Source organism: Hydra viridissima, unplaced genomic scaffold (genome assembly GCF_058129835.1).
Source record: "Hydra viridissima isolate aposymbiotic clone 2 unplaced genomic scaffold, HvirCarnegie_v1 scaffold_8, whole genome shotgun sequence".
NCBI classification, from domain to species: Eukaryota; Metazoa; Cnidaria; class Hydrozoa; order Anthoathecata; family Hydridae; genus Hydra; species Hydra viridissima.
Genome location: NW_028324307.1, coordinates 11,762,476 through 11,827,500, shown reverse-complemented (window position 1 = coordinate 11,827,500; position 65,025 = coordinate 11,762,476). Strand labels below are relative to the sequence as shown.

General features: G+C 31.2%; 4 protein-coding genes, 2 long non-coding RNA genes and 1 pseudogene across 18 annotated transcripts; 5 read left to right on the top strand and 2 right to left on the bottom strand.

The window, feature by feature from the left end:
• Nucleotides 1–4,852: 4,852 nt before the first annotated feature.
• Nucleotides 4,853–6,412, top strand: LOC149885123 (uncharacterized). The gene is made up of 2 exons (XR_016455028.1): nucleotides 4,853–5,140; nucleotides 5,228–6,412. It is a non-coding gene; the product is annotated as an uncharacterized LOC149885123 (long non-coding RNA).
• A 914-nt stretch (nucleotides 6,413–7,326) lies between these two features.
• Nucleotides 7,327–14,053, top strand: LOC145198124 (orexin receptor type 2-like). 4 transcript variants are annotated; one of them, XM_090096076.1, is made up of 2 exons: nucleotides 7,327–7,481; nucleotides 12,647–14,053. In XM_090096076.1, the coding sequence occupies exon 2, from the start codon at nucleotides 12,660–12,662 to the stop codon at nucleotides 13,806–13,808; it is 1,149 nt and encodes a 382-aa protein (XP_089952202.1). In that variant the 5' UTR covers nucleotides 7,327–7,481; nucleotides 12,647–12,659; the 3' UTR covers nucleotides 13,809–14,053. The 4 variants fall into 4 exon arrangements, with proteins under 4 accessions (XP_089952202.1, XP_089952204.1, XP_089952205.1 ...); XM_090096078.1 differs by lacking the exon at nucleotides 7,327–7,481 and adding an exon at nucleotides 7,637–8,196; XM_090096079.1 differs by lacking the exon at nucleotides 7,327–7,481 and adding an exon at nucleotides 10,441–10,591.
• Nucleotides 8,189–9,262, bottom strand: LOC149885122 (uncharacterized). Of its 2 annotated transcripts, none has more exons than XR_016455030.1 (3): nucleotides 9,142–9,262; nucleotides 8,920–8,979; nucleotides 8,189–8,687 (listed from the first exon to the last, which is right to left on the bottom strand). It is a non-coding gene; the product is annotated as an uncharacterized LOC149885122 (long non-coding RNA). The 2 variants fall into 2 exon arrangements; XR_016455029.1 differs by having other exon boundaries at nucleotides 9,131–9,248.
• Nucleotides 13,968–21,192, bottom strand: LOC149885121 (uncharacterized). Of its 3 annotated transcripts, XM_090096080.1 has the most exons (4): nucleotides 21,105–21,192; nucleotides 18,672–18,805; nucleotides 18,076–18,109; nucleotides 14,085–14,229 (listed from the first exon to the last, which is right to left on the bottom strand). In XM_090096080.1, exons 1-4 carry the CDS (start codon nucleotides 21,122–21,124, stop codon nucleotides 14,085–14,087), a joined length of 333 nt encoding a protein of 110 aa, XP_089952206.1. In that variant the 5' UTR covers nucleotides 21,125–21,192. The 3 variants fall into 3 exon arrangements, 1 of the variants encoding a protein (XP_089952206.1); XR_016455027.1 differs by lacking the exons at nucleotides 18,076–18,109; nucleotides 21,105–21,192 and adding an exon at nucleotides 18,999–19,314 and having other exon boundaries at nucleotides 13,968–14,229; XR_016455026.1 differs by lacking the exons at nucleotides 14,085–14,229; nucleotides 21,105–21,192 and adding an exon at nucleotides 18,999–20,186 and having other exon boundaries at nucleotides 17,638–18,805.
• Nucleotides 21,193–33,957: 12,765 nt separating this feature from the next.
• On the top strand, nucleotides 33,958–39,573 carry LOC145193934 (uncharacterized). Of its 7 annotated transcripts, XM_080071490.2 has the most exons (11): nucleotides 33,958–36,023; nucleotides 36,699–36,727; nucleotides 36,896–37,101; nucleotides 37,244–37,327; nucleotides 37,473–37,565; nucleotides 38,294–38,362; nucleotides 38,467–38,583; nucleotides 38,675–38,847; nucleotides 38,946–39,010; nucleotides 39,224–39,321; nucleotides 39,431–39,573. In XM_080071490.2, exons 3-11 carry the CDS (start codon nucleotides 36,909–36,911, stop codon nucleotides 39,544–39,546), a joined length of 1,008 nt encoding a protein of 335 aa, XP_079927616.2. In that variant the 5' UTR covers nucleotides 33,958–36,023; nucleotides 36,699–36,727; nucleotides 36,896–36,908; the 3' UTR covers nucleotides 39,547–39,573. The 7 variants fall into 7 exon arrangements, with proteins under 7 accessions (XP_079927616.2, XP_089952511.1, XP_089952514.1 ...); XM_090096385.1 differs by lacking the exon at nucleotides 36,699–36,727 and having other exon boundaries at nucleotides 34,082–36,023; XM_090096388.1 differs by lacking the exon at nucleotides 38,294–38,362 and having other exon boundaries at nucleotides 34,082–36,023.
• On the top strand, nucleotides 34,111–36,127 carry LOC149885120 (uncharacterized). The gene has a single exon (XM_090096383.1). It carries the CDS (start codon nucleotides 34,111–34,113, stop codon nucleotides 35,326–35,328), a length of 1,218 nt encoding a protein of 405 aa, XP_089952509.1. The 3' UTR covers nucleotides 35,329–36,127.
• Nucleotides 39,574–62,060: 22,487 nt separating the features above from the next.
• Nucleotides 62,061–64,935, top strand: LOC149885119 (uncharacterized; annotated as a pseudogene).
• The last annotated feature ends 90 nt before the right edge of the window (nucleotides 64,936–65,025 follow it).

Below are 65,025 nucleotides of genomic sequence, written 5' to 3'. Positions count from 1 at the left end.
ATGCGAATACTTATTTCCGCTACTATAAACACTTTAAATTAATAATCTGAAAAATTGTCAAAATAACTGGTTATAATTTTACATTTTAATGTATTCAAATTTTTTCATTATCTTAAGCCTGCTTTTTCTTATATGAATACATAATAGCTTTTTTATTTGTCCAATGAAAAAGTGTTTATTCAAACGAGAAGCTCTTGTTAATCTTCTCGCTTCCCCTCGTATTACCTACCAAAATTATCAAATATATCCCTTACTATTTTGATAGTGATTAACTAAGAGCAGTTAAATTGTGTTAAAAAGAAGAATTAGAAGAACAGCACACATTATTCAGAGGGCTCAAGCATTGTTTTTAAAAAGAAATGTTTTCTGTGTTGAAAAAAGGTCTTCATACATTGAATTAAAAAAGCATCGAGAATTTATAATTTTGGTTGGTTGAAAAGTTTTAAAGTAAAAGTGAAAGAATATAAATTTTTATCTGAAATTAGTTTCTTTATTCAATATAACTCCTTCAACCTCAATACACTTATTCCAATGATCCTCCAATAACTTTATACCATCTCTATAATGATTTTCTGGAAGCCTGCAAAATACAGGTCCACGACTGAAATAACTTCTTCATTCGATGAAAAACGCTTTCCCCGAAGGAATTGTTCAAGTTTTTGAAGAGTTAGTAGTCGCTAGGAGCCAAATTTCGTGTGTATGGTGGATGTTCAAGCAATTCGTACTTTAATTCATTTAATTTACACATAAAACACTTGTGTTGAGCACATGCCTTGATGAAGGCATGTGCTCAACACAAGCGTTGAGCATTGTCTTGATGAAAAATGATTTTTTTCTTCGAAAACCAGATTTTTTTCCACTTTTTTTAGCATCCAGTTGATCCAATAGTTTACTATAATGTTCAGAGTTGATTGTTTTACCTTTTTCAAGATAATCAATCAAATCTCTTTTGCATCCCAAAAGACTGATGCCATAACCTTATTAGCCGATCGTCCTGACTTCACCTGCTCTGGAGCTGAACAACCAGCCTCAGTCCACTGCAATTGCTGTTGTTTTAATTTAGGAACATGGTGGTAGATCTAAGTCTTATCTGTAATTATAAAACAACTCAAGAAATCGGCTTTATTCCTCCTAAATCCCTCCAAACTTCGCGAAGAATTTTTTTTTTCGATCGATTTTTAGTTGAATTGTTAACAAATGAGCACTAAATTTTTAAACTGCTTTTTCACATATAATTCTTCATATTAAATATTTACTATAGGTTCATCTGAGATGCCAATGGTTTCAGCAATTTCACGCTAGGTTAAATTTAGATTTTCAATAACAAGATCATGCACTTGCTCTACGTGGTTCAACTTCAACGCTTGTAAAACCACGTTTAAACTGTAAAACCCATCGATGTATAGTTGGAAATGAAGGAGCAGATTCCTTTAACACGTTCACCATTTTTACATGAAATTCAGTTGCTAATAAACCTCTAAAGAAAGAATTTTATCATTGCACAATATTCAGTTTTTTCCATTGTTAAAAATGTCTATTTCAAATGGCTTGTAAACAAATAATGAATTAACAGATCTTAATAAAACTTTGTGCATGTTAATTTAAAAATATGTATATGTATATACTAAAAAGACACAAAAACTTTAATTCCTCTAATGAGTAAGTGGTATTGCTTTCAAAACATTTTAAACAACCTGTAATTTTGCGTTCAATTTTCAAGGCCAGAATCTATTGTATTGATAAAATTGGAGCGGAGTTAAAACTAGAGAAATATAGAAAGTAAGAATTTGCAATGTTAAAAAAGCATATTCATAACAAAATGATGATGCAATAAAATATTGATGCAATAAAGTTTTTATACAAAACAAAAGAAAATGAGGCACTGGTATTATTGTTGAACCCATCAGATTTATTCTGTCACAAATTGAATTAAAGTTATCAAAACTACCAGGTAATTGGAAGTAACAAACAACAACCTGGATTTTTTCTGATCGTTGTTGGTTTGAAACAATCTTATTAAATAAAAACTAATATGGTAGGCTTTTTCTTCATAATTATCTGATCTGGTTAAATTTTGACCAAATGGGCATGGAAAGTATCTCTGAGAATGTTAAATAGCAAATTATTGGTTTAAATAATCAAGGAAATCAATCTAATGTTAGTATAGCAAAAGTAATCGTTGTTTCAGAGGGTTGCATTTGAAATACATTAAAAAAGTTTAAAGAAACTGAGACTGCCAAAGGTAGTCCTTCAAAGTTCATGGAAAGAGAGATTAATGTCATTTTTCGCAGTTTGATCAAATCCTAGGATAAACATTTGTAATTTAACCAGAAAGTTCAATACTTCTTTGGTAAGGAAACAGATAGAAAGTTATTTCTCAACAAACGAATAGGATCATATATCGCCATTTAAAAAGTCACTTTTGAATGTAAAAGACCATCTAAAATAATTAAAATGTTGCCGAGAAAAAATTAACTCCAGGTCTAAGCAATATATATGCAGAAAGAATCAATATAGCAACAAAAGTACTCTTTAAAACAGTTAACAACATTGTTTTATGGAAGAATCAAAAATTGGATATTTCAGCAGGATGGCGCCACACCTCATACTGCGCATTCAAAACAAGACTGGTTCAATGAGAATTGCTACAACGTTGTTCCTTAGTGTGCTTGGTAACCTGATTTAAATTCTTTTGAGCATGTATGAAGCTGGATAAATGGAAAGCTTTCCAAGTATAAAATAAACTCGATTGAAAACCTAAAAAAACATTTATCAGAGATTAGGGCAGAATTGTCAAAAGCTGATCACATGAGATTGATTGAATCTATGCCTCTCACATCCAATGATGCATTAAATCAAAAGGAGGCTCCTTAAAATATTAATTTATCATTTTTTTATTTTTTTTTTCGAATATATTCAATTCGTTTAAACTTAATTGCCAGTTTTTGTGAAACTAATTTCATAGTTATACTTCTTTTTATAAATTTATAAAATTCCATTGGTAAGGTTTTAAAGCTTACTAAAGCTAACTAAACAAAAATTTTTTAAAAAATATTTTGTTTTGACAATTTTATCATCAAAAAAACAATATCAAGATAAGAATTATAAACAATAATTTATTTTAAGTGTAGTTAAATTTTATATGAATGTGAAAAAATAAATCATAAGTTTTCCTCTTTAATTAAATATTTTCCAATGAAATGCTACGATAAACCAGATTATAGTTCCATATATTCTATATTATTTTGTATGTTAAAATATTTTATATCTTACACTATTTTATGTATTATACTGCACTTTAAAACACAAAACAATTCAAAAGGTTTTTGCGTACAAAGTATCACCCTTGAATCTCGACGACGATAAAGATTTAGTTCTTCAAAGTAAATACTTTTTAGTGAGTTCATAGAATGTCATTTTTATTATAAACAAACGAGGTGTCGATTTTCATCCGGCATTTTTAACCGACAAAATCTTTTTTAAATCTTTGTTTTCCCTTTTTATTAGCTGCTGTTGATGAAAGAATATTAAAACGAAATAAAGTTTTCTTGACTTCTCGTGTACTGACGTCAGGCTGGAAAATATTATAATTAAGTTAAAAGTAAAAAAAAAAAAAAAAAAAATTAACAAAAAACGAATTCAATTGAAAATGCAGAGCTTTATTTATCACAAAAGCTGATACAGGACAAATGTACGTTTTCTAACATCCTTTCATAAATATTTGTAGGTAAAAAAAAAATCTGTTTGTAAAATTTTAGGATAAATGATTACATTTTACAGTTTTCATGAAAGAAAAAGCCTTGCTGTTGATCTTGGTTTACAAAGGTTTGCTTTGAAAAACTGAAGGAGAATCTCCTCCCGGTTTTTCTTTAAAACCGTTGAAACTTATTTTGGAAAAACTATCAGGAAAATATCTTCACTGAAAACAGGGTCTGGTTAGTTGAGAAAATTACTTCGTGGTAAAGATTTTATTCAACGATTTCTCTTCTGACTTTATTTTCAATATCAGTTTCCTCTACATCCAGGGACATAGCAAACATGCTTCCAGGGACATAGCAAACATTTTTTAAACCTTTCTGATGTAAAATAATAAATAGTGATATAAAATCGGTGCAAACTTTACAAAGCATATTAGCCACCACATAAAAAGCTTTTTTCTGAAATTAAAGTCCGCCAAATGTCATTACTTAGGGATGCACGGCGGATAGGGCTGAACTGTCTCTCCATGATAGCGGATTTTGATGTCGAATGGTGATGTCCCTTATTCTTCATCGATACTTTACCGTACCTATTCAATATTCTTCTGCGAACGAGCTTAGCGTAGAATTCCAGTTCTAGGAAGGTCCTGGATGGTACCATTCTGTAGAAAATGCTGAAAACATGCCAATATTGCTAGTTATGACGATGGGTTTTTTCGCTTTAGTGCTCTTTGAGTGATATCAATGGAGCTCCGATGTTCAAAGTAAAATTAAATAAGTACTACATATGTATCTATGTTTAAGCAGAGTAAATATCAGTGTAAAACGTCAAATATTGGTTTAGGTTGATATTTATGTATGTACATACATACATACATACATACATACATATATACATACACACATACATACATTCACACATACATACATACATACATACATACATACATACATACATACATACATACATACATGCATACATGCATACATACATACATGCATACATACATACATATATACATAATATATATATATATATATATATATATATATATATATATATATATATATATATATATATATATATATATATATATATATATATATGTATGTATATATATATATATATATATATATATATATATGTATGTATGTATGTATGTATGTATGTATGTATGTATGTATGTATGTATGTATGTATGTATGTATGTATGTATGTATGTATGTATGTATGTATGTATGTATGTATATATATATATATATATATTGTATATATATACATATATAAACAAATATACATATATGTTAATGTATTATACATATGTATTACGTTTTGATTTTAGTAAAGGATGTTAAATGCATTTACAATACTACTTAAATAGAAAGTAATCTGGTTGATGTAGAATTACTTAGGCAATCCTTTTCTGAATATGTAGCTTAAGGTAAAAAAGTTCAATAATTTTTAAGCTTTAAATTTTTCTGAAATCTTTTATAAAGACAGCCTATATTATAATGTTGTTAAATTACAGAACTTACAAAGAACAAAATGGCTAAAGAAAATGTTTCAAAAAATCACCAGTTCATACTGCCATCAATATTGGAACTCCTAATAAAGACAGATAATTAATTTGCACCAAATATAATCCAGATTGAGAACCAGAGACTGTATTGAAGGAAATATATATACTTTATAAATAAACAATTTACATATGAAAATAGACGAATATTATGCTACAAAAGTTTAGAATTACTTAAAGATGACCAAATATTTGTGATGTATATTATTGAAAATACTTCTTCCATAATTCAAGGAGTTGTAAAGAGCAGAAGATCAATTTTTTATGACTCATTTTAAGAATAGCTATATGCTCATGACAGAATTTTTATTAGATATTAAAGTTATTTACTCTTGATAAAAAATATTTCTCCGAATGTGTTGAGTCTGGAGCATGGTCTGGAGTAAAAAGATTTTTTATTTTGGCAAATGCTGGGAATCTTATCAAGAAATCTTTGATTGAAGTCTTAAATTTGCAGGATGTAAAAAATCATGTTAGTAAAGAAGTGACAGTGCTAACAAATTCATGTTATATGCTTACAAAATCCTTGATCTAATTTGAATTGGGATGAGATCAATTCATCTGGAAAAAATGAACTTCTTATCAGTTTTGAGTGTTTAATGCATTCTTAGTATATTCAAAAGATAACTGTTTTGGAATGCAAAAAATTGGCAATACTAGCCAAATCATTATAGCATTCAAAGAGTCATTTAAACATTCAATTAGTTATTTAAAGGATTCCTACGGTAATACTTTGAATAACGAGAAAAATAAGCTAATAAAAATTGTGTTTTTGTTACGCAAATTGGACAGGTAGCTATCTACTTAAGAATGGGTACATCATAAATATTAAATCATGAAGACTATTTTAAAAGGTTTATTACAGCAGCTCTTGTAATGCATAAAGTTAGTAATGCATAAAGTTTTAGAAAAGTGCTTGAAATAACTAAAATATCTGAAAAGCTATTCGAATTACAAATGATTATCTGTTAAATCATGATACCTGAGACTATTCTTACAATAAGTGCTTGCAAAGATTTTTTTTTTGTTGCAACTTCATCAGATATAAACTCAATAAGAGTTTGATTGTTTTAATTTTATAAAAATCTGTTATTTGTTTATAATTTTATTACAAAATCTCATTCTTTATTAATCTTATGGGAATTTGTTTTTTCTTGTTTTTGTTTTTCTTGTTTTTGTTTTTCTTGCTGTTTTAATTGATAAATTTATAAAAAAGCTTCAAATGATTGATTCATCATAAAACGAACATTTAAAATCAACCAAAGAAAATGAATTTTAAGAAACCACTCATTTTATGGGCAAATTCCTAATTTTAAAATTATGTAATGTTCATTCCTCTTTTTTGCAAATGAAATATTTACTTTTGGTATTCTTGTTAAGTATCATTTAATATATATATATTTTTAATCATAAATATTCATAGAATTGTCGTTTGTTTGCCACAACAATGTTTAGAAACTTCTTAATATTTGAACAATTCCTTTGTTATGTTGTATGGTGAGTTTTGAATAAAATGTTCCGCGACGGAATGGTTGCTTGCTCCGCGACCGTATGGTTGCTAAGCGGTCAAGGAGCTATTTTTTTCTTTTGTATTTTGAAAGAAGTTTTGCTTTAAGTGCAGCCTGTTGGTAATTTCGAAAAACTTCGCTTTTTTGATTATGCTATATATAATACAATTTATTTTAAATATCTCAAAACACTTTTTAGGGGGAGCTTACGTTTTTGTATCAACCCACCAAAAAGTTTCACACTTCTTTCCTTCAGAATTTTTTGATTTCTCGCAGTTTCATTGAAAGAATTTGTGACGATTTTATAAACAAGAGTCTGTTACAAGTTTTTCCATTTCTTTTTCACATTCTAATTTCATGTTAACTTTTCGAAATCTTCGCTCCATGAAAAATTACAAACAACAAAAAATTAAATTAAATTTAAAAACCGTTTTTGTTGCTGAGTTATTATATTATATTATAGTTATTATATATTATATTATATGCATTATTAATTTATTTCTATTAATTTAACTTCATTAATAATTAGTAAAATGAAAAAGAAAAAGTTAAATTTTTTTCAAATTAAATCTCACTCTTTTATAAAAAAATTTGATGTTACAAGAATGGAGGCTGACAACTACTTGATGTGTCATCAATTTATTTTAATTCGGAAAATTTATTTTGGAACGTAAATGGGCAGAAGAGCATTAGCAAAAGTAAATTTTTCATTTTAGTTTCACTTAAAATTGCTATTATAATGTATCTTGCAATGGCCACATGCCTACGCTCAAGTGATCTTATTTAAATCGCCAATACAAGGCAAAACTACGAGCCTTCTTTAGTTATTAAGCAAAAGAAATTTTATTTGTTTAAAGGAACAATATTCTATACCTTATACTTTGTCAAATTACTCGTAGTTTTACATGAAGTATGTTAGTTTATAGATTATAACACGTTCATATAAATATTGAAAATTTTAAATAAGGATCTATAAAAACGTTTTAACGTAAGTTTTTACAGATTCTTATTTAGAATAATTTAAGTGTAGGTTTTCGTCAGATCTGTTACCATATTTCAAATACCAGTATGAGTTTGTGCACGATAACAACTTTTGAAGTTTGAGTATAAGTTTGTGCACGATAACAACTTTTGAAGTTTTAGTATAAGTTTGTACTCGGTAAACTCCAATAATAATGATAATTTAATGTTTGTAAATAATGCGAGACTAAGCTCAAAAAACATTAAGAATTTCTTTTTAAGTTAACCGTTGCGTGACTCGCTAAAAGATGAAAAACTTAACGAAGATTATTATTATTTCTTTGTAATAACATTAAAAAAAAAAAAAAAAAAAATGCAAGCAAAAGTCGAAGTGACTTTAAGGAATTTCTTTATTCCATCTTTTACTGATAATTTTCTTCTGAGGTGATAACGGTACGTTAAATAACTTTTTTATTATTTTTTTTTTATTTATTACTAATGTTTATTATACTATCTATTTTTATTGCTATCTATATGTTACATGTTATTCGTTTTTTCAGTTATTCAAGTCCTAAACCAATTCTTTTAGTTTACAGGCGTTTTGATCTTTTACCCCTCAGATTAAGTCAGTATGAAGTCTTTAAACCTTTACGTCGATTTAATTTTAATTGTAAAAGCTGAGTAAAAAGATGATCTCGCCTATGACTTAGACTATATTTTCCTAAAGAGCCAGCCGTTTTAAACTTCAAACCATTTGTCTAAAAAAATATTTCAAGTTTGTAACATGTTAAAATATAAACAAACAAATATTAATTAGGAAAATTGGACCTTAGGTTGTTTTAATTGCTTGCGGAGAATGTTTTTTTTTAAGTACCGTTTTCGCACATTTACAAAATTTATTACCGAAAATATTTACGAGCAAGTGAGGTGCACAAAACCGCTACCTAAAGGTCAAAACATTATAATATAAATACCATAAAAAACGATCAAAATCAGTATATTAGTAACAATAATAACAACAACGATTAACCAATAAAAATAGTTAAAAATTGAATATCTATGGAGAACGAAACCATTGTATAGCATTAATTAACAATAACATTTATTATTTAATGTTTCTCTGTTTTTTCTGTTTCTTTATTTGTTAAATCTTCAAATAGAATATTTACACTTTACCTCTCACCAAATGTATCAAAAAAACTATGATGTCAACGAATTCCCTCCGAAATTCTCGTCCTAAAAACAACGGAGAATTGTTTTATCAAATATTTGAATGATTATTTTTTTTAAAAAAATTTTGTTTTCTTAAACGTGGTTGGGCATACCCTCACCTCACTGTTACGAACCTGGACTGCAAGTTTGCACACTCAATAGTAAAGATACTCACTAAATTCTTACCACAATCAAATTTTGTTTTTAAAATACGAATTGAGCAGGATTGACGACGAATATTGATTTTAACATTTTATGACAATAACTTTAGGTGCGTAAAAAGTTTAAGATTTGACGAAATATTGGGACATTATAAAAAATTGTCGATTGATGTTTATTTTGTCACAAGATATTTATTCCGTTAAAATAACAAAACTTCTTTCAAAAGAGATAAGCGGAATGGCTTTTTAAAAAAAAGTTTAAACGCCTAATATACAAAACCTTTTCCCGAATTTTTTCAAAATGCGTCTGCTGTAAAATTAAATACAATAATATTCTATTAAAAGAGTTTTTGAAATTTATACGAACACTCTGAAGGCTACTTTATAGTCTGTTCAGGATTCATATTCTAGGTCTAAGCACACGTACATCACACGTACATCATAAATCGTGCAACCAATTTAATTATTGTTGTTAAATTTAACCAATTTAATTAAAAATTTTATACGAATTTAATTCTAAATTTTCCTTAGTAAAAAAATAGTAACAGTGAAGTTTTATGTAGATTTTTATATTGCAATATATTATACATCATATATAGGTCATCTACATAGTGATTGTTTATCATATAAATCTTCTGTAATTATGTGAGTAGTTAGTTTATCATTTAGGTCTTCTTCAGTTAAATAAACCACAACGATTCACCGACAATTTATTGATGATTAACAGGCAATACGTCTTATCCTACCATTAAAACTTTTTAACCGGAGACCATCAAAGCTATTTCAAATTCGTAAAAATTTATAATTATCATAAAAATTTATAGTAATTATAACTATTAATGTAGGCTAGATAAATAGAGAATCAAATTTTTACAAACTTTTGCATACATAGCTTTTTTTTTTGTTTTATGGATTACGAGGTCAGATAAAACCAAAAACTGTTTCCGTTTTCGTAAATAAGAATTCGTAAAAAGAGCCCTTCGAATTTAAACTTACTTAAAATTGAAGAACTTCACTTTTCTTTTCAATTTTTTTTATTGCAATATTTTAAAATTTTATTTCTAACTCATGATAGATACAATTTCTTTTAAATTGTTAAATTGCGTTTTTTATATTGATATATTTCTTTCTTTTAAAGATGCAGTGCTCAGGTTTCCAATATTTTCTGACAATTTTTATTAATCATGACTCACTTTATTAAGAAACTCATTTAAAATACATTTTTTAAGATAATTTCTTGTATATCTTCCAGTTGCAATAATCTTTGTTAGCCGGATTTTTGCTAAAAATCATTTTTTCCAAATTGTCGGTATGACAAATAATTTTGTTTATTTGCAACATCAAAAGACAGAATCACAAATTTATGTCTTACTAGGAAATAGTGTCACTTCTGAAATTATAAATTACAATTTATGAACAGTCAACTGGCTGCTTTTAAAACATGATCTGCTTTTGGTAAATTTCATACGCCACTCGTAAGTTTATCATTTTTAAATTTATCTTGCATTTTTAAAGTGATTTTGCAAATTTTTTAACGCATTGAAAACTTTGTTTTGTATGTTTCGAGTTTTTAATAAAAAGAAAAAATGAAGATAAATGTTTTATAAATAATTAAATTAACAGGAGGAGTTTCGTTCGAATATTCTGCAAATGATTTTTTTATATTGTTGTGTCTTTTGTGCCATTTTCTCTTTTAGTTCATTTGTTTCACTTTATTGACTGCTGCCTTTATAAATTATTAGGTAACATTAATGATTAAGGAAATGGCGCGCTATGGGTAAAATTAATGGCAAAAGAAAACTACTCCATGTTAATAATTGATCGTACGGCGCGATAAACTGACTGTTGAAAATGGGGCTATTGAATGTTTTGTCTTGGTGTAAAATGCAGCCTTTTTTTTCTTTTGAACAAATGGAAATCTTTGCCATGTCTCCAAAATTTCAAATATTTTCAATTCATCTATTTACATCATTTTGGGTTCACATATTTAAAAAAGATTAGGCCTTAATAAACCTTTCAGTCTACTAAGTCTTTCTTTTCGTCTACCGTCTCTACTTTATGATGATATTTTCGTTAAGGTTTTGAAGCGCCAATATGAGGCGGTTCATTTTTTGGTTCTTTATGGTTCAGGTTTGTGTAAAACTTTGATGCATGCATAGGAATTTGCCTAAGAATGCTTATTTATATGTAAGAACTTAGTGATCTTTAATGTGGAACTGTGGGCGTGGTTTCTTTTGCGCATGCGTCTTTAAAAAAATTAAAAATAAAACTGCAAAGGTTTTCGTAATCCAAAAACAAACATGAATGCGTAAATATAAGGTCGGTATTGAATTGATTCAATCAAATGGAAGAATGCAACACATTTTTGCTAGAAGGAGAATAAAATATTTATTTTCGGTGTGTATACCGTCCACCTTCTTCTACAAACTTTTGTAAACAAGATTAAACAAGAATAACATTAAACAACATTAAACAAGAATAAACTCTTATTTAGCTGAAGTGTTAAGGGTACGCACTAGCGTTGCGTTACGTCACACGCATCCCTTAATGCAACAAATAATTTCTTTTCCATCGGAAAAAAGAAATGAAAAGAAAAAATGAAAATGAAATTTTAAAAGAAAAAAGAAAAAAGAAAAATTTAAAATAAAAAATTCATTTGGTCATCTTTTTTGGATCATCTCTTTTAAATTATCTTTTCCCCTAAACAATCAGGGTAACTGTTCTGTGGTTCTGTTCTGTAATATAACACTAAAAAAATGCAATATGTTTAATACTGCATTAGATATAAAGTAAATTATAAACCAAAATGAGGTGATTTATTTACGGACTTACTTTGCAATAGAGTATTCAGCGTAACTACGCAAACGCAGGTAACAACAATGGTCAAGCAACGATTTGATGCGTAAAACCGCTTTCTGAATATTATGAATATTGTGTTTAAAATTCACAAAAACCATTACATGCATCTCAACCTCTAGGATAAAGACTACAACCATATGCGTTATAGTTTGTAGGAGAATAAATAGTTCTTAAAGTATCATTTTTGATTGATTTTGGAGTTTTCAAAAATTGTTTTACATCATTTTTGGCGCGACATTAATTATTTTGAATATTAATGGTAAGCTGTGTAAAATAATTAACAAATAATTGATTTCTTTAACACTTAACAGCTTTTTAGATTTCTTGCTCTAAAAATAAAAACAAAAAATGTTTGTAATAATTTAAAAATATATAGTTATAACAAAAAAGGAAAATCATTAGATGTCAAAAAGGGTATGCTTTTACTATTTTCAAAAATTCTCTTTCACAATTGTCCAAAGTTTTTTCTTAGTTTAAAAAAAAAAAAGACTTTTTAACGTCATGTTAACTATAGATGGTAACCTCGTGGATGTTCAATTTACGACATTTAAAATGTCGACCTTTTTTGTTAATTTTTGTTGTTTTTTTATAAAGAAAAATGATGGTCTTTAAAAATCAAATACAAACATTTCAGCTTAACTATAACTTTCTTTATCTTGTTTTTTTTTTAGGTGTAAAATAATAATGTCTGTAAATACAACTGCGCAAACTGCGTCTGAAGAAGATTGGATTGATTTAACATTTACCATCACTCGATACATTATTCTTATTCTAAGCATTTTGGGAAATACCCTTTTAGTTGTAGCATTGATTAAAATTCGACGGTACAAGAAGTTTGTTGACAAACTCATCATAAACTTATGCGCTATTAATATTTTGCTAGTGACAGTATCAATCCCAGCAGACCTTATAACAAGGGTTTCTCAAAACCGTTATCCGTTTGGAGAAGTTGGATGTAAAATCTTAACACCTACTTCAACATATGCTGTAAACACAGGCGTATTCACTTTATTAGTTATAGCTTTTGAACGTTGGAAAGTAGTTGCCCAACCCTTTAGCTTAATAAGCGATGGTTTAAGATCGGTTCTAATTATATTGACTATTCATGTTTGTGGCCTAGGAACTATTATACCGTATATGGTTACTTTGCATCGGAAGAGTGAAGGCTGCGATGAAACCTGGTCTAAGGACTCAGGTCGCATATATACGGTGGCTTTATTTGCGATGCAATATGCTATACCTGTACCAATTATGCTGGCATTTTATGTCAAAGCGTGGATAATCATCCAAAGAAGAAACTTAGCTGTTACAAAACCTATGACTCCTTTCCTTGCGAGCTGCGAGCATAGCGAAAACATGGAGACATCTCGAAAAACGTTTTCTGTCAGTCACGATGTTCATCCTTCAAAAAGTTCAGAGAAAACTCCACCACTATTACCATTGGTAACAACGCAAAGAAATTTACGTCGTTCAAGTGAGATAATTATGAACTATATTTTTCCTAACGCGCTGATTGAACCCAGTACACTCCAACATAGAGCTTTTCAACGACGATTTCGCCAAAGTCGCGATCTGTTGCGAACTTTTACGGTGGTAGTGATGGTATTTGTCATATTTATGCTTCCAAATCAAATTTATTGGATGACATACTCTTTCAGTCAAACCGTACAAAACAAAGTTGTTTATAATATAGTTTATATACTAACTTACGCAAACTGCGTTTTTAATCCTTGGATATACGGCGGTTTGAACGAAAGGTTTAGAAAAGATTTTAAACGTGTATTCCTTCGGATATCATCGGTATTTCGAGGAAGTCATAATTCGTATACATGAAACTCTACAGTATTTTTTAAATTTATTTTTCAAATTTTGATTAGCATAGAATCCACCACGTACACTGTCTGTGAAATGACAACCCGCGGTTTGATGCAAACAATAAACCTTTAAAACTTTTTTCTTTTCGCTCGTAATTATTTATAAAACTTGACAATATTTTTTTATTTTATTTTCGAATTTCTGAACTCGATCTATATTGTATATTAATAAAAAAGAGAAAACTTGACGAAATTTTTAACAAATTATTTGCTTAATAAAAAAGACTTCCCCCGGTTAATCAAGTTTAGACAAAGCAAGAACGAATGCGTGGGGCGTATCTAAATAAATCTCTAAGCTTTTCATGTGAGAAAATGTCAATATATTTAATACTTCTTTGAAAAGAAATTGCTGTTTGAACCATGCTCCAGCATCAACGTATCTAAAACCAAAACCGAAACTTAATTATTTTAAATTATGTGACAAGAGTCTTTTAATAGCAATGCAACTTGTCCTCACATTGTCAGTCCGTAAAATGTTCATTAAGTAAAGTTTTAAAGGTAAAACTATGGACGAAAATCACGGTTAAAGTACAAATAACACGATATACTTTAAAAAAAATTGTAAAAAACACGGTACCATATTCTTAAAAGCATATTTTGATAACATAAAGATGTTATTAAGAATATGGTACTGTTATTAAGAATATGGTACCAATAATCTATCAATTATCTTTTATTTATCTATCTATCTATCTATCTGTCTGTCTGTCTATCTATCTATCTATCTATCTATCTATCTATCTATCTATCTATCTATCTATCTATCTATCTATCTATCTATCTATCTATCTTTCTATCTATCTATATATATATATATATATAGATATTTTGATAACATAAAATATATTATTAAGAATATGGTAATGTTATTAAGAATATATATATATATATATATATATATATATATATATATATATATATATATATATATATATATATATATATATATAGATAGATAGATAGATAGATAGACACACACACACACACTAATAAGTAGTTATATTAGTTATATCTACTAGTAACCAGTTTCTAGCGTTTGCATAGACTTTTTAACTGAGACAAAGAATTGGATGGGACTACCAGAATCTATTCAGCTCTGTTTACTGATGTAATAGACTTGCTTCATAGAATCATGAGCCATGTTGCATTTTCATGTGTTTGCTTGTATAAACCTTTAAATTTATCCAGTTTTTTTGGATTTGTTGTCAAAAAAAGAGCATTTTTACACTTTTAAAATTAGAGCATTTTTTATTATGATTTGTTTTTGAATAAGAAGAAATTCTTTTGCATAATGCATTACTTTAACTTTTCTTTGATATTATTTATTGAATTAGTTCTATGATTGCAAAAGAGTAGTTACAAATGAAGTCAATAAAAATAGAACTCATTTTTTGTCTTAAATTTTTTTTTTTAATTTTCTCGAATGAATAATTTGAAAGTGAAAATATGACACGCATCTCTCTAAATAAACTCACCTCATTAACTCATTTTCAAAGAAAATAGAGATCATTCAAAGCATTCTTCGAGTTAGCTTTTTTTAGCTTAGGCTTTCTTTTATATAGTTTTTCCTTTACTTTTTAATTTAGTTCATAAAAGCAAAAAACCTTTTGATTGAGTAAAAGTTAAAGTTGCATAAAGCAAGAATATGAAATCATATGACCCTCCTTGGATTGGTAAGAAAAATCAGGATTATATTTTACATTTTAGCTAAGGTTTTTACTGTATAGTAAATCTTATTCTAGAACTCATCAAGTTTTTTGTCGTGGGTATTGCATATGTATTGAAATTACAAGTTGATAACTTGAAATAAACGATGCACAATAAACAATCGCAATTAAACCACATGATTGTAAAACTTACCAAAAGGAACCAACAAAATGTAATCATTTTTATAAATTATTAAAACTTAAATTCTTGATTCAATTTCTGGCACTTAGAAACATTTTCAAAACAATCAATTACGTAACCAAAGCAAAATTTCAATTATGTAAATGTATTTATATATATTTATATTCATCTATCCATCCAAAAATAAGCACATAATCTATAGTTCTATTCACAACCCATGCATGGGCGGATCAAGGAGTTTTTTCACCTGGTGAAAAATGGTTTAAAATTTTTTATTTTTAGGAGATAAACACAACTGTCCATAATTATTTTAAATTTCTTTGAACATGCTAAACTGTTACATTTCTTTTACTTTTAATATTGTTATTCTATTATTTTTATATTTAATACTATAATTATGTTGATACAAACATTGAATTGATTATCAAAAAAAAAAAAAAATCCAATAAAGTCATAGGGTTAATAACGTATGCTTTCGTTTTGTACCAAATGGGTGTTTACGCTTTCTTTTCTTAAACTAACTCTTCAAACAAACATTGATAAATCTTGTAATATCAAGACCAACATTTATGTTAAGATCATAGATGCTAAGAAAAACTTAACTATTCTTTCGTATTACATTTCAAAAAGTTTAGTTTGTTTGTAGTTTTGCCAGAGTGAAATTTGGTAATAATTGTAATTTTTTTATTTTTATTAAAGCTGATATTTTAAAACAGAAAATGGGAAAAAAATGTAAAACTTCTACTTTAACAAAAATATTATAAAAAAGGAGGAAACTGGAAGTGTGATCAATTGGAAACAAAGTCAGCGAATTACATTTGCTACTGAAGATAGTAAAACTGCTAGCACTAGTACAAGAATTATTTACTGCCTCAAAAATTACAAAGGATATAAATAGTTCTTGAGAAGATCCAATATCTGTGATAAAAATGAACAGGGGTTTTGATGGAAACTTGGCTTGGAAGTTCAATAGTCTCAGAAAAACCACTTCCTCGGTCCCAAAATAAGAAAAGAAGACTACGTTAGGCAAAACACCATGGGCTGTTAATGACTGGAAGCGTGTTCTTTTTACCAAGGAGTATAAGTTTTATTCGAAGAGAGAAAAACTTATTTAAATAAAAATTGATGAAAGAATAATGAAATAGTGAGTGGTGCCATCTGTAAAACATAGTGGAGGTAGTAACATGGTGGGGTTGTTTAGATAATAAAAGTACCGGTGATTTTGCTAAAATAGTACATCAAAAAATTTTGGCACTCTTTTAGGAAATTGAATAACTTTTCAAGTTATTATCATTTTCTAAAAATGACAAATGCTCAAAAGAAAGTGACATAAAAGACACTTCAAAATTTAAAAATGTGACGATTATGTAAAGCGGTTGTTGCAGCTAGCTTCATAGATAAGAGCAAGGTATAAATTAAATAAACAGTTTCCTATAAGGGTAATTGATGTTAATAGAGCATATATTTCAAGCAATTTTCTTTTTTAATTTCCCTCACGTTTGTAACCATTGTTAACTTTTAAAAGTAGTGTCATTCGAATAACTACAAACGGTAGTAAATACAATAGTTCAAAAATAAGATAAGAAGGCACAAGTTTTATACTTCAATGCTGCATTTACCTGCAAAAGCTATAGAGAATGGAACAAAATTAATAGGCTGACAAGGTAAAAAGCAAGGTAAAAAATTTTTCTTGAAAGTTTTTTTATATAAATAAAAGTTTCGTGTTAAGATAAAATATAACAAGAAGAGATAAGAAATTATAAATAGATAATAAAGTAAAAAGTTTTAACTTATAAGAAACCTTTTTCTCCTAAAAGTTCGAACCTTTTAAATCAAAAAAAAAGCCTTTGCGGTCGTTTTAGTAAATACAGCTGAAATATAAGTAAAAATTAATATTTTTGATATTGTGTTATTTTAATATTGTTTTGAAAACAATGCTCTTTTTTTTTTTTTTTTTTTGTGTGTGTTTACCTGGCAACTCTAAAAATGTAAATAAATGACATCACTTGTAGCGCCATTACTACTCAAGTTGAGTCAGTTTTTTCCAATGATATATTATATATACATTGGAAAAAATATATTATAATATATCATTGGTTTTTTCCGTTAAAAAGTAAACAAACAAGTGGCCGTTTGACCACTGTTTATTTATGCTTGAAAAAAGTTGAAATTAAAATATTTCAAAAATTTTAAGTTCAAATAAAAAATGGCCACTTCAGCACATCTAGAAATCTGAGATTTTGGATTATTTTGCTTTTCCCAAAAGCGGCAAAATGTAAAATTTGCAAAGTTTTATTAAAAACTCCTGGCTTAAAAACAAGTACCGCTACAAGATACTTAAAAACGAAACATAAAATTGAAGTTCTAAAATGTAATACCTTGGCCTCTGAAGCTTTAAAACACGCCGTGATCCTAAAATACCAAAAATTGGAAACATCTTTAGCTCTGGGCCTGAAACTTTACCTCGTGTTTTGAGCAGATCGTGAAAGACTATCGGCATTTCGTGCTCAAGGATATGTTATCCCAAAAACTTATCAAATTGTTCGTGATTTAGTGATGGAATACTTTGAAAAAGTCAAAAAACATGTAATTCATTGAAAAAAGTAATTCTTACTAATGGCAAATTTAGCTTTACTTCTGATGAGTTAAAACAGGAGACGCAATATTTTGAATATTCATTATAATGAAGGATTTCAATCTCTGGGAATGTTAAGGGAGCATGGCACATTGCCTGCATTGAAAGTCATTGAACTAATTACTAAGAAACTTGATTCAATTAGTTTAAATTTAGACAAAGATATTTTTGCCTCTGTTACAGATGGAACCAGTCTGATGAAAAAAATTAGCTATGACACTAAACCTAAACATCAAATGTCTTACAATCATGCTATTAATCTGCGCAATCAATGTGCTTTTCAAAAAAAACTAACACTACTTTATTAAACAATAATTTTGTCAATAAAGCTAGTAATACCATTGAAGCTGTTAATTATGATGACAATGATGATGGCAGCAAGGAAGAAGATAAAAATCCAATCGATTTTGTCCAGAATGTTCAAGTATCTCCTGAAGTTTTGGTACCATAGTTGACAACTGAATTTCAAGAACCTGTGGCAAAAATTTGAAAATTAGTACAAATATTTTTAGATCACCTGTAAGAAATGATGACAATCTTCAGCTAAATATTGTTAAAAAATTTGGAAAAGAAAAAGCTTTGATTTGTGAATCAAGAACAAACTAGAGCAGCACAACTGCCATATTAAAAATTTTTTTGGAAGTTCAAAAAGAAAAAAAAAATTACTTTGATTAGCAAAATGATGATTTTCCTCTTTCTAAGGATAAACTTGATAAAGTTAATAACCATTGTGTTGCCCTAAAGCCACTTAAACTAGCTATTGAAGCACTTTCCAACTGAGATGCTGATTTATTATCTTTTGAAGTTGTATTTCAACTTATCAGAAAAAAGTTGAATGAAGCAAACACACCAATTAGTCAGCTTTTAAAACAGTAATTTGAAAAATGAATTTTTGAAAGGTGAAATATTAATTTAATACATCTAATGAAATATTTGTTAAACCCACATATTTTAAATCAAGATCATCAGTTTGGCAATACAATAAAAAGAAACATTATAGCAAATTTTTGCCACCAATCTTATTCAAAGATTATTCCAGCCTAGTGAGGAAGACTATGATATTGATAAAGAAGTAAATAATGGTGATATGTTTGATGATATCAGAAATAATAACAATGAATTGAATTCAGCTCAAATACTGAAGTATTTTGTTAAAATATCTGATTTTCAAATGGCGATTGACCAAGTTGAAACTGGATCTAAACTCATTATAAAAGAAATGGTTCTTTTTGAAGCTAGAAAATTAAGCCGCAAAAGTTTAGCTCGTTGAAATCTTGTCAAAATCTTAAAACTATTCCGCCAACATCTTTAGAAGCTGAAAAGGCTTTCTCTAACCTTGGATTATTTCCAACAAAAATAAGAAGCTTGTTGCAGGATGATACATTAGATGCATTAACTTTCAATTTTTAAACAATTAGGAAATTGTGTGGTATTATTTGTTCTCAAATGAAAAGGTTTAAAATGTAAAATAAATAAATAAACAGTTTTTTACTTAACTTCTACCCTTTTATTTCACATTTTTAAGCTAAAAAAAAAAAAGATGAAAAAAGTTTGAAAATAGTTGCATGTTCAAGTTCAAAAGTTTAAAAATAGAGCATGTTCAAGTTCAAACTTTTTTAAAAAAGTTCGATTTGCAGCCTTAGTCAGAATTTGTATCAGGTCGTCAAGGATGAATTTTGTTGAAAAAATTGGTTGATAACTTGCAAAACAAAAAAGGAATTATTTTGTCATATTGTCAATAGATTTTTGCCATTTAAGTAGTTGGTTGTTTAGGCCAGTATAAAACCCTAGTAGACAAAAGTGAATTCCTGAAAAGCCTTTTTTAAAGCTTTGTCGAGTTAAAATATTTTCCTTATAAAATGTTTTCCGAATCGCGGAGCTGTCACTCAGTGGGGGCTGGAACTGGTGAGTATGGAGGATGATGAAGAAGTTCCAAATCCTGTAGATTTGTCACAATCACTTGTACAGTGTGTGGTCTAGCGTACTTACACAGTAAGGCAGAAGTCAAACTGTTGACCAAGGCTGTTTTCTTTAAGTTTTTGCATCATTTTGTCCAATTAGTTGCAGTTCATTCTACTGTTATTGATAAGCCTTGTTTCATGAATTTATACTGAAAAATATATCACTCCTGCGCTAGACCATCAAATACTCACCATCAGTTTAACAAGGATGAATCATCAAAACACATGGTGTTTTGATGATTCATTCTTGTCAAACAAATGTACTGAACCTTGAAAAAACTCAAAAATAGATCAATTTGTAACGAGAGAACAGCATCAAGCTAACTCCGTGAAACTCACTTATTCAATATTTTTTTTCTTTTTATCGAAATGAGCTAAATAAGTTGGCATTATTTGTTTGCTAACAACAAGTTTCAATGATAATTCGTAGGTACTTTAAGATAAGTCAGACCATGGACCTATAAGAGATGGACGTGCAACCTATTGTTTTTTTTGCCAACCATGCTCGTTGCACATTATTATAAATCTTTTGTTTTAAACAATAGAAATTAAATTATAATAAAGTCTGTCGGATTCGTCAAAAGTTTTTGGTCTAGTCTAACCAGTCACATCAACTTCCTTTCAGTTATCAAAGATAACAGCAATAGAACCAAGTTTTAAGCTTACTTTTATATGGCTAGACATTCTTAATATTTTAAGAAATAACGCTGATGAGGATATAGAAATTGAGATCATTTACTTAACTACTTTGGTACATGTATAACTAGAGATATAATAGATAATACAAAGTATCAACTAGTTTTGTAGCTACCTTGAGCATATTGGTTTCATGTCCAGGGAACCTCTCTATCTATTATATTGCTGTAGACTTCTAGTTTATGAATATTATAGAATATTCCACTTTTATGTTTAACAACAGAAATATAGACAGTTAAGGATAAATAACTTAAAATGAATGTAAAGAAAAAAATAATTTGTCACAGCTTTAAAGAATTTAGCAAAGCCGATTTATGTCAAACCACAAGAATAACTAAGTATTAACATAACATGATTTATCAGCTATATATAAACTAATTTCTATTTGACAAAAACAAATGGGTTATTATGTGTCTTTTATGACAAATAAAACAATATAAAGAGACTTGTATTCAGTCACTTCACCCGTTTCAATGTTGGTTATTCTCACAGTGATGGGATTTTTTTTAACTAAACGAAGCCATTCCCATTTTGGATCAGCTGGTTTTTCTTCTTTTATTTCACGTATTTTCTTTTCTTTTGCTCTTCCTAAAATCTCATCTTTACTGACCAAATTATTTTCAACAGCAAGCATCATCAACGTCATTAAATCGTTTGCTGTTTTATTAACGCCGTTTTCATTCAGCAAGTTTTTCAAATACGATGTTGCATTCCTCATTTTATTAAGGGAAGAAAATTTTTTTAAGTCAATTCAATTTTTTTTTCTGAAAAGACATCTTAATAAACAGCAGTCATGGAAGTTCCGTCTGAAACAAATTTAAGCAATTTATCAGAAATAACCACTGCAAAAATAACGGTATTTGCAATAGTCGCTGTTCGAAATTTAAGGTTTACTACCAATTCAGCTGTTTCCGACGCTACTCTTTCTTTTTGCTTGCTGATATCAACAAAGAACAAGGGATACAATTTTATATACTCAAACAAGGTCAACTCTGATTGACAAACAAGTTCATTGGTGCCGTAATATTTTTCATCAAAAGAGAACGCATCTGCATAAGCCATGACCACTTTCTTTTCTCCAAAATTCAAGTCGTAATTGTAATTTGGATACTTTATTCCGTTAACAGTCCCGTAAAAATTGCTAACATCACAATGTGATTCTTCCAAGCGACCAGGTAAATTCTGTTTGCCCAGCAGGAATAAGCTGTCTTTCACATTTGTTTGATTTATAAGCCACTTGAATGGGAATCTTTTTAGCCATTAAATTCATGAAATCAGTCTTCCTAGAAACATCTAATTCAACGCGAGGCATATAAAGTCTAAATTTTTTAAGACCAATCATTCCTGCACTAACGCTCTCCGCTCTGTAAATCGCATCATCGCATTCTTTCTTTGTAAAGGTGATGGTGTGTCTGAACCCATAAACAACTTTGTCATAGGTATCGCAAAATCCAAAAATATGCTTCAACGGAATTTTAAACGAAAAAGCTCCAACGGATGTAGTGTCTGCAAACAAATGGTCTCGTCTAACTTTAAATCCTGAATTTTCAACAAGATTTGATGCGTCCATAAACCACATTTGCTTCAATCCATCGGTAATCTGAAATCCGTAAGGATATTTTAGCATTCCGAGAATGGTGGTGGCTTGACCTGGATGAATAACTCTTTCCACTTGCTCTCCCGATAAATCATAAGTCACATCGTTAAACAAATTCATCAAAGCATTATTCACCAAGGCGATCTTGTCTGTAGCTTCGTAAATTGTTCCATCACTCTTTTTCAACACTCCTTCAATGAGAATGTAAGCCTATGATGACACTGTTTGAATCGATTGACAGTCAATCTCAAACGTAATTGTTCCTGAAGAATTTAAATCAAGATTGGTTAGAAGATACTCAAAAAAATCCACCTTTTCAATACCAATATCATACTCTGGGTTCTCAGTCACTATTAATCGGTCGGCTCTTATCATTTTTATTATAGAAAATAAATTTTTTAATTCATTTTACACACGCGGAGAAGGCACACGGAGGAGGCACACGGAGGAGTCTGAAAAATGAGTTTTTTCAGAGGCACGTGCGCCCCCCACTTCGGGCGCGCTCCCCCCATTTCATATCATGTCCTTCAGACATGATATGCCCACGCACGCCCGAAGTCTCCCACTTTCGCTTTAGCGAAACACACTTTCGGCGTGTCTCCCACTTTCGGCGTGTCTCACTTTCGGCGTGTCTCCCACTTTCGCTTTAGCGAAAGTCCCCTGCGGCAACAGAACTTTGGCAGAACTTCGGACCCTTCAGACCTTCGTACACTTCAGACCTTCGGAATATCAGAATTTCGGAAGCCAGAACTTCGGAATACTTTAGACTATCTTCATGCCGCTTCCCATTTTAACTAAGTCTTGGATTCGGATGGCGTTCTTTTTCGACATTTTCTTACTTTGAATGGATGAACCAGTCTTTAATTTCTCAATGGTCTTTTTACCTTTATCAATGACTACGTCTTTAGCAGCAGAGATGGCAGAAAAGGCTAACTCTGTACCAGCAGATTTTGCAGCTGTAATCGCTTCTCGTCCAATTTCGCTTTTTGCAGCAAATTCACTGTTGCTTTTGTCATGCTTGAAGCAGCTGCTCTTTTTATGAAATTTTTAATAGTGTCTACAATGCCACCTCCTCCAACAACGTTCTTTTTCACATATCTTCGATTATTACAAATAAGCCATTTTAAATAAAACAATTTTTTTAAAAATAATTTTATCAATAGCCTTCATTAAAGATTTATATTCCTCTTTATTAATCTCCCCTTGTCTCAACAGCTTTTCGCAAATGGCAACAGCCTCATTTCTCGACCCTGTATTTCCAGCATGCCAAGCAGCAATACTCAATTCAAGCTTTTCCACCAACGCATTCGGATTGCTTGAAACAATGATCACTCCACGACCTTTTTTCCCTTTTTCAATACGCATCATTTTTTCCCAAATAGGAGCAATAAGTTGCTAATACTTTGGTCTCCTTGAAGCTTTCGGTTTATGCGGCTGTGAATCATATCTTACAGCATCACTGTCCATCAAAATTTTTTCATAATTTTTCAAATCTTCATCAGTATACTCGTTCGGCATTTTAAATTTAGTCATCAGCTCCCAAAGACCTTTTGTTCTTTCATACCTTTCTCCACCTACAATAATGTCATCTCCATCCATTTCAACCTCCATTTTACCAATGTACATTTTATCTCCAACTTTATTCACTTCGAAAGGCATTTTCTTTTCATTTTTGATCAGCTTTTTATTGATGATCTTTTCATAACTATTGATAATCGGCTGGAACAGCTTGCTCAAATCAGCTTGAAAATTCGACTCTGAAATGTTGTCATTGATGCTGTTCTGATAAATCCTCTTTCTTCTGTCATTAATTTATTTCACAATTTCATCCCTTTTGTTCGGGTCTTGTATTTTAAAGGAAAACATCTTTTTAAAATACGTGGAAAAAAATCATAAATTGGTTTTATGTTGATTCTTTTTTAAATAAGTTGTTAAACGTTTGAATCGCGTCTTCACGTCCTTTTTGGATCAAGTTTTCTTTAGTAACTTCATCAATACCTATTTTGGTTTTGGTTCGTATTTCTTCCATCATGGTTTTAAACTTTTGAAGCTCCTCTAAAATCAACTGAAACTCAGAATCACTTATTTTTCCATCCATCAACGCTTTGGAAATATGCTCGCTGATTGTATTCAATTTCGACTCGGCTAACACTTTTATCTTTTCATGCTTTTCCGCTTTCAATGCTAACTTTTTATTCACTTGACCTCCGACAATCGATAAAAAACCCATTCCAATAGCCACACCTTCACACGCAATCGCTGCTGGACTAGCAATAATCGTTGACAAAAGACCTATTCCAGTCGCACCCAGAGCTATGCATAAGGCTTGCATCGTATTATCCACATTCGAAATGATCCTAAAAACACGATGGTACTTTTTACTCAAATGAACTCGCTTTGTTTTTTCACTCTCTATCTCTTTCTGAATCTCACCGATCTTCTGAAGCCTGTAAACGTGTCCTCCTTCTTCTGCAGGAGCCTTTAGAAGAACTGGATAAAGTTTTTCATTCAATATTTCCATTTTTTTTATTAAGAAAAAATTATTTTAAATCAATGTAATTAATCTTACAAAGTTTTTCGCCTTTTTTAACAATCACGTCCTGTTTGCTTTTGCTATTCACGTCCATAATGTCATCATCTACAGACTCTGAAATAATAACTTCGTTTTTTCTATAATTCAATTGCTCAGTAATTTTATTCATTAATGTCACCACTGCAACACCTTTCTCCAAATTCAGTCCAATGGATAAAGATATCGTTGTATGTGAGAGAGCAGCAAATCTAATGTCTTTCTGAGCAAAAATCTCATACTGTCCGTTCGTGTTGTAATAAGTAGGATGATCCAACGTTTTCGTAGACACAATAATGTTACTCGGTCTTCTTTCCTCCAACTCTCTTATCTTCTCTTCCAAATATCTTGATTGCAAATCTAAACTGTGAACTTCTGCTGCTGCAACATTTCTAAAAAACTTGTGAGGAGCATGCATTTTAACATATTAAAAAATAAATTTTTAGATCATTTTTGCAAACTTACCAATTCATTATTATCCACCCAAGAATTAAACGAGTCCGGGTATCCTAACCATTTAACCAGTGATCTGCTCTTGGTTTTGCAAACGATTTTTTCAATTCTGAATATGTCCTGATGCGTCTTTTGCATCTCCTGCTCGTAAAAAGTGCCTTGAATTTCCTCACCGTTTGCATCAGCGATTTTATACGTAGGAGGATCCGTATACTGAACTTTTGACACGATAAAAACTTCTTCAGTCCATCTCGGCGTATACCCCTTTTCAAAATTAGACTTCTTTTTAGTAATCCTCACTCGATCACCCATGGAAAATTTCGGTTTTGCTCTTTCTGTTTGTGCCTTTCCATTCAGATTCCACCAGACCTTATTTTTGTTCTTTTCTTCGCTGGCTTCAACTGGTGTCATTTTGATGGAAGAGTGCTTTGTGTTGTTGTAATTTTTCACCATCTCATCTAAAACGTCAATGCATTTATTGGTGCTGTTGGCTGAAAAATATTTAAACATTCTCTTTTTCATTGTTCTGTTCCATCGCTCAACGACACAACTTTTTTCCTCGTTTTCAGTGGAATACAATTGAACACCCAACGCTCTCACATCCCTATTGTAAAATTCTTTTCCTTTGTCCACCCAAAATTTGATGCACTTTCTTTCTTCGAAAATCTTTTTCAACGCTTCAGCCACTTTAATCACTGGAGCAATGAGCTTTCTCTCGTTGATTTCTTTTTGAGTGGGGTTAGGTATAGAATCCATCTACTCAAGCATTAACTGATCTGCTAAATTCCTATTCTCTTTGTCGTTAAAATATTTATAAGCCAAATCATGATGATACGCTGCATTGTCCACTCGGTCCACTGGTTTGCTCCATTCTTGATACTTGTCCGTGGAAGTCAATCTCTTATCTAAATTCGTGCCAGGACCTGCAAAGTTCATCCCTGGAATATGCATTTCTCCTGGAAACTTAGCCCACGGAAGCTTCACTTTTCTTGACAGGTTATTCAACGATTCCACCAAACCACCTCCTTTTGTCACTGAAGAAACAAAACTGCATTTAGTCGTTCCGCAAGAGTCGCAAGTCCCTTTCAACATATTTCGATTATTTTTTGTCTTCATTTTTGAAGTGAATAGTTTCAGTCTCTCTTTTGCATTTAACACAGTACATTTTAACATAAATAAAAAAAAGTTTTAATATAAAAAATGGATATTAATAATTTTTCATGGTACATAGGAAAAACTAAAAGAAACAATAGCGCGTTTCTGCCAAAAAGCATTCGAGGAATCATCGTTTGAAAGTCCGGTTTCGGGAAAACAACGCTCCTGATGAATTTGCTGATCAAGCCTGGATGGCTGGATTACAACCACTTGCAAGTCTTTGCCAAATCCCTTTACCAACCCGAGTACCAAATACTCAAAAACTCCTTTGAGAAGAAACTGCCGAAAGAACTCATTTGCGAATTGTTCTTCATTCAAAGCAAAATTGAAGAGTTAAACTCCAGTCCTGAAGCTATCATTCAAGAAATCTCTAAAAAATGGAACGGAGAAACAGACATGGAGTGCCAATTTTTCAAAAATGAAGAAGACGTACCTGAACCTCAAAATCTCGATTCAACCAAAAACAATTTAATGATCTTTGACGACCTGCTACTCGATACAAAACAAAACACGTGCGAAAAATATTACACCCGAGGAAGACACTCCAACGTCGACTGCTTTTACCTCGCTCAAAATTATTTCATGCTCCCGAGATAAACCATACGAGAAAATGCCAACTTTATTTGTCTCTTTCCTCAAGACAAAAAAAACTTCAATCACATTTATCAAGACCATGTTTCAGATGATATGGAGAAAGAAGAATTTAAAACGTTTTGCAGACATTGCTGGTCTCAACCCCACGGATTTGCCGTCAGTGATATCCTCTAAAAAAATTTTTTTTTTTTCTAAAAACAATTTAAAAAATAATTCTTATTTAAAAAATGCCTGGTATTATAATCGATGTAGATGGAAAATCAAGTGTTATCACAACTGAATTTTTAGACAAAATCGTTTTTGACAAAGGTAAAAGTTATGAAATGGTATTTCTCGGGCTTGAGACTTATAACAGCATTCCAAATGTAAACAGTAAAAACAATTCTTTCAAATACAACATGAACAATGGAGCCAATTGGGAAAACATTATCATTCCTGATGGAAGCTATGACATTAAAGACATCAACGAGTATTTGCAAAAGTCTATTTCATTCACGATAAAAACAGCTCAACGCGGAAGTTATATTATTGCGAATAAAATTAATTACTCCCCAAACAACCTTTAAATTGGAATCAATCTTAATACTTTAAAATCGACCATTAAAATTGGCTTGAATTATTTGATTGACTTTAACGTGGAGAACAGCATCGCTTCAGTTTTAGGGTTTACTAAAAGAAAATTAAATTCCAATTCTGAATACGAGTCTGATCATATCGTTAGAATATCAAGCAGCAACCATCAGAATTGTTAACAACGTTATCGGATCGTCCTATATTAATAGAACCCAATTAAATTGCATTTACTCCTTTTATCCAAATGTTAGTTCAGGTTTTAAAATCATCGAGAGGCCAAAGCATTTGATTTATCTTCCTGTTAAACTGTTCGAAATTTCAACAATGGTTACTCGCATCATTGATTCTGGTTTACTGCTCGGACCTAATTCACCTTTCTCAAGCATTCCCTTCTCAGGAGCTATTCTATAAACTTCTCTCACCTTTTTCAAAAACTTAGATAAACTTTTAAACAAAATGTAAAAAATGATTGACTTTCAATGGATCGATGTAGAAGGAATTATTTTACCTAATGAAGCTTTAACCAACTTTCAATTGATAAAGGCTGCTAAACGGTTAAAATTAAAAAGCTTTCTAGGTGTTCTTGTTTTATGAGAGACGATCTGCCAAAAAAATCAAGAAGAAAAGAATGCGGGATTATTAAGACAGGAGACTTTCATTGGGTGTGTTGGTTTAAAGACGGTGATAAGAAAAATAGTCGATTCTTATGCACAGCCTCCTCTTGTTGAACTGGTTATTTATTTGAAAAGCCCCGTTTATTATAACAGCAAAAGGGTTCAGTTTGGTGATACTTTTTACTGCGGTCACTTGTGTCTTTATGTCTTGAAAAAATTGAATGAAGGTTTTGACTTTCAAAGCATTATTAACACCTTGTGGTAAAATTTTTAAAAGCTTTATTTTTTAAAAATAACAAACCAACTAACTAACAAAATAAACAAAAAGAACTCAATGCGCCTAAACCGACACTCAGAGCCAAAAAAAAAAAAAAATGGATAGAATGACCGTAGGCAGGCAGGCAAGCAAATAAAAAAAAAAACAGACCTTGTCCTGAGCCCTGCTTTAAATTAATGGACTACGATCAAGTCTTTGGTCCGGAATAAGACGCCATCTTGGAAAATTTTAAAAATTTGAACCTGACAAGAATTTTATTACTTCATTGCGGATTTTGGCAAGGTATCAACCTTAAGTATAGGAAAAGTATCAATGCACCAGAATCGGCATTTCCTAGTAGTGACTGCCCAAAATAAAGATGATGATGTTGCATTCTATTTAGATAAAAAAAAAAAAAAAAGACAGAAAGGCGACCATGGACGGGCATGACAAAATCTTTGAGATTAAAGCAAAAATGAAAGAAGTCAGATATAATCGGAAAATCATACTTAGAGATGAAGAAAAAGAAGGTAGACAGGATGATCAGGATATTGAGGACATGGAAGTTAATGACGAAAAACAGAATATTAATGAAAATATTGCTGTTGCTAAAGTAGATATCGGTTTACGGTAGGACTTGAATTATAAACCTCCAATGAATAGACGATCAGAATTTGTTACTCTTCACCTCCCCAAAAGAATTATGCAATGCGAGGAAATCACTTCTGCAGCAGACAGGCTGAAATTTTCTGATAATAAAACAACTATGATTGTGTCTGCTGTAATTAAAGCTGCTGGTGGAAACTTGGACAATTTTGATATCTCCAGATCGACATCTCGTCGAAGTAGAATGTTAAATCGACAGAGGATTGCTGAGAGTGTTATAGATTATGTTAGGCTCAACCCACCCCAGTTTGGTGCACTTCACTGGGACAGAAAATTGATAAAAGACATACTAGTCGTGCAACATGAACAGTTAGCTGTGCTTGTGTCGAGTGCTCCAGAATATATTGAGGGAAAATTGCTTGGTGTTCCCGTTCTCGTTGATTCGAAAGGAGAGACTCAAGCAAATGCAACATTGGATCTCCTAGAAGCTTGGGATCTAAGCGACAATGTTGTGGCATTGGTATTTGATACCACTGCCATTAATAGTGGCATCCACAATGGTGCTGCTAAATTGATCGAAGAAAATTTAGGTAAAAAACTTCTCTATCTTGCCTGTCGACATCACATTTTTGAAATCTTTGTCGGAGCAGTTTAGAAGAAATTATTTGGAAACATTTTTGGTCCAGAGAATAAATTCTTTGCTGAATTTAAAACTGCTTGGCCAGCATTGGATAAACAGTTGCCAATCGAAACTTTAGCTGTTGAAGGCACTTGGTTGCAAAACCTCAAAGAACAGACCATACAGCATTTGACACATCTACTTGCTAAGGAAGATGCTACAATATTTCCAAGAGATGACTATCGTAAATGTGCTGAGAACACACTGATCATCTTTGGGCAAACTCCACCGCGGGGTGTACACTTTCTTAAACCAGGAGTTATCCACCAAGCTCGGTGGATGGCATGTAACATTTATGCGAACAAAATGTTCATGTTTTCTAAACAATTGCCATATGATCAACAATTGCCTTATGGATGACGACCAAACTTTTTAGAATGAACAGATATCTTTCTCTTTTCCACTCACCAGCTTAGACAAAAGCTAGCATTGGTGCTGATGCACCTATGAAAGACCTGCATTTCATCTACGACATGATGGACTACAAAGAAATAGACAAGGAAGTTGCTGATGTCATTCTTTCTAAAATAATCAATCACCGATGGTATTTGACAGAAGAGGTAGTTCCATTTGCTTTCTTCAGCAAACATGTTAGTTCCACTGTGAAAAAAGATATGGCAGCCAAACTCTTGGAAATTCCAGTACCCGAAAATTTTCGTCTTGGTAAGCCAGTTTTTCGTCAAATCACTCGTCAAACAGGTTTGTCAAATCTTCTGAGACCTGAATCTCACTCAATGTTCAGCATTCTTGGCATCAATACAGATTGGCTTGCTAAACCAATTGAACAGTGGACAGAGCAATCAGGATACAAAGCAGCTGAAAAATTTGTTCGTACGGTAAAAGTTGTAAATGATACCGCAGAAAGAGGAGTTAAACTGATTTCAGAATTTGCCACCATCATAATCAGTGATCCAGAACAAAGAGAATGGTTCCTGCAGAGCGTTGAAAATCACAGGCAGCAATATCCTGATTTTGGCAAAAAAACTCTTGGACAATGAAACAACATTAATAACATTCAGAAAGACAGTCTTAGTTTTAGTTTTGGGGTTCCCGTCTGATACTTGACTATAACTGTTAACCAAAAATGCAGAACTAGCTTGGTTAAACTGGATAATTTAACATATATTATGCAAGCTGCTTTTGTTTGGCTTGATTTCTGTGATTTTAATTTCTAAATACTTGAAAAATGAGATTCACAACAATTATTTCTCTGTGTTTTAACTAAAAAAGATACTGTTTTAAACAGGAAATTGGGGATTGTCTTTAGGGGCTCTGAGGGGGCTCTGGAATAGTTATTAAAATTTGATAAAAAAAATTTTTTAGATCATACACAAACACTAGAATGGGAAAAAATTTAATTTGGGTGGTTTTGAAATTTTTATGCATAGTGGACACCCCTACTGTCTATATTTCTGTTGTTAAACATAAAAGTGGAATATTCTATAATATTCATAAACTAGAAGTCTACAGCAATATAATAGATAGAGACCCAGCGTGCACAGACGTCAAAGAGACGTCTTATGGACGTCTTAATTAGGTCGCGACGTCTCCGACCAATTTATGACGTCTCAAAGACGTCCTCACACGACGTCTTTGTTAAGACGTCCTAGTGACGTCTTTGAGACGTTTTTAAAAACGTGTAAATTTACACGTAACTGGGTTAGCGCATTAATGCGTATTAATGCGCTAACTCAGTTAATTAAAGATGTCCGCTCGAGTAGGGAGCGAATACCCGACCCGAATACCCGCGAGTACCCGTAGACGGGTAATTTTAATAACTTTAGTTACCCGATATCCAAGTCTTCGGGTCGGGTATTACCCGATATAAGCTACCCGACTATTACCCGTAGAAGTACCCGATTAACGGGTAATTTTATTACCCGATTTCTTTACCCGAAAATCGGGTGATAAAATTACCCGTAGAAGTACCCGAAAATCGGGTAATAAAATTACCCGATAATTCGGGTAATAAAATTACCCGAAATCAGGTAATAAACTTACCCGATCCTCGAACCGAATTTTTCGCGCGATCGGGTATTTTCGTTCATTTTTTATTTTATCATTTTTTTTTTACTGTGCTTTTTTAAATTTAACTTTATTTCAATTCTTTTAATATCACATTTATTTCTATTTGTTAGTTCCAACCAGTCCGTGTAAGTATTAATTTTTAACTAATTTAAAGTTAATACTTACATGGAGTGGGTGGAACTAATACTTCATGTAAGTATTAATTCCACCTACTCCATGTAAGTAATAATTTTTAATTAGCTAAAAATTGATACTTATATGGAATAGGTGGAATTAATACTTAATTCTTCACAGCTTTTTTTTAAACATTGTGCTATCACCTTTTAAATATAAAAAGTAAGTAAAAATTTATTATTTTTATTTAATACGCTACCCGCTTTTGTTACCCGGTCATCGGAACTACCCGTATTTCGGAACAACGCACTAGTCGGGTAATAAAATCGGTTATCTCGTTCTTTTTTTCAAAACAAAATATGTAAAATAGCTTTATATTTTTTTTAAAACTTTTTTATGACTACTTTAAGGCATTCTTTTTATTAACTTAATTATGAATATTTTAAATCCTTCCCATAAAATTATATATATATATATATATATATATATATATATATATATATATATATATATATATATATAATTTTTATGAAGGATTTAAAATAGTGATAATTAAATAAATTTTTTTGCTGTTTGAATACACGTCCAGCTGTTTGTGCAATTATGTATGTATGTGTGTATGTATGTATGTATGTATGTGTGTATGTATGTATGTATGTATGTATGTATGTATGTATGTATGTATGTATGTATGTATGTATGTATGTATGTATGTATGTATGTATGTATGTATGTATGTATGTATGTATGTATGTATGTATGTATGTATGTATGTATGTATGTATGTATGTATGTATGTATGTATGTATGTATGTATGTATGTATGTATGTATGTATGTATGTATGTATGTATGTATGTATGTATGTATGTATGTATGTATGTATGTATGTATGTATGTATGTATGTATGTATGTATGTATGTATGTATGTATGTATGTATGTATGTATGTATGTATGTATGTGTGTGTGTGTATGTATGTATGTATGTATGTATGTATGTATGTATGTATGTATGTATGTATGGTATGTATGTAATGAATGTATATAAATTTTATTTTCATATTTCCATTTTCTTTATGCCTATTTTCAGCCATAATGTATAAATATGTTTTTATATTTTTAAAAACATTTGAACTCCTTCAGTACAAATATTCATATTTCAAATTTTTTTTGTTATTTGTAATTCAATGTAATAAGCGAATGGAGTTGAACTCTTTTGTGTATTTTTACTTCTTCGGGTAATTCTACGGGTATCAAGTATCGGGTATTAAAAACAATCGGGTATTACCCGATTTAAAAAGAAACGGGTAATTTATAACTTCGGGTAATTACCCGAATATTTAAATTCGGGTAATACCCTAAACAACTACCCGGATCCGAGTTCGGGTCTCGGGTCCCTATACTCGAGCTGGTCGTTATTTAATTTTCGTTTTTTGGGGGGTTATTTATCGTTTTAAGTCATTTTCTAATTTTTTACGTTTTTCGGAGTATTTTAAAACTTGATTAACCCAATGATATATTATATATACTAGATGTCTAACTTCGATCCGAAAAGTAAAGCCGTGGGAGCCATTTCTAATTCGGGCAAAAACGTGCATTTTTAACTTTTATTTCGCACGTCGGATATAGTTTTTGCCCTTATTACAAATGGCGGATATAGTTTTTGCTCTTATTACAAATGGCGGATTCAATTTGTAAACAAAAAAAGCGGCCTCACCTTTCGTCCAATAAAATCCCGCAAGTTAGACATCTAGTATATATAATATATCATTGGATTAACCTAGTTATTGTTAATTAACTTAATTCAGTTAAATAATTCTTATATAAGTTTAGTGTTTATTTTAATAATGATCTATTTAGATAATCAAAATTTATATCTGAAATGTCTAACGCAAATTATTTAAGACTCTGGCGAAGAAACTATGAAACCCAGTTGGAAGTTCTTAATTATTGTCACGACTCTTGTGAAGAGACCATTTTATTGGATTCACCATCCGATAAAGAAGAAGTTGAAATAGTTGAAGAAGAAGTTGAAATAGTTAAAGGAAGACTGGATTTAAATGGCGAGGTTTCACCCTCATCTTCCATTTTTAGCGATGTAAATAGCATTTATATCTCAGAAAACGATGATGTACATAATAAAGATAACTTGGCCTCTGAAATTTCATCTTGGGCATGTGAACATCACCTTACAATGGCAGCAACAAATCATATCTTGCTAATATTAAGAAATCCTGGTCACAAAGAATTGCCTAAAGATTCAAGAACCTTATTAAGGACACCAAGAAAAGTTCCTCTAAAACAAAAATGTGGTGGTGATTATTTTTACATAGGTTTAAAAAGTTCAATAAAAAGTAAGTTAAAAGAGTTTTCATCTCATAATATTAATTCTTTGAAGACAATTAATCTATTGATTAACGTAGATGGTATACCATTGTTCAAATCATCAAACACACAACTTTGGCATATTCTTGCATCTTTTCAACTTGCTGGTCCATTTGTTGTAGCTCTTTACTGTGGTAGCTCCAAACCTGACAGTTGTGAGGAATTTTTAAAAGATTTTTTAGACGAGTATCGTAATTTGGAGGTTTTTGGTTTACACTATAATGGCAAAAAGTTTAATGTAAATATTAAAGGATTTATTTGTGATGCTCCAGCACGTCAGTTTTTAAAGGGAATTAAGGGTCATACTGGTTATGATGCATGTGAAAGATGTAAAGTTCATGGAGTAAATATAGAAAATCGAATAGTTTTTCATGATCTTGACTGCGAACCAAGGATAGACCAGGATTTTAAGCAGATAGCTTATACAGGACATCAGTTACTTGTTAGTCCTTTAATCCACTCCAGTGTTCAATGCATCAAAGATTTTTGTTTGGACTATATGCATTTAGTTTGCTTAGGAGTTGTTAAAAGATTGCTTCTATACTTAAAAGAAGGCCCTCGTTGTTGTCGCATATCATCTAATCAGTTAAATGTAGTCTCTGACACTATTTTATTGCATTATGGAAAAATGCCTTCAGAATTTGCACGCCAGCCACGTGGGCTAAGCGATCTACGAAGATGGAAGGCAACTGAGTTCAGACAGTTCTTGACATAAACTGGAATAATAGCCCTTAAAGGAACTGTTAGTTCACCAATTTATATTAATTTTTTATCTTTATCTGTTGCAATAAGAATTATGCTTGAGGAAAATCAAGATTACAGAAATGACCATTTGGAATATGCTCATAAATTACTGGTCTATTTTGTTGCAAGTAGTAGGGAGTTGTATAGTGATTCTTTTTGTTCATATAATGTACACTGTCTTATTCACTTGCATAATGATGTTTCAAACTTTGGATGTAATTTAGATCAAATTTCTTGCTTTCCTTTTGAAAATTATTTAAATTCGTTAAAAAGGTTTATTCGTCAAGCAAATAATCCTATATCTCAAGTTGTGAAACGTATTCATGAGTTTGAAATAAATAATTCAATAAACTTTTCAAAGGATATCAAGACCAAAATTTCTACAAATGAAAAAGACAATTGTTTTCTTCTCCATTCCGGAAAAATTGTTTTTATTATAAGTATTTTAGATATGACTACTTTTATTTGTAAAATGTTCCACAAGAGTCTATTAAGAAATTACTTTCCTGATCCATTTGATTCAAAGATGGTTGGAATTTATTTTTTATGCAAGTCTAACATTGGCAAAAGAAAAACTGTAAATAAGGTAGATATTAAAAGAAAGGTTGCATGTCTACCAGTCAATGATGGGGTTGTTCTATGTACTTTACTTAATGATGTGATGTGGTAAGCCAACTATGTATATGATTTTAAAGAATCTAAGTTAACTTTGCTTTCTTGTATAAAATAAAAAATGTGCACATTTATTAAATAAATTATTGCGTTAAAAATGGGTAATTTTAAAAATATATATATATTTTTTTAATTTTTATTATTTTTATTATCATTATGTTTTATTATAACTTTTATAATAGTTATATGTAATATTTCTATAATTTTTAACAACATAGTTTAAAAAATAATTTCATTGCAATTTTTTTTTTTTTGTTATATAATATTATGTTGTATAAATAAATAATAGTTGATAGTAAGTGCATGATGATTTTCAAATTACTTTAATGCTGTTTTTATGAAAGAATGTTAATTGCTAATTTTTTTAAATTCATATTTCTTTTTTAGAATTTTGAATTTTTTTAATGATTAATTGTGAGCTTTTAATGAATAATGGAGAGCTTTTCAATAAATACTAATTTGTTTAATTTAACTTTTAATTAAGTCTACAAGCATCATTTTCTGTATAAATTTTGTATAATTTTTCTTTTAAGTATAACAATCATTTCCTGTTACATCTAACATCTATTTTTTAATTACAATAATAAAGTAATTGACAAATAGTTAAAATTTATCTGTCTGATTTTTTACTGGTATAAAAATGCATTTTTAAATAATCTTTTCACTCAGTTTTGAAGATATTGGTTCTTTTAGGAAAAGTAAGCTTCATTTTAATTTAATAATAAATTTAAAAAGTCATTTATCTTTTCATTTTAATCAATTGTAATTCTTAATTTTATTTATATAAATAAATTATTGCTTTTTGAGTTATTTTATTTTTATTTCATAATTTATCATATTGAAATATGATTGTCATTATATTTTAGATTTCTAATCAAAATGTCTTATTCTCTGGTTTCTCTTGTGGAGAAAAACAAAAAAGTGGTAGATGCTGTTGTACCTAGTCATTGGATAAAAGATGACAGAGTATTTTGGCCTGAAGGTGCGTATGTAGAACGAAGTGCTAAGAACTTGGATGAGTTAGATGAAACCTGGCCTTCATATAAGTTAGTCAAAGTTAAATTCACTGCAGGTAGGATAGTTTACTAGTAAATAAGACTTCCTAATTATTTTGAATAATTAAAGCCATTGCTTTGTAGGTATTTCACAGTTAAACATAAATGTAGCTAATTTCAAAAATAGTAAATCAATTGTAATTTTATCATTATCATTAGATGACTATGAATGGTGCAAAGATGTAGAAATGTCTACTACTGAACATGACAGTGATGCTGAGCCTGTAATAAGTCAAGCAACAGGTAACATAAAGCTTAAAACAGTTTAATGCTGCTTATGTCACAGTTTTCATTTAACAGCAAAACTATTTTTTATATATTTATTATTGAAATAAAAGATATATATTCTTTATCCTATTTTTCACTGATTTTGTTTTATTTTATTTAGCAAATAAGATAAAACAAAAAATTGACCTACCTAGACCTTTTACAAAGTCAATGGAAAACAAAACAAAGTCAAAAACTAAAAGAAGCAAATCTGGTGAGAATTATTCATTTGAGATTTATTAAAGTACATTAGGATTCATGAAAGTATTCTTGCACTTAAGTGCAAGAATATTTTCATGATACTTTAATTAAAGTGCAACAATATATATATATATATATATATATATATATATATATATATATATATATATATATATATATATATATATATATATATATATATATATATATATATATATATATACATATATATACATATATACATATATATATATACATATATATATACATATATATATATACATATATACATATATATATATATATATATACATACATATATATATGTATGTATGTATGTATGTATGTATGTATGTATGTATGTATGCATATATATGTATGTATATATATATATATATATATATATATATATATATATATATATATATATATATATATATATATATATATATATATATAGATATATAGATATATAGATATATAGATATATATAGATATATAGATATATAGATATATATAGATATATAGATATATATAGATATATAGATATATAGATATATATATATAGATATATATATATATATATATATATACACATACACACATAACGCAGAATTCCCAATTGGTTAAAAATTTCCAAAATTCAACTTTTTTTTTTTTTTTTTTAGTAGTAGTAAAAAGATAAAAATTCATATTTATATATATATATATATATATATATATATATATATATATATTTAGTGCATGAAATAGTCGATCTACCAATTCCTTCGATAAACTCATTAAAAAGAAAACTAAGTCATACTGCTGGTTAGTACTAAATGCTTTTGTGTACTATCAAGGAAAGTGTAGCTTTTGGGGACCTGATGTCCCTAGTTTTTTTTTAAGTTTACTTTTTATATTGTTTTTTAAAGAATTAAATATCATACCGAATGTTATGGGTTCCTCTTCTTCAAGCAGACCATTGCAGCCCGAAACTGTAAAAGATTTAGCAGGTAGTTGCAAAAGGATGTATCCTTTACCAGATGCAGGTAAAGTTGCTTGTTTCCAATTCATGTTTTCTTTTGTTGGTTTGTAATATCAGTAAAATTTTATTTAAATTATTGTTTTTTTACTTTTTAGAGTTTCAGAGAAAAATAATGTTTCAACTTGCTGAAATAAAGAACTTGTTGATAGATAGAACTGCACATTTCTCCAATGATGCAGAAGAAATTTTTAAACAGTGTAGAAGTTCAGACGAACTTATTATTTTAGAAAAAACAATTGCTGACGGGGATATTCAATACAGCACTTTTGTATGCTTGAATATAATTATTTACTCGTTTATATTATTGTCTTAGTTTTTTTTTTTAATTTTCTTAAATTGTTTATCATATTTATCTATTTGTTTTAGGTAAAACATTTATCATCAGTTGGCGGTAAAAATCCAGCTAATGCAATAAAAAATATTCTACTCACGTAAGTTACCAGCATAAGTTTTTTTTGACGCTAATTCTAATACATATTTTTCAGAAGAAAGATCTTCGTTATCTTTTGTTTTTGTAAAAAAAAATTTATATACGAAAAGTTCAAAATAGGATAAATATTTATCCTATTTTGAATTTTTCTAATAAATATCTAAGATATAAAATTTCTAAGCACTGCTAGTGAAATATATTTTTGCATATTTAGACTGACAACAGACAATGTTTTGTCAGAATACAGCATGAATGGTTTGAAGAAAAAGAAAATATTTAAAGAGCTTGTAAATCTATGTAATGCAATCACCGGTATCTTAGCTTATTATTGTATTCAATTAACTCATGTTTAAAAGTTGTTTTTTTTTTTTTTTTTTTTGATGCACTGATTTTGTTGATTTTTTTTTATTCTATTTAATAGATGCTGTTTTAAAGTCTTATAAAAACGTGACAAAAGCAGAAGCAATGCAACTTATTGGGACAATAATAAAACATTCTTCCGAACGATTGAAGAGAAAATCCTCCAATATTAATTGACAATGATTATATTCTAATATAATTAAATGTTGTATTTTTTTAATTTATAATCCTTTATAAATTTGTAATTCTTTATGTCTCTCTATGTCTCTCTATGACTAGATAGAATCATATCAAATTCGATTGCTATATGCAATTTGTTAAATAAAGGGCTTGGAAAAATATCAAAGACTTTCTAAAGACTTTCTCTTGAGAAAGTCTTTACGTCTGTACATCTTTACATAGATTCTTAGAATCTATGTAAAGGTGATAAGTAATCTTAGAGTCTGTACATCTATTAATAGATGTACAGACTCTACTTGTAGATGTACATCTAATTAGATGTACAGACGTAAAAAGACGTTTATAGGACGTCTTTTTCAGACGTCTTAAGGACGTCTGAAAAAGACGTTTTCAAGACGTCTGAAAAAGACGTCCTCAAGACTTTCAACTGAGACCGAATAAGGACGTCTTACAGACGAGAAATCAGACGTCTTATAGACGTCTTATAGACGTCCTTAGGACGTCATTGTGCACGCTGGGGAGGTTCCCTGGACATGAAACCAATATGCTCAAGGTAGCTACAAAACTAGTTGATACTTTGTATTATCTATTATATCTCTAGTTATACATGTACCAAAGTAGTTAAGTAAATGATCTCAATTTCTATATCCTCATCAGCGTTATTTCTTAAAATATTAAGAATGTCTAGCCATATAAAAGTAAGCTTAAAACTTGGTTCTATTGCTGTTATCTTTGATAACTGAAAGGAAGTTGATGTGACTGGTTAGACGAGACCAAAAACTTTTAGTTCGTCAATAATAAGTTTTGAATCTGGGCGACCGCGTGGCTCATTTTTAAGTTCAAAATTATAACTTTACGAAATTTAGCGAACCAATTTGATACTGTCTGCTACATACCAACCACTGATCTTAAAATAGTAACTGGATTGCCTATTTAATTGCTTTTTGCAATCTATATATATGACTTTTCTTAAAAAATAGATAAACAAGTGCAGTTGAAAATTTAAATGATAAATTATTTAATAGATAAACAAGTGCAGTTGAAAATTTAAATGATAAATTATTTCAAGGAAAGTTGTTTATAAAATATATTGTTGATTTGATCAGAGTTGCCCGGTAGGTCATTTCGCGGCCAATTTAGCCATCGCATATATTATTAGTTCTCTCGGCAAATTTAGCAATATTACATTATTAATAAAAAGTTAAAAATGTAAACAACTGTTGTTTTCCCATTCTTATATAGTTATTGATATTATTATTTTTCGTTACCAATTATAAAGTAACGTATTTGTTTATAAGAAGCGAAATACGTAAAGTTATGAATTACGAAAAAACTAACTTTAAGGTTCATTATGTTTTCGAAAGCAAAACATGTTAGACTGATTTTTACTATTAAAAAAAAGAAAGGTTTTTGGTTTATTACAGACGCGAAAGTTCTTTCAAGTGAAATCAAACAGAGAAAGTTCTTTCAAAATCAAACAGAGAAATGAGCAACAAAACATGTTACTTTTGTGAAGCTTGTGACTCCCTCTTGTAAATTTTAACTTTAATAGAAGTTAGGACTATTTTTTCAATAAAAATAGGGGGTCGGGGGAGAAAGTTAAGTAGCACCAAACTTTCATGGGTTTAAATAGCTGATGTAGAGCATTTTGTAAATTAAGTAAATGAATCTTTGCGCCTAAAATTGCCAATCTTGTAAAACACGACTGTTCTTTGAAACAAAATCTAAGCACTTCATCTGTAGATAATTTTATTCATGCAAGCTTAACAGAAGATGTTAAGAAAGCAGAATTTCAAATTGTTTTATCTATGAGTTGCCATTGTGCTCTACATTTAGTTGACCGCTCGAATGAAGTTTTTTTTGCTTATGGATTTGGGAGTTCTCTTGAACATGTAAAATTATGACAAATTTTATAGGGTTAATTCTAGTCCATGAAAATTCAAGAGAAAATTTATTATTTGATCATCAATCCATTTGATTGATGAAGTAATTAAGAAATGTGGCCAGACTTTTAGAAACTATATTGGACTTGTTACAGATGGTGCATCAAACATAACTTAGTGTATTAACAATAAAAGGCATAGTGATAATAAAGTAAAATGATGTATCTCTAATAGAATTGAGATGCATCACCTTATTTTTGTTAATAATTGTTTACATGGAAAAACCCAGAATGCAAATGAGGACCTAAATGGACTCACATTGTAAAGGTTACCAAAAACTGTATTTATTTGCAGAAACCATAGAAATGGGTGTCAATGCAGCTATAATTCATTTTAAAGATGGGCGCAAAGGAATGTTAAAGATTTTAAAACACTTTGGTTTGAAAGAAGGAAATTTCAAAAGCTGTGGCGATAAATTTAGATGATTCACGCATTAGATGAATGGAGAAGAAATCCACAGATGCAGAGAAAAAGCTATAAAAGGGATTGTGAGCCAGAAGAAAAAAGTTAACAAGCCAGAAGAAGAAGACACATTAACTATTGAATAGTTGAGGAAAATCCAGCTGGAGTGTAAACTTGTATCAATATTCATTTAAAAATTTATAGTTTTGCAAAGACTTTAATAACTCTTCAGGAAAAATGATTTACACTACCTCTATCGGTCATCCAACACATAACTAACTCAACCCCGCATCTACCCCTAACTCCCCCTTTCTTAAAAGAAGTCTTCTTAAATCATGAACTTTTTTCTCGTTTAAAAGTTACGACTATTTAAAGTTTTTTCAGGGGGTAAATGGAGGTATTTCGAACTTTATATGGTCATAAATCTAAAGCAAAAAAAGTTCTTTTTATGAAATTTGAAGGGCGGCAATGAATTTTGATTTAATTTAACAAAACAACAAAAAAATTGAAAAGGACTTTTATGAACCATACTAGATAGGAGGAACTTTTTGATCCCCACAAAATCATGTCAGGCCTTTTATTTCAAAGTGATTGATTTTATATTTATTATTTTTTTCTTTTAAAATACTTAAAAAAGTTTATCTTCTACAGAAGTTAACAGATGGATATGTAATTACTCTTTACTTTTTTATTGAAATAAAAACAAAAAAAACCCGGCTTTAATTATTAACAATTAGCAACGGACAGCCTTATGAATACGAATAACAGCCTTTGCTAATTGTTAACAAATAAAGCATTGTAAAATCATTAAATCATTTTAATGTCAACATATCCTTTAACCCAAGGAAAAGTTCTGTTAAAGATTTGAGCACCAATGAATTAGGGAACACCATAGCTTTGAAAAATGTGGTACATAATAGGATAAGAAACTTTTCTTTTATTTATTTTTCTTCAATTAAAATTATATACCAGATAAAGTTTGCTTCTTAAAATCTTTTTTTTAAAGTAAGAAAATTTTTTCAGAAGCAAACTTTATCCGGAAGAGGGAGGGAGGGGGGGGGGAAAGGGACGGAAAGTGAGGAACCTGGTTTTAATATTAAACTGATTGAGAGCAACAAACTGATTAAAAAACTATTCAATAATGATAAACTTCAATTGCTTTTAGAAGTAAAAAAAAAAAAAAAAAAAAAAAAAAAAGATAAGTTATCTGTCACCTACAATTTTTTTGATTGCTGAATTTCAATCTACTATTTTGATTTTGAGTTTTATGTATGTAGAGTGGGTAGAAAATGTTACTCCTGTCGTCTATTGCAATGACATTATCAAATGAGGTGTAGATGGAGTTGATTCAGTATTTGAAGATCTAAAGGTTTTGCTTCATATGATTGGAAAACAAAAATCTCCTTACTTTCAAAAAGCTGACCATTATGCTTTTGTAATCTTTGTACAAAAAATGAGTGGCTAATTGTGCAAAATTAAAAAAAGCAAAAAAATTGCAAAAATGTTGTTCATTACTCATTTTTATCAGGGGAAAAAAAATTTGAACTCGTAAATATTCTAGGTCAAAATATGTTGTTTTTTGCTTTAAAAAAAGTTTCAAAAACGATTAAAAAAAAATTTATTTGAAAACAAGGAGTGTAGGTTATAATTCGTCAACCAACACACTTGTCCAAAATGGGAAATAATTACTCCGAAGCTTCCCGAAAAAACCCTTTGGAGCGAAGTATCTACATATGTTCCTGATTAGAAAAATGAAAAAAATGAAATCCTTCATGACCGTCCGAGCGAGAAATTTTAGTTTTAAAATGTAAGAAATTGCGACAAAAAATATTTTTTTGCAATCAAAAGAAAACACATTTTTTATTCACTAAACATTGATCTACACTACATAACAGATCCCTGATGCATGGGTAAGTCACTAAAATGTTTAAAAAACTTCAAAATCAAAAGTAAAATGATTGTTTAGCAAGTTTAATTTTGATTTTTTTTAAAATGATTTAACAATTGTCCACTGTAGATTGCTTTTATTCTTTTTATTCTATGAACACATAACAAAGAAATAATGTGAGAAAACAATGTGAGAAAACAATGTACTCTTTAAAAAATTGAGTTGGGGGCAGCTTTAATGTTAGTTAGTCAAGCTTTTTTGAAAAACTAAAACATAAATAAACTGAAACAAAGAGACGATGTTTTCTTGATAACTTTGCATTAAAGACGCTTGCTGTTGAAATCTACTATGCAACTCAGCAACTTTTCTGGATAGTCTGGATGACCCAGAGGCCTTTTGTATCTCTCCCAGTGGGTTCGGAAACTGTGATGAAGGGCTTCTGTTGTCTGTTCGCTGAATGGTCCAAGAGACTTTTTGTGACGATCAATGAAATCCTTGACATGAAAGAAGACAGTGTGGACTTTTGGACTCACACTTACTTTTGGCAAGGAGAGGAAAGCCAGTTGAAATTGGTCAATTTTCTTTGAGTAGTTTGAATCCAGATGATTTCCAAAGCAGGCATTCACAACTGCATCAAACTTTCTCAAAGTGTCGATGAATGGAAAAACATGAAAAGCTGAACAATTCTCTGCTTGTCTTTGAAGAAGGTCAACATTTTTGAGGAGTTTGCGGCATTCATTCCCAGCAAACTGCCCTCCGTGAAAAGGCTGTTCTTTGATATGAAGAGCTTTAAGCCATTCTTCAGCCTCAGGCCAGGAGTCCTTTAGTGCCTTGAACAGATGGTTCACTACACCGAGAAGGAGATGTAGCTCCATTGGTGGTATGATGTCAAGAACAAGTGCATTGTCAGAAAAATCCAAGAGGGGCTCATGCACCACATTCTGAAATTGTTTAGACTTTTTCATGTCTAAACCAGCTGCTTTAAATGAGGCATAAGATCTTCTGATGGATCCAAAGGTTCGAAAGTTACCATTCTGTGATAACCTATTGTGGTCAATGTCACACCATGTGTAAGGGTGTGAGCTGGCATGTGACTGAAGCCCACACACAAGGTTTGCCACCTTCAGGTCACTTGAAAGAAGAAAGTCAACTCGCTCAGAGAAGATGAGAGATAGTATTGTTCTCAAATTCTCATAGTTTTTTGGTACATCCTCTGCTACAGCAACAAGAAGTTGAGATTTCACACCACTGTCTTTTGCTGCAAAAGATGTAAGTGTCTTCTTGTCTGGTGGAGCTTGAACTTGAGAAATCAATTCATCTTCTTGAATCCCAAGGCTAACCTTGAGGAAACCACCACCACCGTCAATTCCTGCAGAGAGATTCTTGCAGTGAACCACAATTTGTTTCTTTGTCTGAGACTTTTCATGTGTCACAGTTATGTTTGTGTGAGTGAAATGTTCAGATAGTTGTGTACCTATTTGATGGAATTTTGCCCGGAATTGAGGTTCAACAACTCTGGCTTGTGCAACATGGTTCAATGTTGAAGCCAATTTTTTGACGCTTGCATTAGACAGCCCTGTATTTGTCTGAATGTTTGCAAGGTCTTGGGCTTTTAGAACTACTTCATCACCAAAGAGTCTTTTTGCGCTTGCTGCACCTGTATTAAAAACATTGCTATGAGTAGGAGCAAATTTTTCACATAAACAACCAAGTTTTCTTTATGGAAAGTAAAGTTTAGATTTGAACTGCAAATTTTATTTGTTAAAGGTTTTTTCTTTTGTAAAAGACAAAGACAATGACAAAGTTTTAATTACTATCAGATAAAAGATTTGCAAGTTACTGTTACCTGGAGTAATTGGCAAAGGTCGCCCACCACCACTTTGTGCTATTCTTAGGGTTCCATGAGGAGAAGCCTCTTTAGATGAAATGACTGCTGAAGCAATCTGTTCACTGACTTTGGAATCTTTTGATGCCAACATCTTTATGTTATGCCTGAATGTGAACTGATTGCATTGATGAGGTACTCCTCTTCCAATTAAGGAGAGGCAATCAGAACATCTTCTTTGGTCTTGGGATGGTAAAGGCTGTTGTGGCATTTCAAATGGGTGCTTTTGCAATGCTTTCAGGTGTCCAATTTTGCAAATGATGCAATCACACTGCTGTCCTCTTGTCTCAGGCCTAGGGATGACAGATGAGAAATCAAAAATGGGAGGGACAGAGACATTCTCACCATTTTTCTTTCTCCTCAGAAGCAGTCTGCAAGAATCACACATTCCAAGTGGGACTCGTGTGTCACAAAAGTCAACATCCTGAGAAATCAGACTCTTGACTTGGTCTTTAAGAAAACTTGTTAGCTCCCTAGAACATTTTTTCATACAGAGGAGACAAACTGACTTCCGACAGTCTTCATGATTTTTTGCTGAGTTTGGCATTTTTGAGTTGTGCATTCCACGAATGAAAACATGAATATGTCATTAAAATGCCTTTTCCCGAAATTTGGTTCAATATTTTATTAGGGATGTGCCACTAATACTTAAGAACTGATTTTTTCATCAAATTTTGAAAAAAAAAATTAAAATTTTTTTTGGCAAAAATCTTATTTTTTAAACTGAAATTTCTCGCTCGGACGGTCATGACGGATTTCATTTTTTTCATTTTTCTAATCAGGAACATATGTAGATACTCCGCTCCAAAGGGTTTTTTCGGGAAGCTTCGGAGTAGTTATTTCCAATTTTGGACAAGTGTGCCAATATCTGTCTTTAGCGAATTTCGATTGTATTATGCCGTCAAATATACATATCTAGCCCTTAAATTGGCGGTACACAAGTAGGTTTGTTATGGTATTCAACTTGATGGCTTAACCCTAACTAAGATTTAAAGAGTTAGTATAAAAAATCGTATCTAGCCACCAGTTTGGACTTTAACGAGCCTTGTGAAGTTTGTGACGCCATTTTGAAAATTCTAGTGTCTTTTGTACCGAAAGAGTCAAGATGGCTGTAATCGGCCTGTAAAAGACATATTTGGCATAGAACATCTATTTGGTGGCCAAATAAGACGCTGTTCACTGCATCTTCGAAAAAAAAAAGTACTCTTTCAGCCTTTGATGTGGCTCTGTATGACGTTTTGTGGCAAAAAAATTGGCGCAGAGTCCTCAGTTGTATTTAGCTAATATGACTCTTTGGCATAATGCATGCTTGGGCTAAAAACTGCAAGGAAAAAAATAAAAATAAAATAAATTTAAATATAGGATCAATTACTATTAAAGTTTCGTAAAAAATAAGTTAATAAATTAATTTATGATGCGCTCTCATATATGCATCCAATTTTAGCAGCAATAACCGCTTTACATATTTGTAGCAGAATAACAAATTTTCCAATTTTTGAAATTCTACTTTATATCACATTCTACCGGCATGCTTTGTGTCATTAAAACTTTAGGTTTTCATTTTTTCTAGAAAAAACGATTATGTGTAAAACTTAATTTTTATTACATCGAAAAAAGCCACATGCATATTTAAAGAGTTAGTAAAAAAAGTCGTATCTAGCTATACATACATTACATTCATACATTATAACATACATACATACATACATACATACATACATACATACATACATACATACATACATACATACATACATACATACATACATACATACATACATACATACATACATACATACATACATACATACATACATACATACATACATACATACATACATACATACATACATACATACATACATACATACATACATACATACATACATACATACATACATACATACATACATACATACATACATACATACATACATACATACATACATACATACATACATACATACATACTTGGTCATTCCGCCAGGGAGGCCGAACATAATATATACCATGATCCAGGCATAAACAGTATTATCAAACGCATATTTCAAATTAAGTTTCAACGTTCTCTTTCCAATGACTTCTGACTCAAGGATAGTCCGATGTCTGCTAGTCTAACTAAATTGATTGTGAAGCGGTGCGCACATTGATTGAGAAGCATTCAAGATTCAGTAGCCGCTGTATAGCCTCCACACTCCAATGTTCTCACACATCAGTGCTACACTGTCTTAATTCATTAGGAAAAGTTCCAAAGTTGCGTATTTGTGTTCCCCCACAGTCTAACATAACATGATGAAACCAAAAAACGACGCTTCGACCGGTTGAATTATTTAATCAATGGCAATGAAAGTGGGTACCACAGACGAAAACATCAGTAGCTCGACGCTGATGGGCGGGCAGAACCAGAGCCCAAAGCGTATCCTCATTAAAAGTAGATCATGTTGTCAGTTTGGTGGAATATACATGGCATCGTGCATTTCGAACATCTTCGTCCCTATACCACCATAACGGCTGACTACTACTGTTAACAACCGGAAAGACTCATGGAGAAAGTTGTTCAAACGCAGCCACAGGACTAAATGATCTATTTTCTGCACTTATAGAGATGGGATGGGAGATCTTATCTCACCCACCATATTTTCTAGGTATCGCTCCAAGCAACTATCACCTTTTCCATGCCCTGCACTTTCACATGTTAGAGAAAAGCTGCGTTGGTGCCTACTTGAAGCCGGTATTTGTAAATTCTTCGAAGCGCAGATAAGCAGCTTTCCAAGGATGGGATACATTCCTTGCCTAAAAAGGAGAATTGTTATTGATAATAATGGCGATTATGTTGTAAATTGATTGTGTTTGTTCTTAGAATCGTGATGGATTAAACTAATTCATGAAAATGCAAAAGAACTTTTTTTCCAATCTAATATTATTGTCAAGATGAAGAATGATAGATTTTTATATAGAGAAACAGCAAATACAATTAAGAGTTCATCGGGTAAATGATGCTATTAAATATCAAGATAAAAAAAAAAAAAGAGGCAGACCAAGAAGAACATCAGAACAAATAGATAGACAAATTTTTACATCAAGCTTAGATAAACTCTTTTGTATTAGCATCCCAAAACATTATGAACACAAACGCCAAACATAATTTGCGATCTTGAATTAAATATATAGTTTTATATCTTTGATAAAGTATCGATTTCCGTCATAGGCGAAAGCAACAATGTTTGTTACTTTGTATTATTTGTCTTAGTAAATTTGATAAGTTAGTACGTATATTTAGTCGGAGCTTATAATTATTTTTATTTTGATAAACAATTAGACACAGATAAATTAACTTTAAGCAAACTTTTTTTAAAAAACGATGACAGTAAAAGATTTTGTTGAGCTTTACTCAAAGATTTCAACACGGTGTTAACACCATTTGATACTGCCAATAAACATCTTTCAACAAACAAAGAATGTTGTGTGCACATGGTTTTTGAAAATATTTAATAATAAATCATTTGCAGGTATTGGCTACAGATAGCAATTTCATAAGAGAGTTTTAAGACACATTTAAATAATATGTTGAAGCGCTATTTTACAATAAATGAAATGCATAGGGTTGCAACTCTTTTGGATCCAAAATTTAAATGAATTGTTACTAAAATAATGAAAGAAAAAGAGTTTAAACAGCATGCTAGATAATTTGCCTCTAACCAGACCAGCCTCCTTAGATTCGATCAAAATATACCTCTGGAGCCACCTGAATAAAGAGGAAAATACATAAAGACAATTAAAGTAATTTTTATGGATTTATTTAAAAGTAAAGAAGCAGCTATCAATAAAGTTGACAACTACTAGAACAGCACAGATTCTGATGAAAACATTTCTTCATATTGAAAAAGAAAAACAGGACACAATCAAAGTTTGTCACAGGCAACACAATCAATTTTATCAATTCAAACTACAAGCACATCATCAGAACGATCATTTTCTATGGCTGGCAAAACACTAAAGGATAGAAGGACACAACTTCATTCAGGTTGTGTCAATGTACTCTTACTTCTCATGATTTGAATAAATAATAGAGGTGTATGTGTTAATATTTTTCATGGACAATTCTAACTTTTTGTAATAACAAAAAAAATTAAAATATAAAATTTTTTAAATGTAAATTACAATTTCTGATGCGGTGAGTGGATGAGGGAGAAACAGCAAACGGTTGGGATGGAGATAGGGATGGGGACGAAATGGGGATAAACCCGATGGGGATGAGACAAGAATGTTTCTGTCCCCCATTAGTAATTAGACAAAATTTAGTTTAATTTTTCTAGCTAATTAAGCAATCATGTGGTTTAATGCATATGTAGAAAAAATATATGAAATATTTTTATTATTATTTGAAACACATTTCTTTAAAAGGAGTTTAAATGCAGCAGAACGAAAACTTTCAGAAAATATCTCGAAAATTTTTTAATGAGGAACCCTAATATAAAAAAAAGTAAAATACTAAATCAACTCGAAAAAGAAGGAATATCTTGAAATGCAATCAGACATCTGACTAAAAGCTTTATGATCTAAAAGTTTTATGACCTAAACTGAATTTTCTAATGCCAGCATGGATGATAATACAAAAGTAACTTTTAAAAGTCAATTATTTGAAATCGGTAAATCATATTCCCCAATTTTTAGAAATCATATATTTAACACTAGAAGATTCAGGTTTTTTATATACTTATAAGCTCTGAAGTGGAGCAATTGATCCAGTTTAGTATATGTACTTAGGATTATTTTTTGTTGTTGTTGTTTCATTGTATTTATGAATATACAAATAGTTAAAAATGTGTTGTTTTTTTTTTGATATAAAATTGTATTACATACACGCAAATCCCATATGGTTCATTTCCGTCATTATTATTTGAAAATGCACTATCATTTTAGCACTACACACAAGCTGCTTTTTCAATTGTTTACATTTTTTTCCAATTAAATTTCAAAATTTTTTAAAGATACCTGAACCTTGTTTATAATAGATAATATTCGGAACTAGATTTTTTCAGATTACTAGTTGTACGCCATGTCATAGGAAGTAAGTCAATTTTATTGGTCTATTTATTATTGTAAAATGTTGAAGGCTGTTCGAAAAAACTGAATGACAGAAAGAACCAAGTCCAGAAACTTTCCAAAAAAAAACAACATGGCAGGGCAAAAGATTACCGAAAAATGTATGGCTTTTGTAATCTTCGGTTGGATCATCGCATGGTATTTTTTTAATACTTTGATATCGACTAAATAAAATATAGAGAAACCGATGCTAGTAAGTAAAGTTGACACACTGCGTTTGGCTTCGGAGTTTTCTACAGAAAATAACATGGAACTCTCCTACTCAACTAATTCATCTTCCAGTATAGTATCAAGGCAATCAGCGTATGCTTCTTAAAAGTTATAGTAGTTGTGGTGTTTTTTCAAAAATTTTATAACTTTTGTAACTGCATTGCTTTTTCAATTTTAAAAAGCACTAAAATCAAATGCAAGTTAACTGAAATAGATGTAATTGTTGCATGGCTCACACTTATCTATCGTTTTTTATACTTTTTATTATTCTGCGTTTTTAGGGATCCGTAGACCATTTTGTGAATAAAAAGCTATTGGTGTCACTTAGCATAATGATGGCGGGGCTAATTGGCAACATTTTCCTATCTATTATTATTACACGCCACCATTTCGATTTGACTATTGCAAACGGATACACACCATTCGTGGCATCGTTTAAGACCTTGGTTACCAGCAATCTCATAAGGTTTTATCACACTTTCCCCGAAAGAAACAAAAGGAAATAAAAACAAACACACAAACAAAAAAAAAAAGAAAAAAAAAATTAAATGAAAAAGAACAAAAAAAAAGACTCAAAAAAAAAAGCCCCCCCCCCCCCCAAAAAAAAAAAAAGAAAAAATAAAAAGAAAAACTGTCAAAAAAAAAAAAAAAAAAAACTGTCTAAAAAAATGTGAGGCGACGTGGCCTCACATTTTTTTAGACAGTTTTCCGTTCTAGCGTAACATGTTAAACTTTAAAGGTTAGTAAATGATTACTAACCTTTAAAGTTTAAAATGTTACGCTAGGATGGCTGGGATATTTAACTCCCCCAACTCAAAAACTAACTTTTCGCTAACATCTTTGTAATTTAATTAAAGTTATTTGTTTAACATCAACAATCGTTTTTCTATAAGTATTTTTTTTTTTAAAAAATTACGTAAACTAAAAAAGAAATAAAAGAACCATTAAAACTAGGGGTGTACCGGAATTGGTTTTTTTCAATTCCGACCGGAACAGAATTTGCCGGTGTCACGTTATATAAGTAGCCCGTTAAAAAATTAGACAGATAGCTCTGCGCTAGCGATAAGCATGCGCAGATATGATGCTAAGTTTCCATTAGGTAGGTGAAATTCCTACCATTAGGTAGTAAAGGTCTGCGTCTCAAAATGATTTTATCGAAACTGTTTCGATTATCTCGATTCAATCTAGTGTTTAATCGAATCGAAAGATTCGATTTATGGCGGATTATGTTCTTAGTATCGAAAAGCAGTTTCGAGACATGCTGAGTTATATTCTCGAAATCAATCGAGTAATCGATTGACTTCGATGCGTTTCGAGACAAATCGAGAGATAACGATAATATAACTACTTTTTTAAAAAAACATGCAAAACTTGAAAAAAAATATTTTAATGTTAACTTTTATTTGCGCATCTCTACTTTTACTTGCGCATTAACTTGAAAATTTGTTTTGATTTTAAAAATAAACAAAAAAAGTTATCTAAGGTCACATGTGATAAGTTTCAATCAAATTTTAAAAAAATATTTTTCATCTTAAAAGGAATGAAATTGAGTTTTATTACTTTATATTCATATATTTTGTACTGCAAATGGTTATATACAAATATTTTTGTATTTTTATGTTTTAAGAAAGAAATATTATGTGTTAGAGTACATATTATTGAATCATGATAGCTAATGTTGATAAGAGCAAACTATAGTAAAAAATACTAAAAATGTTGTGACATATTTTTCCATTTTTGACATATCCCATGGGAAAGATTTGAACTTTTCTTTGAACTTGCATTTGTGTATAGTGGGGAAAACAATAATTTATGAATTTCATGTTTGTTTTATGAATTGTACTTAAGTTTTCAAAAAAATTTGTTGCTTATTTGTCGAAAAAAGATTAATTTAATGGGAATTACTTGGTAGACTTAAGTATATGAATTGATTTGGGGGAGAGGGGGAGGGGGTAAATGTGCAGTAAGTTGCAATTTGCAAGGGTCTCAGTTTTTTTAAAAATTTTGTTGTGTTAAGATCTTTGAAAAAAGTGGTTTTTTTTAATAGTTTAAAAATTAAAAGATTAAAATGTCAAACAGTCGTTTTAGTGATATTATAATAACTCCACAAAATAGGGGACAATTGCGTGGAGAGGCTGTATTAATTTTGTCAGAATATCGATTGCATTTGTTGACACTTTACCCTAGTGAAGCTGTGTTAATAGAACTTATTATCAGTAATCTAATAGATTATTTGTGGAATGATAATGAGTTTCTTCAATTAACATTGTGGACGGACCGTTTACAAATAATCCCAAATGAATTTCAGGACATGTTTGTAGAAGCCAATTACAGATTGCATCTTATAAGTGAATAAAAATGTTTAGGATAATACAATGAAAAGTAAGTTAAAATTATAAAGTAATGTTCTAGGGGTTGTATTTGACATTTATAAAATTGGAATTGCAAAAAGTAATTTACGAATATTTTTGTATTTCCAACGATATTTGTACTTTAATACGAATCTTTTAAAAGATTTCAATTTTTTGAGAAAGAGTTGGTAACTTGGTACTCTTTGACTTTTTAAATTTTAATATATGTGAGCGTCTAAGCTCTGAGAAAAAAATCAATTTTTTAGTTATTTTAAAGTTTTTTTTAAAATATTTCAGTTTGAAATTGTCAACAAAGCTTCTATCAAGACGGTTTGACCAAAAGGGCCCATTTGGAAGTACTTCAACCAGGATACAAATGATGTTGATGGAAAAAGGATTGTTTATGCAAAGTGTAAACATTGTACTGTTAAAATCCAGAATGCGGCATCTGGGCTGTTAAAATCCAGAATGCGGCATGTGGACTGTTAAAATCCAGAATGCGGCAGCACATGTGTAGACATCATCCAGTCCTATTTCGTGAGATTGAGAAAACCAAGTTTCAGGACAAAGTAACCAGTGATGCGGCCTATGACGAACTGGAGCAAGTCTACAGTCAAGATGACCAGTATTAAGCTCAAAGAGAGGCCTCAGGTGCTAGAGATCCGGAAGTCTTGAACAGAAGTGTAAGAAAATAAAAGCTGACATCTCGCTGCAAGGCAGAGCAAGAGAGACCCATGGACAAGTACAAGAAGTGGAAGCCACAGGATCCAGAGCAGTTGAGACAAGACCTGGAAATTACCAAAATGATTTCCCGGACCAATCTTCCTTTTTCTTTTGTGGAAACAAATGGCTTTAGGGAATACGCTGCTTTTACCACTCCAAAGTACACCATCAAATCAGCCACAACTTATTCACGATCTAAGGTAGGTTATAAAGTAAAATTGTGATATTTGAAGTAAAAAATATATTGTTTTTTAGTAGTTTTTACTTGGATTAAGTACAATTAAGGTTAAATTAGGTATAATATGTTTAATAGGTAATTAAGTAAGGTTATAAAGTATTTCTTTATTTTTGTTCATTGACAAGAGTAGATGATTGTAACTATTATTATTTTTAATTTCTATAATAAATTTGTTATTCTTAAAATGTCTCTTTATTTCTCGGAACATTTTGGTTTTTATAAAACCGTTAATCAACAGATGGATTTGCAATTGTAAAATAAAATATGCTTTAAATATTAGTTTATTAAATATTTTACCTAAAAATTATAATAAATGAAATATATATATTTAAATTTTTTTACTTTTAAACAAAAACTAATTTTGCCAACACACAAATTGTTTAAAAAGTATTTTTCAATAGCATTTTACAATTATTCTATTACATTATGGATTATTACATGTTTAAAATTGCTAATTCTGTTTTTGATAATTCCATTTATCAAGTTTTGGAAGGGCTTGTCTTAGGACTGGCCTCTTAATTTAATTTTATATCAAATATTTTACTAAAGTTAAGTTTCTACAAAAAATTACTCAACAGATGGAGTTGCAATCTTTTGAACAAACTATTCTTTTAACATTAATTTCTTTATTTAGGTTAACATATTATACCTAATTTAACCTTAATTGTATGTATAAACTATTTTTGTTTATACTTAAAACCAAAACTTTGGCAACAGATTAAGTTGAAATCTTTACAATTTATAACTCAATGGCGTTTCATAAACATGTAAAGTTGAATACTATAAGTTTAACTAATAATTTGTTGACGTTCATCTATTTTGATTCTCTTCATTTATTATATACTTTTGTTTAATAAACTTTGTTACATAACAATTTGGTTGATTCTGAACGGGCTTGTCCTTGGGAACTTGCCCTATTTTAATTTTATAAGTTTATAGCATAAAACTAAAAAATTATGTTTTAAACTAATGCACAACAATATGGCCAACAGATGGAGTTTCAATCTTAAGTCAAAATAATCAATGCTGGTTTACACATGTTTTAAATTAGGGTTTGACAAAATTTCTAAAAAATATTACCAAATCCAAGTTAGTTGGATTTGTAGGTCAATACTAATAACCTTTTTCCTTTACAGGACTTTTAGGTTGGTGTTCCTGCAGATCATCTTGGTTCTTTTCCACTTACAGTTAAGTCTGTTTTTGAAAGGACTTGTCTTTGGACTTGCCCAATAAGAATAGTATTTTATTCTCGGTATTCCTCGATATGTCTCGATTAGTATCGAATCGATTGCATTTCGAATCGAAGTATCGAAATTACTGGAATCGAATCGATTGTCTTTTCAATTCTTTTTTTTTCTCTCGATATCGAATCGATTGCCTTTTCGAAAAAAAATAAAATTCTCGATATCGAATCGAAATCATTTCAATTCAAAATCATTTCGAGATGCAGATCTTTATTAGGTAGGTAAAATTCCTACCTCGTCATTAATTTATTCCAATTATACGGAACTTAACTATACCTCCATTATGGAGGACAAACAAACGTAAACAAATAGATCGGCTATGTCAACATAAAACGATTATTTGGAATTTATGGACAGAAATATAATAAAATGTAAACAATTTTTTGAAGAATGTATTTTACCTGAACTAAATGAGAAATTATACAGCCAAAGAAATCATTTTATGAAAGAAATATGAGATAAAAATAATGTTATGTTTCTTAACAGATCCAAAGAAAGTTCGATTTCAGTAAAGCTTTTATTTTTGATTCAGTAATACCAATACAATAATATCACAAACTTAATATTTATAGTAAAATAGAAAGTTCCTAGAAAGATACAGAACATTCTGGAACGTTATTATATATCTAGAGGGTTCTATGGAAGATTCTCGAATGTTCTGTTGTATCTAGAAAGTTCTAGAATGGACCGTAACATCTCCTCGCCAGCTTGGTTTTACGGAGAGCAAGCGTTTTGATTATTCTTTGATAGGCATCTACTAGATCGTCTTGTTTTGACTTGTTTTTTATCTTGACCAGTCGGCTCACACGACAACAAATCGGGCTGTACTATTATTGACTCCTCCACCTCCCCGGAGTTGTAGCGATGCCTGAGTTGTTCAATATGACGATGCCAGACTAGACCATCAGGCTCTGTCTTCACTATGACAGATCGAGGACCGCATACTTCAGTGACAATAGCCGTAATCCATTTTGAGTTGTAATCATTACTTGAGCTAAAATATCTGGCATAAACCAAGTCTCCCACTGAATATTTTATAACTTTGGAAGAGTCCATAGATTGCTTTGATTGTTGTAAATGAACAGGGGATGGCAAAAGCAGATCGATTTACGCCCGAATTTGTCTGCCATTGAGTAATTCGCTAGGGGGACGATCCATTTGCTAAAGGAGTTCGGCGGTAGACCATGAGAAATTCCTGAAGAGCATTCTTAGGAGGTAGGTTTGATTTCTTCATGGCTTTTTTGAAAGTTTGAACTAGTTGTTTGGCTGCACCATTTGTGGCGGGGTGATATGGAGCACCTTTGAGCAGGACAATACCTCGACTATTACACCATTCTAGAAATTCCTGAGAAGGGAATGAGGAATAGTTATCGGTAACTAGAGCATGTGGATAACCGAAGTGTGCAAAATCTTCTTCCAGTAAATCAATGGTAGATTTGGCACTAAAAGAAAACGTAGGATGAATACATGGATATTTAGATAGAGCATCAATCATGATAAGCCAATTAGTACCCATGAAATTGATTGCATGATCAAGATGTAGACGACTCCAAGGGCGTTCTGGTAGCATCCATGGATGGACTGCTGGTTTTGATGGAAGGTTCTGATTTTCCGCACAGGTAGTACACTGGTGTGCTAGATTAGTGATAGCTGAATCAATGCCTGGCCAATATACGGCAGATCGTGCGAGTTGTTTCATTCGTTGAATGCCGAAATGACCTAGGTGCAGTATCTTCAAGACTTGATCTTGAAGAGTTTTGGGGACGACAACACGTGGACCATAGAACAAGCATTTGCCTGAAACTGAGAGAGCTTCGGAAAGTTTTTGGAATTCCCGTATCTCGTCATTATTGTCGGATTCGACCCAACCATCTCGAACATTGCGAATAACTGCAGCGATGACAGGATCTTTGCTCGACTCGCGGACCAAGATATTCGGATCATGCATATTGATTTGACGACTAACGGTTTTCACCGCACAAATCATTAAATTTTCTTCACTACTTTCCTCCCCATCGAAAATGCGATCATGGTCAACCGGTAATCGACTGAGCGCGTCAGCGTTGCCGTGTTCAGCTGTCTTACGAAACTCGATTTCATAATTGTATTGGCTAAGAATTAAAGCCCATCGAGCCAGTCTATTTGCTGCCATAGCTGGAGTAGCCTTTGTTGGACCAAATAGAGCCAGTAGTGGTTTATGATCAGTGACGATGGTAAAACGACGACCAAAAAGAAATTGATGAAACTTTTTTAAGCCAAAAATTATTGCCAATGCTTCTTTGTGAATTTGACTGTAGCGACGTTGACAATCAGTCAAAATCTTCGATACATTTGCAATTGGACGTTCAGAGCCATCTGCTAATCGATGAAACAATATGGCACCAATACCAACTTCTGAAGCGTCTATTGCCATTCCTAACGGTTTCGAAGGATCGAAGTGAGTAAGAACTGAATCAGATGATAACAACTGTTTCACAGCTTCAAAAGCTGACTGTTGTTCGGATGTCCACTGCCATGGCACATCTTTCTTAATTAGACGATAGAGCGGGTCTAATGTCATAGACAAATTTGGAGGAAGAAATTTGCCGTAAAACTGTACTTGACCAAGAAAAGATCGCAGCGTATTAACGTCCTTAGGAACTGGCATAGCCAAAACAGCATCAACTTTGTTACCTTTAGCAATACCTTCCGAAGATATTATATGACCAAGATATTCGATCGAAGGACTAGCGAAAATACATTTTTCTAGACGACAGCGTAGTCCGTTTTTGCTTAGTCGTTGTAGAAGACCACGCAAGCTGGAAATGTGATCGGCTGCGTTGTTGCCACTGACGAGAATATCATCGAGATAGACAGCTACACCAGGTAGATCACTTGTTAATTTATCCATTGTCTCTTGAAAGTACCCCGGTGCTGAAGTGATTCCAAATGGAAGACGTAGCTGAAGAAGTACACCAGTATGTGTACTGAGAGCCAGTCGTCTCTGAGAAATTGGACCCAAACAAATTTGATTATAAGCGTCAGCCAGGTCAATTTTTGTGTATCCATAACCGCCACGCAGTTTACGCAACAGGTCTTCTGGCAACGGCATTGGGTAGCGATGAGGTTCTAGCTGAGTATTAATGGAGACTGAATAGTCGCCACAAATTCGAATCTTTCGTTTTGTTTGTCCCGGAAGCGCGGTCTTTTGAATAGGAACCACAGGTGTACCTTCGTCGTTGAATTGAGTACGTTTCCAAACACCATGCTTGATACCAGCTTCGTAAGCGTCAACCAGATCTTCTTGAATAGCAAAAGGTACAGGTCTTGGACGGCAGAAGATAGGCTTGTAGTCAGGCTTGAATTTTATTTCAAGTTCAAAGTCTTTCAAACAACCCAATTCTGGTTTAAACAGGTCTGGAAACTCAGAACATAGAATTCTGCACCTTTGTTGGAGATCTGTGTCAGGTTTGAGATGCTCAAAGACCTTAGCAACAGTACTCTTGGATGATTTCTTAATCTTTTCATCAACTGAAAGATCAAGTAGTCGAATACCCGATCGGCCAATAAGATTTAGTCCAGGAACAGAAGTTACGTGGAACCAGATCTTGCAACAGGTTGTTGGAGCTTTAACTGATAATTCAACTTTCCCTAGTATCGGAAGTTGATGCTTGCTTGCTGACTCGAATTGTAAATCCGACGATTGAAGATGTGGTTTACCCAAACTTTGCCATAAAGTATGGGTGATGAAATTGGCGGGAGCTCCAGTATCGAGTTCGAATCTTATCGAATGCCCATTGATTTGGAGATTTTGTGTAATTTCATCATCAACATTGATTTGGTTGACTTGGCGAAGTGCTTTAGTCTGTCCATAAATGAATATAGGCTTGACCGTCTTTCGGGATTCAGCTTTTTTCTTGAAACAAACTGCTTCAATGTGACCATTTTTACCACAAAAATTACATTCGGCGTCCTTGAAACGGCAATTTTTGCGTTCATGGGTCGATTTGCCACAACTTCTACAAGCGGTTGACTCAGTCTGAGATTTGTTTTGTCGAGGAGCTGAAGATTTGGATTCCGATTTATGTTGCCTCAACTTATTGATTGGGAGAGACATCGGAGACTTTGAGGGACCAACGGCAGTTTCCTTGGCTACCTTGGCGGCCTCCTCGGTTTCGGTTGCTATTTCTACTGCCTTGGCGAAAGTTAGATCTTCATTTTTGCACTTGAAAAGAGCTTTGAGCACTGCTTCATTTTTAATAGAGCAGATAAAATGTGTTCGAAGAGCTTCATCCAGTGGATTTGTGATGTTAGCAAAGTCGCATGTTGCAGCCAATTGTCGAATTCGAGCAACCAGTTGTGGAATAGATTCACCTTGATTTCGACCAATGCTTGACCAAAATTTGAATCTTTCACGAACAAGAAATTTGGTTGGATTGTATTGCTCTTTCATGAATTGAGCAATTTGATCATACGAAAGATGGTTGACTGTCAAAGGAGTCTCTTGTTGGCTTGCAAGATTGCACAACTGTTTGTAGATGACTGGAGTTTGACAACTGAGAAAATAAGCAGCTTTGTTATTTCTTGTTATACCCCGAGCTTTAGCGAATGTTTCGAATCTTTCCTGATAGTCGACCCATAATTCAGCTGTTGAATCAAAAGCAGCAAAATCTTGAGTGACCTTTGATTCATTGGCTTCAAGCAGTTTGACAATGGCGTCTTGTTGCTCTTTGATTTGTCGCTGTTGTTCGGCTAGTTGTCATTGACTAGCTTCTTGCAGCTTCTGCATTTCTGCCAATATCGCTACCAGAGTAGCACCGTGTTTTTCTTCCATGAGTAGTTTTTAGAAAATAGAGAGATCTTCGTCGCCAAAAATCTGTTATGTTTCTTAACAGATCCAAAGAAAAGTTCGATTTCAGTAAAGCTTTTATTTTTGATTCAGTAATACCAATACAATAATATCACAAACTTAATATTTATAGTAAAATAGAAAGTTCCTAGAAAGATACAGAACATTCTGGAACGTTATTATATATCTAGAGGGTTCTATGGGAGATTCTCGAATGTTCTGTTGTATCTAGAAAGTTCTAGAATGGACCGTAACAAATAAATCCATACTAAAAGAACACAGCTACTTTAAAAAAGCAAACAAAGTTTTTATTGATAACGATTATTCTATAAAATTGAAATAAAAGTTTAGTCTTTTAATAAAAATACTTTATACTGTTTATTTTTTGTTACAAATTCTAGTTTCACTAATTATTCAATCCTGTTAAATTTTTAAAAAAACTATTCCACAGGAATAATTGAATAACATATATTTATCAAAGAAGAACAAACAATAACAATTTTGTCTATTTACCATAATACAGAATATTTAGTATATAAGTAATCTAATGGCATAATACTTTGTAGAACTTTATACTTGTTGCATAACAATCCAATAACCCTCTCAACGTGTACTCAGAGGCAGTTTTCCGGGTTGTTTCTAAACAAGTTAGTTGTAACTTTCCTTTCATAAATCCTGGAATCTTTAGTTCCCCACAATAAAAGCCAACACTATCAGCAATGTTAAAGCTTCTGTCTGCTAAAACAACATCTCCAGGAAGGATGTTTTTCAAAATTGAACAATGCTCTGTTAGGTATTCATCGCTAACGTGTTCTCCCTAAGCTTTAGAAACAAATGTTTTCACACCTTGTGGGCTTACACCTATTAAGAATTTAACAGTATTGTGATGTTTGTACTGTGATCAAGTTTTTGTTCTTGCGCATAGATTAGATGGTTTATTTATAAATATTTCAAAGCAATCATTTACTACAGCCACTTTTGTTTCAAAATATATTCTGAAGCATAAAGGCATTGATTCCATAAGCTCATTGCAATTTGAACAAATACAGCACAAAAGTTGGCCATATTTTTTTTTTCTTTCTATAACAATGTTTGCATATTAGGGTGTCCCAAAAACACACTTTTTTTAAAATTTCAATGTGCTCTCAACTGATCCCCATTCTATAGGTCCTAAATAGCTACCAAAATCTTTTTTTTAATTTTTTAATGACTAAAAGTGATAGATGTAAATTCTGAGTTTTACGGTTTTGTACACTTATGTGTATTTACTAAAAAACAGCGCTGTCTAGTATTTCAATATGTTTTAATATGATGTAATAATTTGTACACAAATAATTCCCATAGAATATTATTAAAGAATAGGATCATTCCCTATGAACATTGTTAGAGATTGATATTTTTTCCTCTGGACAATATTATTAGTTCGTATAATTCCCCATGGATTGGTTCACAAATAACTCCATTTAGAAATTTTTTTTAAAGGAAAAAATTTCTAAATGGAATTATTTGTGCACGAAGGAATTCTAATTTGTGCACGAAGAAATTCTCGTGTAAACGGTTATAAAAGCCGTAACGGTAAACTTAGATAAAATATTATACGAGAGGGAATAACGACTTCATAGATTTTTGATGCAAGTGTAACATTTTGTATAAATTTAGTTAAAAAACTGATTATTTCGAAATTTATATAAAAATGGGTAGAACAGCTTAAAAAAAGAAGATGATAGGACAGAATAAGATAAAACGGAAAAATACAGAAAGGTTGAGGTATATTTACTTATTGAAGTACCCACTGAGGGAGTTACCTCAGAGACAGCTTCCATCTAATGGTGATATTCTTAGATACTATCAATTTATCCTTCACGAGTCACAAGTTAAATACAAACCCACTTGTACTAATGTTGGTTGAAAATTGAAATCGAAATCCAAGGATCTTGTTTGTGAAAATGGTGTTTGTACAGATCCTGATAGTTCTTGCTTGGTATCTAGGATTAAAAAAATTTGGGATAATGCTGGGTTTGGCAAGAAATTTGTGATTTGTGGGTACAATATAAAGACTAAAATCATTAAACTTAATTTAAAATACAAGAAATTAATTAAATTGTCTTCTCTAAACTGGAACAGCAGTCTTGATAAGCAATCAAAGTTAGAGAAAGATTTTCTCACAGAATCCTATCAGCTTTTTGACATCTCGACTAAGAATTTTAAAAAAGATATTCTTGCTGAAAAATTGAGAACAGATGATGCCAAGCTGGAAGATATAAAGTAAGTTCATTAAATAACACTTTTTTTAGTAGTGAGATTTTTTTTCCAATTAAAAGTAACTTAAGTAATAGCATATCATTTCCTTTAAAATATTTACGTTTAACTCTTTACATGGTTTGGTCATCTTCCAAGAAAAACTAGAACAATTATTAATTTATTTATAAATGGCTTAATAGATTTAAATATTTCTTAGTTTTTATGAAGACCAGAAGTTACATAGGAAAGGATATATGGAAACAAAAGTCGATGAAGACTACAGTAGAAGAGTACTGGATGCAAACAGGAGAAAGAACAAGCTAGATAAGTTGAGAGAGAAAGAATTAGAGAGACAGAAAAACTTAAAAGATATCAATGATGTTTTGTTGTTACATGACTCCATGACAGAAGAGATTCAATTCAGCAGTGAGGAAAAAAAGTCAAACGAGGACTGTGAAATCAGCGAGGAAGATGATTTCCTGGGTAACGGTCGGAAACGCAGGTATAGTATTATTTTAATAACATAGTTGTAATTTTTACAAGCTAAAGCTGTTTTATTGAAAAGTATATAATTATAAATAGGTAGAAAAATATTATAAAATGATACCTAGGTACAATTCTGGAGATACGATAAATCTAGCACTGAATGTTGAAAAGCTCATTGAATGTACTGCTGTTCCAGCAACAAGGTTCAATGTTGGTGTACGATCTCATCTGGCAATTTTAAGTGAAGTATTTAAAGCTGGAGGTATAGAAATTAATGATATACCGCTTTCAAGAAGCACACTTCATAGAAAAAAGTTCAAATATGTAGAACTTGAAGGAGACTCGGAGTGGATTTCAATATCTAATCATCTTAAAGGCCGACGGCTTATTCTTCATTTTGATACCAAACTGTTGGAACAAATTACCACTAGGCTTAACATTATCCAAAAAATTGAGCGACTTGCAGTCTCAGTGAGTTCCTCGGATGACGATACCATGGAAGACCATCTTTTAGGTGTTGTTCAATGTCCCTCTTCAAAGGGAGTTGACCAAGCAGAACAAGTGCACAATCTTTTAGAATATTACGGATGTACAGAGCAGATCATTGGTATATGCTGTGATACAACTGCAAGCAATACAGGCAGAGTAAATGGAGGAGTCCAAATTCTTACAGATATTTTGAAATTACCAATTTTGTGGATAATGTGTAGGAGACACATATATGAATTACATGTATCTCACTATATGGCTGCCCTTACTGGTGAGAAAACTAAAGGTTCAAGAAGAGCTCTTTATGTCAAGCTAAAGAACAAGTGGCCTGAAATCTGTGAGAAAGTGAATGAAGTGAAAAATTTATGTAAATTGGACTGGCAAAGAGATGATCTGAAGATTGGTTCTGTTCTTCGCACTATTGCAGAGGAAGCTAAGACATTTTTGACTAATGCAACTACTGATATAGTGTTTTCAAGGAATGATTATGGTATAGTTTGTAAGCTTGCCTCCTTCTTCCTTGGAGTGGAAGCACAAGATTTTAAGTTCCATCAACCTGGCGCCTGCCATGAGGCAAGGTTTTTAGCAGATGCGATCTACATCCTGACTCTTTATATGACTAAAGATATCAGTAATATCTTGACAGAAAAAGAAGTGCTGCAGTTGAAGGATGCAAGTTTGTTCATTGCAATTTGCTATGTTCCATGGTTTTTAAAAAGTTTTTTAGGATTTCTGGCTCCCTACAATGATTTGAAAGCTATCCAGACAGCTTATGCAGTGAGAAAAGTTAGTAAGAATATTGGAAATGCTTTACTTCTCAGCATGGGACGCCATACGTGGTACTTAACTCCGCAACTCTGTGTTTTGTCCTTTGGGGATAAAGAAGTTCCTTCTGAAACAAAGCTAAGAATGCTGTTAGCTCTGATTGAGTTTGAAGAGCCAAATGAATTTCAGCGTTGTAAACCATCAAATGTACAAATTGGAGAGACCACAGAGCTACCTGAGTTGATTTCCGAGCAAAGCTACCTTCTCTTCAAACAATTTAAAATATCAAGAGCAAGTATAAAAGAATGGCTTAATAATAGTCTAAATACTATAGATGTTTTTAACCATCCTCAGTTGCTAGATTTTATTGCATGAATCAAAAACATATCTGTTGTAAATGATGGTGCAGAAAGAAACATTAAGCTTATTAAAGATTTTCTTTCAGCTACTAGAGATGAAGATCACCTTCAAAATGTACTTTTTGTAGTTAAAAAGTCTAGAAAAAACTTGACTAAGACTATGACTAAAAAGGAGCTTGGGAACTGTTCAAAAAGTTGTATTTTTTGAGAAATGTTTCACCGCAATAAAATCTTAAATTTGTTAATAAATATTAGTTTTCATGTATTTTTTTTTTGTATTTTCATATTTATAAATATAATCTATCAAGTTAAATAGTA

What these genes read in the sequence shown, in the direction of transcription:
- LOC145198124 (XM_090096076.1), top strand. Translation starts at nt 12,660, where the DNA reads ATGTCTGTAAATACAACTGCGCAAACTGCGTCTGAAGAAGATTGGATT.
- LOC149885120 (XM_090096383.1), top strand. Translation starts at nt 34,111, where the DNA reads ATGTCTAACGCAAATTATTTAAGACTCTGGCGAAGAAACTATGAAACC.
- LOC149885121 (XM_090096080.1), bottom strand. Translation starts at nt 21,124, where the DNA reads ATGAAACCAATATGCTCAAG. An exon ending in ATGAAACCAATATGCTCAAG is followed by an intron (nt 18,806 to 21,104) that starts GTAGCTACAAAA and finishes TTTTTGCCACAG; the next exon opens with GTTCTTGAAATTCAGTTGTC. An exon ending in CATAATTAACAGCTTCAATG is followed by an intron (nt 18,110 to 18,671) that starts GTATTACTAGCT and finishes TTGGTATTTTAG; the next exon opens with GATCACGGCGTGTTTTAAAG.
- LOC145193934 (XM_080071490.2), top strand. Translation starts at nt 36,909, where the DNA reads ATGTCTTATTCTCTGGTTTCTCTTGTGGAGAAAAACAAAAAAGTGGTA. An exon ending in AACTAAAAGAAGCAAATCTG is followed by an intron (nt 37,566 to 38,293) that starts GTGAGAATTATT and finishes ATATATATTTAG; the next exon opens with TGCATGAAATAGTCGATCTA. An exon ending in ATATTCAATACAGCACTTTT is followed by an intron (nt 38,848 to 38,945) that starts GTATGCTTGAAT and finishes TATTTGTTTTAG; the next exon opens with GTAAAACATTTATCATCAGT.